The sequence below is a fragment of the Chiloscyllium plagiosum genome, unplaced genomic scaffold, assembly GCF_037043375.1.
Source record: "Chiloscyllium plagiosum isolate Xiang-an unplaced genomic scaffold, Cpla_swu_hap1 HiC_scaffold_35, whole genome shotgun sequence".
Taxonomy (NCBI): Eukaryota; Metazoa; Chordata; class Chondrichthyes; order Orectolobiformes; family Hemiscylliidae; genus Chiloscyllium; species Chiloscyllium plagiosum.
The window spans coordinates 37,222,198-37,294,286 of record NW_028270173.1 but is presented as its reverse complement, the minus strand read 5'-3'; the positions used below and the strand labels follow the sequence as shown (position 1 = coordinate 37,294,286).

At 38.6% G+C, this 72,089-nt stretch overlaps 2 protein-coding genes and 1 pseudogene across 2 annotated transcripts; 1 reads left to right on the top strand and 2 right to left on the bottom strand.

Annotated features, from left to right (window-relative positions):
- Positions 1–23,136: 23,136 nt before the first annotated feature.
- Positions 23,137–32,199, bottom strand: LOC148140667 (putative G protein-coupled receptor 139). The gene is made up of 2 exons (XM_087978988.1): positions 32,136–32,199; positions 23,137–24,035 (listed from the first exon to the last, which is right to left on the bottom strand). The coding sequence occupies exons 1-2, from the start codon at positions 32,197–32,199 to the stop codon at positions 23,137–23,139; spliced, it is 963 nt and encodes a 320-aa protein (XP_087835114.1).
- Positions 32,200–41,484: 9,285 nt separating this feature from the next.
- LOC122541226 (muscarinic acetylcholine receptor M2-like) lies at positions 41,485–58,003 on the bottom strand (annotated as a pseudogene).
- Positions 58,004–68,660: 10,657 nt separating this feature from the next.
- LOC148140666 (putative G protein-coupled receptor 139) lies at positions 68,661–71,650 on the top strand. Its single transcript, XM_087978987.1, has 2 exons — positions 68,661–68,724; positions 70,740–71,650. Exons 1-2 carry the CDS (start codon positions 68,661–68,663, stop codon positions 71,648–71,650), a joined length of 975 nt encoding a protein of 324 aa, XP_087835113.1.
- Positions 71,651–72,089: the final 439 nt, after the last annotated feature.

Genomic DNA, 72,089 nt, shown 5'->3' with positions numbered 1-72,089 from the left:
GAGTGGAACACAGAAAATTACAGTGCCGGTGGTTTCTGAAGAGTAGGGTGGAAAAAAAGTGTTTCCATTGCCAGAAGGTTGGCCACGTATAGTCGCAGTGATGGCCGTTAAAGACAGGCACTGTGGGAAAACATGTGTTAAAAGAAGCAAAGCCAGTGACATCAGTGAAAGTATTAAAGGAGACCCATGAAGTGCAGGAGAGTGCACAGTTTGGCAGGAGCTGGGTATAGAGTCAGTGCCTGATCTCTGCAAAGAATTCGCCTTTGTGGGTAAATTTATTCAGAAAAAAAAGAGGAAGAAAGACAAGGAGTTATAATTTTGAGAGATACAGAATCTAACCAGACGCTGATAGTAAGGGATAAGCGAATATGCACTCTTTCTGATCTGTTACGCAAGAGCATGGTAATTTGTGGGAAAGATGTACAGAAATTTAGCATTCCCCTATGTAAGATCAGTTTTGAGTGCCACCTCAAGACTGGGAAGTTACAATGGGAATGATTTAAAGTGGTAGTTCCAGGAATTCAGTTTATTTCTGGGAATGACTTGGCAAGATCCAAGGTGGGAGTGTCACCCCTTGTTGTGGAGAAGTCCAGGGAAGACCAAGAAATTCTGCCAGAGCGGCGAGGAGAGAAGGAGTGCTGAAGCGAGGGCTGCCGGGACGTGTGAGTTTTCCCGTATTTAAAGGGACTTACCTCGGGAGTCAGGCCTCCATTTTGCCAGAGATGCAAGGAGAGAAGGAGTGGTGAAGCGAGGGATGCTGGGAAGGGTGAGGTTTTCCGCATTAAAAGGGATTTACCTCGGGAGTCGGGCCTCCATTTGCAGAGAGGTGCGAGGGAGGAGCGAAGGACTTCTGGGAAGTAATATATTTGTGTAGATGCGTTACCCCAACACTACTCGTGTAGTCTCTCCCACCCATCCTTCTCGAACCAAAAAAAAGGACCTATGTGCCAGATTGGTAAGGTAGCGAGTTTTTCTTTATTCCTTATTTTTTCAACAGTCTCTTTGGGAACTTAGAATAGGGGGAATGGAGATTAGGGCAGTTGAATGTTCCTCCTGCAGAATGTGGGAGGTAAGGGTCACCACGAGTGTCCCTGCTAACTACATCTGCGGGAAGTGCACCCAACTCAAGCTCCTTGAAAACCGCTTTAGGGAACTGGAGCTGGATGAAATTGGGATCATTCGGGAGGCAGAGGGGCTTACTGAGAGGAATTACAGGGAAGCAGTCACTCTTAAGGTACAAGAAAAAGGCAAATGGTTTACAGTCAGGGGACGGAAAGGGAAACGGCAGGCAGTGCAGGGATCCCCTGTGGCCACTCCCCTCAACAATGAGTATACTGTTTTGGATACTGTTGTGGGGGGTGGGGGGGTGGCGGGGGACTTACCAGGGGAAGGCAATGAGGTACAGGGCTCTGCCACAGAGTCTGTCCCTGCTGCTCAGAACTGAAAGGGGAAGCGTAGCAGAGCATTGTTGACTCCATAGTTAGGGGGACAGTTCGGAGGTTCTGTGGGGACGAGAGAGACTTACGATTGGTGTGTCGCCTCCCAGGTGCCAGGGTTCATGATGTCTCTGATTGTATTTTTTGAATCCTTAAGGGGGAGGGGGAGCAGCCCCAAGTTGTGGTCCACATAGGCACCAACGACATAGGTAGGAAGAGAGATGGGGATTTAAGGCAGAAATTTAGGGAGCTAAGATAGAAGCTTAGAGCTAAGACGAACAGAGTTGTTGTCTCTGGTTTGTTGCCCGTGCCTCGTGCTAGTGAGGCAAGGAATAGGGAGAGAGAGGAGATGAACACTTGGCTACAGGGATGGTGCAAGAGGGAGGGTTTTCGATTCTTTGATAATTGGGGCTCTTTCTGTGGTAGGTAGGACTCCTACAAGCAGGATGATCATCATCTGAACCAGAGGGGTACCAATAAACTGGGTGGGAAATTCGCTAAGGCTATTGGGGTGGGTTTAAAGTAATCCAGCAGGGGGATGGGAACCAAAAGTATTGTTCGAGTACAGAAGAGGTTGAGAGTAGGGAGGTCCAAAATCAAGTTTAAAGGACGCAAGATGGCACCAGCAAGCAAGAAGTTGGTTTGAAGTATATCTACATCAACGCCAGGAGCATCCGGAATAAGGTGGGTGAACTTGCAACATGGATTGGTACCTGGGACTTCGATGTTGTGGCCATTTCGGAGACATGGTTAGAGCAGGGAGAGGAATGGTTGTTGCAGGTTCTAGGATGTAGATGTTTTAGTAAGAACAGAAAAGATGGTAAAAGAGGTGGAGGTGTGGCATTGTTGGTCAAGGAGTCTACTGTTTCAGAAAGGATGCTTGGTGACAGGTCACCTGAGGTATATGGGTTGAAGTTAGAAACAGGAAAGGAGAGGTCACTCTGTTGGGAGATTTCTATATGCCTCCAAATAGTTCCAGAGATGTAGAGGAAAGGATAGCAAAGATGATTCTCGAGAGGAGTGAGAGAGACAGAATAGTTGTCATGGGGTCTTAAACTATCCAAATATTGATGGGAACACTAGAGTACGAGTTCGATTGATGGGCCAGTTTTTTGTCCTGTATATGCAGGAGGGCTTCCTGACACAGTATGTAGACAGGCCAACAAGGGGCGTAGCCACATTAGATTTGGTAATGAACCCGGCCAGGTGTTAGACTTGGAAGTAGGTGAGCACTTTGGTGATAGCGATCACAATTCTGTTCTGTTTACTTTAGTGATAGAAAGGGATAGGTGTATACCACTGGGCAAGAGTTACAGCTGGTGGAAAGGCAATTACGATGCGATTAGGCAATATTTAGGAAGCAGAGGATGGGGAAAGAAACTGCAAAGGATAGGCACATTAGAAATGTGCAGCTAATTCAAGGAAAAGCTACTGTGTGTCCTAGATAAGTATGTACCTGTCAGGCAGGGAGGAAGCTCTAGAGCGCATGAGCCGTGGTTTATGAAGGAAGTGGAATTTCTTGTCAAGAGGAAGAAGAAGGCTTATTCAAAGTTTGTGCGAAGATTTGTAGCTCGGGTGCTCGTTGTTGTGATTCTGTTCGCCGAGCTGGAAGTTTTTGTTGCAAACGTTTCGTCCGCTGGCTAGGCGACATCATCAGTGCTTGGGAGCCTCCTGCGAAGCGCTTCTTTGATGTTTCCTCCGGTGTTTATAGTGGTCTGTCCCTGCCGCTTCCGGTTGTCAGTTTCAGCTGTCCGCTGTAGTGGTTGGTATATTGGGTCCAGGTCGATGTGTTTGTTGATGGAGTTTGTGGATGAATGCCATGCCTCTAGGAATTCCCTGGCTGTTCTCTGTCTGGCTTGCCCTATGATAGTAGTGTTGTCCCAGTCGAATTCATGTTGCTTGTTGTCTGCATGTGTGGCTACTAAGGATAGCTGGTCGTGTCGTTTCGTGGCTAGTTGATGTTCATATATGCGGATTGTTAGCTGTCTTCCTGTTTGTCCTATATAGTGTTTTGTGCAGTCCTTGCATGGTATTTTGTACGCTACATTAGCCACACACGCAGACAACAAGCAACATGAATTCGACTGGGACAACACTACCATCATAGGGCAAGCCAGACAGAGAACAGCCAGGGAATTCCTAGAGGCATGGCATTCATCCACAAACTCCATCAACAAACACATCGACCTGGACCCAATATACCAACCACTACAGCGGACAGCTGAAACTGACAACCGGAAGCGGCAGGGACAGACCACTACAAACACCGGAGGAAACATCAAAGAAGCGCTTCGCAGGAGGCTCCCAAGCACTGATGATGTCGCCTAGCCAGGGGACGAAACGTTTGCAACAAAAACTTCCAGCTCGGCGAACAGAACAACAACGAAGAAGGCTTATGTTACCATGAGATGTGAAAGCTCAGTTAGGGCGCTTGAGGGTTACAAAGTAGCCAGGAAAGGCCTACAGAGAGCGCTCAGAAGAGCCAGGAGGAGACATGAAAAGTTGTTGGCGGATAGGATCAGGGTAAACCCTCAGACTTCCTATAGGTATTTAAGGAATAAAAGAATGACAAGAGTAAGATTAGGGTCAATCAGGAAGAGTAGTGGGAAGTTGGGTGTGGAGTCAGATGAGATAGGGGAAGCACAAAATGAATAGTTTTCGACATTACTCACTCTAGAAAACGACAATGTTGTCGAGGAGATTACTGAGCTACAGGCTACTAGACTAGGTGTGATTGAGTTTCACAAGGAAGAGGTATTAGAAATCCTGCAGAGTTTGAAAACAGATAAGTCCCCTGGGCTGGATGGGGTTTATCCTAGGATCCTCTGGGAAGCCAGGGTGGAGATCGCCGAGCCTTTGGCATTGGTCTTCAAATCGTCATTGTCTACAGGAAAAGTGCCAGAAGACTGGGGGATAGCAAATGTGGTTCTCCTGTTCAAGAAGGGGAGTAGAGACAATCCTGGTAATTATAGACCAGTGAGCCTTACTTCAGTTGTTGGTAAAGTGTTGGAAAGTGTTATAGGAGATAGGATTTATAATCATCTAGAAAAGAATAATTTGATCAGAGATAGTCAACACGGTTTTGTGAAGGGTAGGTAGTGCCTCACAAGCCGTACTGAGTTCTTTGAGAAGGTGACCAAAGAGGTAGTTGAGTGTAAACCGGTTGAAGTGGTGTATGTGGATTTCAGCAAGGTGTTCGATAAGGTTCCCTCCAGTAGGCTATTGTACAAAATGCGGAGGATTGGGATTGTGGGAGATATAGCTGTTTGGGTCAGTAATTGCCTTGCTGAAAGAAAACAGAGGGTGATGGTTGATGGGAAATGTTCATCCTGGAGTCCAGTTACCAGTGGTGTCCCTCAAGGGTCGGTGTTGGGTCCACTGCTGTTCGTCATTTTTATAAACGACCTGTATGGGAGCGTAGAAGGGTGGGTTAGTAAATTTGCAGACGAAACTAAGGTCAGTGGAGTTGTGGATAGCAATGAAGGATGTTGTAGGTGACAGAGAGACATAGATAAGCTGCAGATCTGAGCTGAGAGGTGGCAAATGGAGTTTAATGCGGACAAGTGTGAGGTGACTCACTTTGGTCGGAGTAACCGGAGTGCAAAGTACTGGGCTAATGGTAATGTTCTTGGTAGTGTTGATGAGCAGAGAGATCTCGGTGTCCAGGTACACAGATCCTTGAAAGTTGCCACCCAAGTTAACAGGGCTGTTAAGAAGGCATACAATGTTTTAGTTTTCATTAATACAGGGATCGAGTTCCAGAACCATGAGGTTATGCTATAACTGTACAAAACTCTTGTGTGGCCGCACTTGGAGTATTGTGTACAGTTCTGGTCACCGCATTATAAAAAGGATGTGGAAGCTTTGGAAAGGGTGCAGAGGAGATTTACTAGGATGTTACCTGGTATGGAGGGACGGTCTTACGAGGAAAGGCTGAGGGACTTGAGGCAGTTTTTGTGAGAGAGAACAAGGTTGAGACGTGACTTAATAGAGACATATAAGATAATCGGGGGTTACATAGTTAGACAGAGAGAACCTGTTTCCAAGAATGGTGACGGCGAGCATGAGAGGGCATAGCTTTAAGTTGAGGGGTGATAGATATAGGACAGATGTCTGAGGTAGTTTCTTTCCTCAGAGAGTTGGAAGGGAATGGAATGCTTTGCCTGCAACGGTAGTAGATTCACCAACTTTAAGTACATTTAAGTCATCATTGGACAAGCATATGTACGTACATGGGATAGTGCAGGTTAGATGGGCTTCAGATTGTTAAGACAGGTCGGCACAACATCGAGGGCAGAAGGGCCTGTACTGCGCTGGAATGTTCTATGTTCTAAATTGAGGCTTTAAAAAATAAGTGTCGTGATATTTTCCCAGACTGTGTGGTAACCAGATCCCACTGTCATAAGTCACAGCATGAAGTGAAAAGTAAAGAGAAAGGTGGAGTTGAGTTTCAGTTGGCGGATGCCCGGTTTGACATAATTAGATTAGATTAGATTAGATTACTTTACAGTGTGGAAACAGGCCCTTCGGCCCAACAAGTCCACACCGACCCGCCGAAGCGTAACCCACCCATACCCCTACATTTACCCCTTACCCAACACTACGGGCAATTTAGCATGGCCAATTCACCTGACCTGCACATCTTTGGACTATGGGAGGAAACCGGAGCACCCGGAGGAAACCCACGCAGACACGGGGAGAACGTGCAAACTCCACACAGTCAGTCGCCTGAGGCGGGAATTGAACCCGGATCTCTGGCGCTGCGAGGCAGCAGTGCTAACCACTGTGCCACCGTGCCGCCCATAATGGTGGAGGAAAAGCCTGAACAAACAGAGTGTCAGACAGAAGTGTTGCGAATATACTTGCAACAGCAAGAAAAGATAATAAAAAATAAATATGCAAATGTATATTCTGAAAAGAAAGCACAGGATATTCTGGAGGGTTCTGAGAGATAGACTCCTAAGACGGAAAAGCAGACACGGCAGGTTAGTGCAGAGGAGAAATAGGACGAAGTGCACCAGATTGCGTTGCTGTTAGCATACAGACAGGAGGTGTTGCATGTGGCACATTTACTACGTATACGAGGTCACCTAGGGGTATGAAAGACTCAGGCTAAGTAACATAAACATTTTTTTATTGGCCTACAATGCACATGGATGTGGTGAACATTTGCTGTACATGTCATACTTGTCAAATGGTAGGTATGCCACAGGCGGTAATAAAACCAGCAGCACCATTGTTGCCAATTTCCACATTTGAAGAATATTTCATGCGGATTATAATTGATTGTGTTGACTTACTCCCGAGAACTAGAATTGGCAAACAATACTTTGTCAGCATAATGAGTGTGTCTGTCAGATTTCTAGAGGCAATTCCATTCTGGAGTATCAAGGCAAAAAGTGGAGAAGAGGGGTTTGTAGATTTCATCACAGGGTATGGGCTGCCCAGACAGATTCAGTCGGACCAAAGGACAAACTTTACTGCTAGGCTGTTTAAGGAGTTTATGGATAACTTATTTTAAATCCAGTGTGTATCATCCTCAGTCCCAGGGAGCCTTAGAAATGTGGCAGCAGACCATGAAAACGATGTACAGAGCATATTGTCTTGACTACCCGAATGATTGGGATAAAGGTATCCAATTCATAGTTTTTGCCATGAGAGATACCCCAAACGAATCTACTCAGTTCACTTCCTTTGGCTTAATATTCGGTCATGAAGTGAGAGCCCTTTGAAATTAATTAAAGAAAAAATGAAGAACCGAAGTTGGAGACCTCACTTTTAGATTATGCATCGGAGCTGAGTGAGAGATTAAATAGCGTAGGTGAGTTAGCTAAACAACATATAAAGAGGGCACAGTGTAGAATGAAGCAGGTGGCAGATAAACTCTCTGAGACATTTTCCCGATGGGATAACGTATTCGTATTGTTACCAGTGGGAGGAGATCCATTCAAAGCCAGGTGGTTTCGTGGTCCCTATCAAATTGAGACAAAAACAAATGATACAGGTGAAATATCGCGTAATAATGCCAGACAGAAAAAAGGTATCAATTATGTCATGTGAACATGGTGAAACTGTATTATACGAGAGAGGAAGAACGGGAGAAACACTTGTTAGTTACTGCCCCGCAGAATGAGGAATCAACTCCAAATGATGTGAATTTTGTGGTGTGTCAATATAGGTCATAAAATGAAGAAGTCCTTGAGGAATGGGAAAGATTATTAAGCTATCTGTGTCAGAAGCATAGGAAACTATTACTGCAGTTTATGACATATGTAAGAAACAGATGAGGAGGACTGATGGGAATGTACATGAAGTAGTCTCATGGAATACTTCTCCGATAAAACAACACCTTTATCAGCTTAATCATTTCAAAGCCAGACAGTTTCAGATGGAGGTGGGAGCTCTGCCCGACAAGGACGTCATCGAACCAAGCCAAAGCGGGTGGATTACGCGGACAGTCAGTTCATAAACTGGATGAGCATCAACGATTCTGCGTGGATTATCAGAACGTCAACACCGTTACAAAATCTGACTCATAACCAATTTCTGGAATGGAAGACTGTATCGAGAAAGTTGGACTACCTAGTTCCATCACCAAGTTGGATTTAATGCGTATTTACTGGCGGGTAACTTTATCAGTGACAGGGAATTAAAATCCTGCATTTGTAACTCCAAATGGGCTACATTAGTTTAAAGTGATGCCCTTTGGAATGAAGAACGGACCCACCACATTCCAAAGTCTCATGAAAAGATTTCTAACTGGGTTGACAAACTGTCAACTATGTAGTGCATAGTATGTACTGCAATCTATGTGGTGTTCTTTAGTAAGTCTTGACAAAATAACACGGCACAGTTTGCAATACCATGTTGCTCTTTGAATGACTACAAGAAAGCTAGTTTAGAAACTAAAATAAAACTGAATTCGTAAAAGCAGAGGTGACGTTCTTGGGACATATCATCGGTCATTGAATGGTAACACCACAGAATGCAAAGACGAACACCATTGAGGAATTTTCAAGGGCAACATCGGAGAAAGAGGTGTTTCAGTTAAATGAAAACGACGATCTTCAAGATCCTCTCCAAGCTATTCAACATTTTGAACTGTAACGGCAGTGACACTCATTCATTACTGTTTCAAAAAAATCTGACAACTCTTCTATTCCAGCATAGTAGTGGTACCCACACGACATGCAATGAAACGTTTTAGGTCGGAAGCGCACCACTTTTATTAAGTGCCGCACAGTGGCTCAGTGTTTAGCGCTGCTGCCTCACAGCACCAAAGTCCCAGGTACGATTCCAAACTCAGGCGACTGTCTGTGTGGAGTTTTCACATTCTGCCCGTGCTGCTTTGGGTGCTCTGGTCTCCTCCCACGGTCTAAACATGTGCAGGTAAGGTGATTGACCATGGTAAATTGCCCACAGTGTTAGTCAGAGGGAAATGGGTCTGGGTGAGTAACTCTTCGCAGAGTCGGTGTGGACTTGTTGGGCCGCAGGGCCTGTTTCAACACTGTAGGAGATCTAATCATAATCCTGATTTGAGCCTTGCAAATGGTAGAAATAATTTGGAAATCAGCCTGTGACTTCTTCGCTGCTGATTATGTGCTCTTGACATCACAGTAGGTAATTAGATTCTAATGCATTGTTATCACCAAGGTATTGATATTGGGATAGTTATCAATGTTAAAGTCCTGAAATGGCGAGGAGCCATGCTTAGATTCTTTTTAAATTGGAGACTGCCCTTGCTCTGGCGCTTGGTTTTGTGAATGTCGGGTAACATTTACATACGTCCAGATCTTTCACAAATTGGAAGTGCTGAAATAAATTTAAAGATCAGTTGGGAACGTTGATGGAAATTGATTCAGCATCATCAAGTAAAGCCTCATGAAACAAAGTGATTAGTTGACGAAATGCAAAAGCTTATAAACTTAGAGTCAACTCTTGTGTTTAATACATACCATTCCACAATGAAGATAATACAAGTCGCACCTTTCCTTTTAGAGTTGTTTGCATCGAGTGATATTTCCACATTAAAAATAATTGTTTGACTAAACTTGTGCATGTATCTCTTCATGCCATGCAGGTCTCTGAAATAAATTTTAAGGTTGCATATATGATAGTTCATACCCTGTCGGATATCCGTGGGAACATAAAAATTGTTACATTAGCTAAGCCATTCCCTTTGTCCAAAAGTGTGTAAACATACTATAACAGACAAATAATGTCATTGTCACGGGATAGCATCCAAGAGGGAAACTGAGGAGAAGTACCTAAATGAGTTAACAATGGCTTCCAGAATTTACGAATTAAAATTGGAATCTGTTGTCTTCCAGCAATGTTGCTCAGAATTCAATTTAGATTTGATCCATGTATCGACACTGTCGCCCTGAGTAATTCACTTTGCTTTCCTTATGTGTATTATTTAATAGCGGTTAAAACTTTGTTTGTCCTTTGAGGCTGAATAAAGGCGTTCTTGGAATTTTGACTCCTCTCTTGTATTGTGAACAATCAAGTCAGTGATTCACACACATATATTTTGACAATGTATCCTAAAGTTCTTTCAGCATCTGAAATGTTTTCTGCCTGTCACACATGCATCAAATAAGTTGAACCCCTCAGACTAATATATACAAACAAAATAATGCATTACTCTAACTCTTGTAAGTAATTTCGAAGGTGGATTACTGGAATCCAAATTCTGTTTTCGCTTCATGGATTTTGCTAGATCTGCGTAGTTTCTCCAGCAATTTATCTTTTTGACTTGCGTCTCATTTCCATATTATGTGTTTTCTTTTCTTTTTTTTGTAATCGACTTCACAAGGTAAGTTCACATTGCATCATCAAAATTCGGGCATATGTGTCTATGTATATGTTGAATATATCTGAATATTATTTGCCGAGTTATGCTCTGAGCAAAACACAGGTAGGTTCTATGCATCTTTTAGAGCCAGTAGCTACAGAACCTTTGTTTGTACTTGGGAGCTGTTAGCTTTTGTGGGTAAATCACCAATGCCGATATGATATTATTGGATGTTTTGCTTACTCTCTGCTGGATTCTGCTGAGAGAAAAAAAATAAGATTTATTAATAATACTAAATATATATGCTACTAGAACGTTTAAGAATTGCACATGATCTGTTATTTTTTTGTTTCCTGACCATCATGATGATTAGATTACATACAGTGTGGAAGCAGGCCCTTCTGCCCAAAAAATCTACACCAAGCCACTGAAGTGCAACCCACCCAGACCCATTCCCCTAACACTACAGACACTTCACCGAACCTGCGCAGCTTTGGATTGTGGGTGGAAACCGAAGCAAACCCACGCAGAACATGCGACCTCCACACAGATAGCTGCCCGAGGCCAGAATCGAACGTGAGACACTAACGTGCTAACAACTAAGCCACCGTGCCACCCCATCTGCGCTGCTAGAGCAGCAAAACTAAGTTTCTGTAGTCATGGCAAGTACATGTATTCCAGGGCATCAAAGATTGAGATCCAAATCCGTGAAATATGTTTCTGGTGTACTGCTAGTCTCTTCTGGAAACGATGCCCTAAAACAGAATCATCCTTTTTTGTGAGGGCCAGGGGGATGTTGTGATTCAATTTTATGGGCAAAAGTAATTTTGTGATTAGAGTTCGGTAAAATAAGTAAAATATGAATTTGTGGTAAGGTATCATTTTTAAGAGATGATAAAATGCATTAGGGGTGACAAGGAACAAATGCTTCTAACACCATGTTCGCATGTGCATCTGCTGGGATTGTACTAGATTGGTTAAACGTTCATGATGATATTTGATAGCTGCATGAAAAAATACATTACCTTGGATGAGCTGAAGGGCTAAAATTGTTGTAGACAGTCGACAAGCTACATGGCGTCAAAATAGTCATGTGACTATTCCTTCGATGGGCCGAAGACTTTACCGGAAGCTTATTTCTGTCGTGTAGTTGTTTTTGTACTGTCTGTTTTGAAACCGTATAAGCGAGAAAGTACATCATTCCAAGAGTGCGGCTAAACCTTATGCTCGAATCACAAATGGTGTTAGGAAGAACTGAAGTTTCCAGATCAGTCATCGGTTGAACCTTCCAGGAGGGCATAAGGCGTATTGTTTTGTTTTCCTTCATTTTCCATCTTTTATTATTACTCAATACATGTTCATTTCTTTCCTCTTCTACTACAATTACTAATCAACAAATGTCAATATTTTAATAATTTGTTTTTATTGAGCATTCTAGTCACTATATTTTAATGAATCCAAAGGAACCACTTGGATAAACCGTGTGATTCAAGGCAGTGTGAGGGGTTAAATGCTGCAAAGTTGCAAGAGTGGTTCGGTTTAGCACAGGAGAGTGAGATCAGGGCTCTAGATGTGGTTTGGCTGTGCAGTTGAAATTCTATAGTTCAGAATGAAACAATTCTGAGATGCTGTGTTAGTTGGCTTGAGTCTTTAAATTTAGAAGAGTGTAAGTCAGTGTAATTGTTGAGAGGTGGGTTTGTGATGCGAGGTCAACTTGATATGACAGTAAGATTATAAAATTAGAAGGGACTTTGAAAATGCTCAGGGATCATTTAGAGGAAGGTGGTTTACTTATTTAAAACTGGGGACAGATCATTCAGCGAGAGGTAACTTTTTGGACTTCTCTTTTGTCATCCTCATGCCTTATATACCGGGGGTTCCTAGACATATTCCTGATTACTGGTCCCGTGTGTCCAAAATAGATCAGTTTATCCTTTCACTATATGACTCGGCTCTGTTGAAATTTGGGGAGGCTAGGCCTTCTTCGTCACTCGCCTAATGCAGGAGAATGCAACATAATTATGTCACTTCCGGAAACATTCTCTCTGACTACGATAGAGAGAAAAAAAAATCTCACAACGCATTTATAATACAGTCAAGACTGCGTTTAAAACTTAGGAAACAGCATTAAACATTGTGTGATTTACTTCAGCAACAAATGGGGATTTCTTTACGTTTTCATTTTTAGGTTTTTCGAAACATCCAAAATGTTGACCTTCAAGTTCCAAATGACTAACATTCAGTAAATACAGTCCTTAATCGACATTTCTGGAAATATACGCAATGGAAAAAAAAATTCATTTGTTGCTGATAACTTCGGAATGGCCATTAAAATAAAATAAAATTGATCAGCCAATGACATGTACACCTTTAGCGTTCGGTTCCACTACGTTGTTTGACGAACTGTTTAGTGGTGCAAACACAATATATTTATCAAGTGGTGCACGATGCTAGGGCCCATTCCTGTTCTTAATTCATTTACTTGTGCTTGCATATGCTCGTTTTAAAGATTGAATTTGAAGCACGTGCATGGGTACATGTGAGTGATAGATAGATAGATAGATAGATAGATAGATAGATAGATAGATAGATAGATAGATAGATAGATAGATAGATAGATAGATAGATAGATAGATAGATAGATAGATAGATAGATAGATAGATAGATAGATAGATAGATAGATAGATAGATAGATAGATAGATAGATAGATAGATAGATAGATAGATAGATAGATAGATAGATAGATAGATAGATAGATAGATAGATAGATAGATAGGTAGGTAGGTAGGTAGGTAGGTAGGTAGGTAATGGGCCAGGTCAGACCACTCACAACATTCCTAAGCAGGCAGCTGGAACAGATGTTTAGAGGTTGAAGTTAGAAAGACAGAAAGAGAGATAACCTGTTCACACAGACCACTGCTGAACCACTTTTGGACTGAACTAAACAGCTCAGTTGGAGAGTTGACCACTCCCCTTTCATTTTACAGGTCACTTCTATAACATGACCACTTTGGCGTGAAGTCTCATCTGTTCGTAGTACAATAAAAAGGCCTCTCAATACCCTTTAATGTCTATCAAAAACAGGATTATTCGGCACCGAGAATGGTTTATGCTGCCTCTGAAAAAAAAGGACACAGCATCCTTGAGCAAAAGAACAACTTTTAGGAAAAAAAAAGAAACAAGCTTTCTGGCAATGGATAGACAGATAGATAGATAGCTAGAGGTTGATCCAAAGAATGATCCTTTGAAAATGAAGAGGTGTCACTCCCTCATAACTGATGTTTTTGCACTTTTGCTCTCCCAGAAAGATAGTACTTTAAAAAGAAAGATAGCCCTTTCTTTTTAAAGTACTTCGTCATTATTCCCCATCCTAGAGTGCAGCTTTATTTTCATCTGTCGTTATTCCCCATTCCAGCCTGTAACCTTATCTACACCCATCATTGTCACGGCTTGATTTCCTCGTTATAATTTCTACCACCGCAAAACTAGCTACAATAACTGTATTGCCATTAACTGAGGCGTTAATAGAAGTTATAAAACCTGAGGCTCTGACATAGACAACTGTGAACTCTACACATCATACGTTACCAATCAGACAGACTCTCCATGCACACTATCTCTTCTGGCAATCAATTTCATCTCGATATTAACATGTTAACTGAAATACCATGATGCTCTGCAGTTCAATTTTCAGCAGACACGGCCAGCCATAGCAACTTCAACTCACGTATCTGAGCAACAGTAGAAGAAAAATAAATATTAATGAGGTCTTCTAAAGCTGCACGCTGTCTCAAGCACTTCGATATCCAAAAAGGTACATGCACAGGCTCTCTTACGTTCACTACACATGTGTTCCCACAAGTACTGAATGTGAATTAGCTAAAGGTAGTTTCCCTTCAACTAAAATCTAATCGTTTCAATTATCTTTAATTTGGTCGAAACAATCACAAATAACTGCAATTACGAACAAAATCAGGACCACATTCTTGTAACGATAAAAATGTGAAATAAGGTAGTGCAGGATCAAGCTGAGGTAAAGAACTAATGCCAATCAAAGGGAAACAATACAAGCAAAGGAGTTAAAAGAAAACGTTGATGTTGGAATCTGATGTTAAAAAGAAGGATATTCACTTGAATTATGAGAATATATTCTAAATAGTCAATTTCCGTTTAAATAGTGTGTGAAATCTTGTCAGTGAAAGTAATGCAAAAATTGTAGCTGCCTACTCGTATGGGAATGATTGCTCTGAGATTTGTCAATGACTTATTTGATTTCATTGCAGAAATCAATCATCGTCACGCAGCTGAATGCAATAAACTAATGGTCCTCGCTGGAAGGAAAATATAGAAATCTAATTATATTTCCCTCTGAGTTCTACAAATGTTAATAACGCCCTTCATTACCGCCTTTTTCAGGTTTTGCACAATTCCTCACATCATTCCTGTGACGTTTATGTCTAGACAGATTTTAAATCCACTTACTAGAATCACCTGACTTGAGATAGTTTTGAACCGAAATGTCGCTTAATTAATTCAACAAGTGATGTAACTGGGACTTTCAACGCGCTTTTGAACTGCACTTTGAACTTGGAATATTTCACCCGATAAATAAATTCATTTCTGCAGCAACATAAACTCACTGATATTGATCCGGTTTGACAAAATAAATATTAAATGTTTTCAGTGTACTCAGGATTATTTTCTGCAACTTCTTAACATAAGAAATCGATAACATTTAAAAGCTATCGAATTAAAAGAAAATGTCAGCGATGGTGAATTTTGAAATCACAGATTTTATTGTATTATCCCTTTCTTTATCATTAAAATTACCTGTCTTTCTCCCCATGTCAGGCCCTTACAGCCTCCACTGGTCACGAAATTGTGTTTGTCTTTCAGGGCGTTGGGCAACAGAACATATGAATTAATGGATTTAATGTCTTGTGCAAGCTGTCAAAAAGCAACACGATCTGCATTCGTATTATAGGTTGGTTTGAATTTGCAAAACCAAGGGGAACACATTGTGAATTACCCGCCCAGCTTCAACTGTAAAGTCGATCACAGCATTCTTTAAAAAAAGCAGAATACAAGTTGTTGTTAATATCACACTTGCTCTTTTTTGATATAATATTCTGCTTTCAATTTCTGACGACTGATAGCGATAAAATTAGGCAAGAGGTATTAGGCACGGACTTTCAAAAATTGATTGTCCACCGATGTTCACAGGCATTGGGACATCTGTCAAATGGGAAGCCTTCAAAATAAGACCAAAGACATGACACAGTATGTCCCTGTTGGGGTTAAGGGCAAGTCTGGTAGATAAATGGGTTGTATGATATTAGACAAATTGAGGTTTTGGTCAAGAATGAGAAGGAAGCATATGTCAGGTATAGACAGCCGACGTGGTGAAGCCCTAGAAAAGTAAAAATGCAGTGGAAGTGTAGCAAAAAGGGAAATTGGGAGGAGGAAATGTAACATGATAAAACTTTGGCAAATATGGTTTCAGGAGATTCCAAATGGATTCATCCTATATTTAAAGGGGAAAAAAAGTAACTAGAGGGAGAATAGGGATACCTTAAATATCAGCGAGGTCTCACATGTGTGGAACCGCATGAGATGGGAGAGATGCATCATTGTTTAATGCGGTGAAGCACAAGGAAGTTCAAGAAATTGGAAAAATAAATCGCAACATGTTGGAAAATGTCTATTTTACCGAGGAGGAGTTGTAGAACGTCCTAAAAATGTATAAAGGTGAATACATTCTAGTTACCTAGTCAGATATGCACACGAATATGTAGGAAGCCAGGGAAGTGATTGCTGGAAACGTTGCTGAAATATATGTATCATCAATAGCCACAGGTGATGTGGCAGAAGACTGACGGTTGACTAAAGTGGTGCCACTTTTTCAGAAAAATGTGAAGGAAAAGCCAGGAAGTTATATATCAGTGGGCATAAATCCTGGGGGATAGGATTTATATCTATGTGGAAAGGCATGGCTGATTAGTCTTAATCAACATGGCTTTGTGTGTTGGAAAATGTGTCTCAAAAGCTTCATTGAGTTTTTAATAATGAGATGATTAAACAGGGTAGTGCGGTGGACACAATCTACATGGACTTCAGTGAGTCGTTAACCAAGTTTCCTCATTGTAGACAAGTTAGCAATGTTAGATCAAATAGAATATAGCGAACACTAGCTATTTAAATACATAACTGGCTTGAAGATAGAAGACAGGGTGATGTAGTGGAGGTTAACTTCGCAGACTATAGACTTGTGACTAGTGTTGTGCAACAAAGAATGGTGCTATGTCCACTGCTTTTAATCATTGATACAAGTGATTTTAAGGTGAGTGTAGGACGTATGATTGTATGTTTGCAGATGACACCAACGTTGGAGGTGTAGTGAACAGTGAAGGAGATTACTTCAGAGTAGAACGTGGTCTTGATCAGTTGGGCCATTGGTTCAATGAGTGGCAGATAGAGTCCAATTTATAGAAATCTTTGTTGATGAATTTCTGAAGGATAAATTGGGGCAAGACACATTCACTTAATGGTAATGTCCTCTGAAGTGTTCGTGAACAAAGAGACCTTCGTAGTGCAGGTTCATAATTCTTTGAATGTGCAGTCGCAGGTAGACAGGATCGTAAAGAATTGCTTGTCTTGTTTGGTCCGTGGATTGAATGTAGGAGTTGGGATGTCGTGTTGCGTCTGCACAGGACATTGTTTAGGCCATCTTTGAATACTTCATCCAATTCCCGTCTCCTTGCTGAGGCAAGAATGTACTGAAACATTAAAGAGTTCAGAAAGAATTTACAAGGATTTTGCCAGAGCTGGAGGGTTTGAGCGATAGGGAGAGGTTGAATAAGGTGGGGCTGTGTGCCTGGAGAGGCGGAGGCTGACCTTGCAGAGGTTTAAACAATTGTTAGGGGCATGAATAGGGCTAATAGCCAAGCCCTTTTCCCCAAGTTAGGGGAGTCCAAAGCGAGAAGGCAATATATTTAACTTCAGAGGGAAAAGATTTAAAAGGGACACAAGAGGCACATTTTTCACGCAGAGCTTGGTATGTGAATGGAATGACCTGCCAGAGGACGTTATGGAGGGATTACAATTTCAAAATTTAAAAGGCATCTGGTAGGGCATGTGAATAGGGAGGTTTTAAAGGGATGCTGACCAAAAGATGCCAAATGGAACTAGATTAATTTATGATATCTAGTCAGCATGGACCAGTTGGAGCATGCTCTACATCTGTGTGACTCTATAATTCATCAAACTAGAAAGTGATAGTAAACTGGACAGCAGATAAGATGGAGACATAAATAAGGAAAGGAGCACCATACTTGGATCTAACATCTAAGAATATTGGCAAATAGTCAGAATGGATTATCATAAATATGACTGCTGTGAAGATGACCAATAAATTCACAACTGTCATGGTCACCAAGAAACGAGTCATACAGATAGAAAGGCAACAGTTCTCCCAGAACATTATCAAGGTCACCAGTAACTTAACAGCAAAACAGCGACAAACAAACAGACTGGAAACTAAGATCAGATCTTCTACACATTCGATTGGGCAATGAAAGTGCAGAACCTTAGCACTGAAACAAATGGTAGATATTTGCTCGTGGTAAAAAAAGTACAACTTATGACACAAAAACAAACCTTCAAACTTTCAGTTTCAACGGAATCTGCCACAGGGTGAACATTTATTTCGTGTCTCACATTACCAATTTAACTGTTCAAAGGATGCTGAGAGTCTCACATTTAAATTGGACTACAGGCTTTTCTCTACTCTGTCTATTGTTTGCCTTTAGATCTCAAACACAACATAAAATGCACTTGCATTTGTAAATCCTTTTTATATCCTGCCTAAAGAATGACGTTGTTTCTAGGACTGGGGTAATGGTGTTATAATCAAACCTCTGGTGTTAGATAGACTGAATAATCAGGTGAGAATTTTCACTTGGGCAAATGTGCGCAATGAGTACATTGGAGAATGTATGATAATAGAAGAGAATGGCCACTGACAAAATGACTATTGTGAAACGAAAGACTATGAAATTTACCTAACAAGGAAATTAATCAAACCAAGAAAATATCGTCCAAACACATTAATGAAAATGAAAGGATGTGTTATGGACTGGAAAGTTAGCGCACAAATAAATTTATAGACACAAGGATGATACATTAATTAATTGCAATTGTTCTCATGCAGAGAACTAAAGAGGCTTTCCATAGTGTTAGCATCATGTTGCAAGAGCAAATATAGTCCAATAAAGTTGTGCACAGAGAGATTTGTACACCTTAAATATTGGGTGGAAGGAAAAATAAGTCACTTTTATTGAGAACATGACAATTTTTAAGTGGAGCAACGGAACAAAATATATAAGACCCAATCATGAAACGGTGAAATACAGAATAGCAAAAGTACAAAATGTAAAACCCACGCCCACGTTCTATAGGAATCGATTTGTGGATGTTTTTCTAACTATTCAGTTTACCATGATTTAATCACAAATAAATCATTGTCTTTACTTATTTTCAATGTATTTTATGGAAAACAAAATGAAATTAAGGCTGCAGAGAAAATTAATGAGAATGATTACAAATATATGGGAATATCTCTCGAAAGACTTGATGGGCAGGGCCTCATTATTGTGGAGAATAATATGTGAATTTTACGCGGTTTGAACATTTGAGCATTATGAACGATTTTGATTCAGTAGATTGTTTTTTTTATTTTTGATGTGAACAAATTCATACGAATGATGTCGTTGCCAAGAAGTCCAATAAGATTTCAAAGAAATGTGTGAAAATATTTATTTTGTTACAGTGGAGAATTTTTGCAGTAAATTTCCATGCATATTAAATTACAGTGACCTGCTTGATAAGAAAACAGAGGAGAATGAAACCAAATGCAATGTTGGTTAACTTACATAATAAAAGATAAGAGAGAAATCCAATAAACCATTTAGAAAAAAAACAACTATCATGATCCATTTTACTCAAAGGCTTTTTTATTTTCTTTAACTTCGAATCTGAAAACCCGTTTTTTTTCTTTTGAGTTGTTTCTTTCGTGGTTAACTAGAGAGAGAGAGATGATTTGTCTTTAATGTATGAGATCTGCATTTTATTTTGTGAATGACTATATTGATGAGTGATCGTCAGTTGTCGGGATCAGAGGATACAGATGCAAAAAGGAATATTTCAGAATCTGAGCATGGGAAGCCTTGCTAGGTAGAGGTTTCTCTGATAACTCCGAGATAAATTATGACCTAAGGGATAATGCTCAGAAGTTTAAGATTGATTCAAATTAATCTGAGATATTGCAAGTGTCAGTGGTTGTCAGAACAAAATTTGAATCGTTCAGAATATGTATTTTGCTTCATGGAACGAGATAGAGCACATTTCATTTGCAATCCTATTATGGATGCTTAAACTCTGAAAATATTTGAAAACTTGCGGGTAGTTTTGTAGCACTGTTGAACTGGTTTGGCATGGGAATGGGAACCGAGGATTTGGAGGAAGCGAGAGGGCTCGAGGTTAGCGCGAGTTGGTGAGTGCTCAACACAAAAAAAGGGAATTAGAATTGGAAATTAAAAGCAAAAAGGAGCTGAGCAATGTAGCACTAAGTGAGTGGATATTAGGGAGCGACAAAAAAGTAAATGTTCAAATTCAAATTTGCTTCTAATGAGGCTGTTACGATTGAAAGAGAAGATGTACAAAGTAACATAAAAGTACGTTACCTGAATGTTGACCGCAATCAAAGCAAGATGAATGAGTTCCAACCATGAATTATTGCAAAAGGATATGATTCACTGGCATGAGAGAGACATGATTGCAGGGGGGTCCCCACTGTGAGTTAAATATCCATGGTTATCAGACAATTCGGAAGGACTAACAGGAAGAAAAGCGATGTGTAATAGCTCTGATATTTAAGAGTGACAGGGCCTGAGTTAGAAATAGGAAGAGGTAAAGGTCACTGATGGGCGTTGTCAAGGGCCACCAAATAATGACATGGCGGTGAAATGGGAAATAAGGATAGAAATAACTGATGCATATAAAAATAGTACGGCATTTATCATGGGACATTTTCATTAGCACATTGATTACTAAATCCACTTTGGTCAATGAAGCCTTGAGGAGGAGTTCGTAGAATGTATCTGAGATAGTTTCTTCGAACAGTTTGTAATGGAAACCATGAGAGAGCAAACTATCTTAGATCCGGTCCTGTGTAATGAGACAGGACTAATTGTTGATCTCCTAATTAGGGATCCTGTCGGTAGAGTAATCACAGTATGGTTGAATTTAAAATATACATGGAGGATGAGAAAGTAAAACCCAATGATTGTGTTTTTTGTTTAAACAAAGGAGACAACAAAGGGATGATAGCGACGTTGGCTAAAATAGACTGGAAGAAAAAAAACTATAAGGTGGAGCAATTGAGTAACAGTGGAGGACTTTAAAGCAACTTTTTACATTGTTTAATAAAAGTATATATAAAGTGAAAAGACAGGAAAATTGGAAAAGGGATTATCAGCCATGCATAACTCAAGTAATAACGGATGGTATCAAATTGAAAGTAAATGCATACTAAGTGGCAAAGTTTATTAGGAAAGTATCTGCTTGGGAAAACTTTACAGATCAACGAAAAGCCATGAGGCGTCGAACAAGTATTTTGTGTCGTCTTTCGAATGGAAGACACAAATAACATGCAATTGATTGATAACAACGAGGTGATAAGCCTGAAACGATGATTATCACTAAGGAGATAGTATTGGCTAATCTAACAAAGATAGACAAGTCTTCTGGCACTAGTGAAATGCATCACAGGGTACGAAAAGAAATGACAGGGCAAAGACAAATGCCCTTGTAGTTATTTATCAAAATTCGTTGGAATCTGGGGCGATTCTCGTAGATTGTAAAAGAACAGATGTATCACCAATGTTTTAAAAAGGTGGTAGACCAAAGATGGGCAACTATAGGCATGTTAGCTTAACTTCTGTAGTGGGGAAAATGTTTTTATTGTATAATCCAGGAAGAAATAGTGAGACCTGGATAGACATTTTTCCATCGGGCAAGTACTATATGGGTTTATGAAATCAAGTCATGTTTAAATAATTTAATGGAATTTTTTGAGGACATTGCGGTTGGCGTGAATCTGTGTGCTGGATCTGCTGTCTCTGGATTTCCAGAAGGCTTTCAACAATGTGCCACATAAATGCCTGTTGCATATGATAAATGTGCACGCGATATCAGATACTGTATTAGCACGGGTAGAAGATTGTTTAGCGAGCAGCAAGTGAGGATAAAGGGGTATATTTCTGATTGGTGATCTATCTCTGACCGTATTCATTGTAAATGTTATTGTTCACAATTTACTTAGACGATTAAGAGTGGGGGACCAAGTATAGTGTGTCAAAGTTTACAGATGAAATTAAACAGGTGTTAGAGCAATGTGTAGACAGGCCACTTGAAGTCTGCAGAAGTACATAAATAGGTTCAGTTCGTGGGCAAGGGCCTGGCAGATGGAGTGCAGATTAGTAAATGTGAGATCATCCATTTTGGGTACGTAGGTATAACAGTTATTTACGAAAACGATTGGAATATCGCTATTTAATGCTAGAAGGAGGTTATGCTGCAACTGTACAGGTTTCTGGTGAAGCAGTACATGGAGTACTGAGTACCACTTTGTTCTCTACTGGAGAAAAGATGCACTGGCGCTGGGGTTGTTGGGGAGGCTATCGTGCAGAGGAGGTCACAAGGTTGATTCCACGATTGAGGGAGTTAGTTTGTCTGGAAGATTTTGTACACAGAGACTATATTCATTGGAGAAGATAAGAATTGGAGGTGTGGCGGCTCTGTTGGAAACATATATATTTATGAAGGTAACAGATTAGATAGAAGCAGATTCTAGAAGCTGAATGCCCACATTCTCCACAAGGGTTTGTGGATGGCACGATGGCTCAGTGGTTAACACTGTTGCCTCACAGCAAGGGTCCCAGGTTCGATTCCAGCCATCAGAAACTGTCTGTGTGGAGTTTGCGCATTCTCCCCGTGTCTGCATTGGTTTCCTCCAGGTTCTCTGGTTTCCTCCCAAAGTCCAAAGATGTGCAGGTCTGCTGAATTGGCCATGCTAAATTGTCCATAGTGTTAGGTGCATTAGTCAAAGGGAAATGGGTCTGGATTGGTTACGCTTTGGAGGGTCTGTTTGGACCTGTTGGACCGAAGTACCTGTTTCCACACCGTAGCGAATCTAATCTAATCAGTGAGTATACTTCCACCTCTGAGGGGATCAAATGCTACGTTTGTGGAAATGTAAAAAAGCTGATGACAAATTCCGTCAAAAAATTAAATGAAGATTGGTTATTTAGAAGAATGGAATTTAGAAGATTAGTTATAATAGACCTCACTGCAAATATGAGGCAATATGGCAAATATATTAGATGTATTTAAAGAAACTAGCAAGTACACAAATGAAAAGGGAACGAAAGTGTATGCTGAAAAGCTGAAAAAAACCGAAGAATTCCGTGAACAACGTAAACATTGGCACAAAGTCTTGGACAACCTGATCTGTTGCGGTTCTGCATGTCATTGCAATATTGTTCACCTTAGCTCTGCCTGCCTGGAATTGTGAAGTGCCTTACAATACAAATGTATTGGTTCGCCAGATGATTGAGCTAATTTGTTCCAGAAGAACTTAGTTTGAAGTAGAAAAAAGAATATTCTAAATAAAAAAAGAAGATTCATATCATTTCTCTAGTCTGACCCAGCACTGGTGTTAATATGCATGTCCAGAAATTCCTGGGATCTATCAGTTGAGGGAAATCTGTAGCTAAGTATGACAAATATTCAGTTGAAACATGCAAGCTTATCAATGCTGCTCTCAAATGTGTTATTTTATTTTTTAAACTAATGCATTGAAAATTTGATGAATCGGATATTTCACTATTCTTTTAAGTTGTTCCCTGAACTTGGACTGAGTAACCCCATAAATAAATGCATTTGTGCAACAACTTAAGTCCACGAGCATAACTGCAACTTGTTCAAAGGTATATAAAGAATTATTGTAGGATTCAGGAGTAATTCCTGAAATTGCATCATAAAAGAAGTTTGCAACATATAATAGCCAGAGAAGAATAAAGCTCCCTGATATGGTGAAGAGCAAAACCACAGACCTTCTTCTGCTATCCATCTCTGGATCACTGCATTTCTCTCCATTATTCTTAGCCCTTAGTGCATAACGGATGCGACTGGTTATTAATATATACCGAACCGTCAGAGTGTTGAGGATCAAAATTAAAGCATAGGGGATCAAAGGTGTTGATACAGTTTCGAACCATTCGTAAGTCACCCATGCTGGGTGTGTATAATACATTGACTTTTCATTGCAGTACCATGGAGCATTGTCAATTATTTCACCAGGTTCAAAGCGGAAGTACATAGGAATACATTTTAAACAAAGCACAATGCATGTTGTGGTTAGGACCACAGCTGCATTTTTCTCTGTACAATATTTTGTCCTCAGCTTCTGGCAACAAATAGCCACAAATCTATCAAAGGAAAATGTGACAGTGAACCACACAGAACAGTTTACAGAGACATAAAGTAGGACATATATAAGAGTGCACATTGTGGTCATTTCCAGGAAGGATCTTGGGAAATAATAAAAACTGATCCGATATAGTATGACTGCAGTCAGAATGACAAGGAGATCAGCCGTTGCCATGGCCACGAGGTATCGAGTAGTCCATGTGGAGAGGCCACATTTTCCTCGGGACAATATGATAATGGCCACTAAGTTAACTGCAAGAGAAAAAAAAAAATGACGACTCTAAATTAGAATGGAAGCATTATCTGTGTTGACCAGCTACATCAGAATGTTGTAGACATTAGATTGCTAGATAGGTATGTAGATAATCGATTGATCGATAGATAGACAGATAGAGAGACACATCAATAAATATGAGTGTTCATTAAAATGTTTCTTTTTAATTTTAACGGCTGTGGTACCAACATGAGAAAGAGTTAAAAATCACATAACACCAGTTTATAGTCCAACAGGTTTGTTTTGAAGTACGAGCTTTTGGAGCACTGCTCCTTTATTAGCAGGTTGTGACGTATAAGATCATAGGACACCGAATATCAATCAATGGTTTACAGTGTGATATAACTGTAATTATATATTGAAAGAGACCTGGATTATTTGTTGTTAAGTCTCTCATCTTTTAGAATGGACATTCTGGTCTCAGTTCTTTCATATGTAATTCCCAGAACTTCCTTAAATGTGCATTCTCAAGTGAACATTTACAATAGGTGCCGTGTTCACCCAAATAATGCATTTGGGTGAGGTCCCCGTGACGTCCTCTGTTCCCCAATGTTCAGACTTATTCGATTCAAATAAAGGGATTTGCAGAATCATGCATGGATACATTCAGTTTTTGACCAACATAAAATGTAATTTTGCAATTACAAATTCACCCAGCAAACTTATGTGTGTGTGTGAGTTTGTGTGTATGTGCGAGGGGTGGGTGTGTATGAGTGTATGTGAGTGTGTGTATATGTACGTGTGTGAGTGTGCGTGTAAAAGGGTAAAAGTCTGTAAAGGGTGCGGGAAAGAGAGTGGGTGTGTATGTGTGAGCGTATGAGAGAGAGCTTGTGTGTGAGAGGGTTTGTGTGAGTGTATATGTTTGCAGTTTTGTGAGTATGTGTGAATCTGTGTGTGTGTGATTCTGTGTGTGTGTGTGTGTATGAGTGTTTGTGTGTGTGCGCGTGTGTGTATGCGTGTGTGTGTGTAGTGCAGTGGGGTCCCCTGTAGGGTGGCATGAACCCAGAGTCCCAGTTGAAGCCATACCCATGGGTACCCAACTCGGTTATCAGCTTCTGCTCGGCCACTTTTCACAATTGTCTGTCCCGAAGTCTGCCTTGGAGGATAGTCATCTAAAGGACTGAGGTCGAATGTCCAAGACTGGTGAAGTGTTCTCTGACTGGGAAGGAACACTCATGTTTGTTGAATTTTGTACAGTATCCATTCATCCATTACTGTAGGCTCTGCTTGATTTCATCAATGTACTATGCATCAGGACATCATTGCCTGCAGCGTATGAGATAGACAACATTGGCTGAGTAACATGAGTACCTGCCACATATTTGGTAGGAGGCATCCCCATGTGTAATTGTTGTATCCATGTTGATACGTACTGGTGTGTTGGCTTTGTTTATTTTCGGAGCATTAACCCATAGAGTGCCCTTAGTTTTCCAGTACTTCCCAGGAGTCGGAAAACTACGCCATGTTCTTCACACCCTGCAACACATTTTCAATGAAGATGGCCATCTCGCGAAGACCTTTCCCACGCCTCTGCATTTTTCACCATTTACAGATTTTCCTTAATTAAATTCTCAGTCTCAACTTGTATAGAATCAAGGTTCTCTTCATATTTCTTTTTCCATTCGAATTATTAGGATAGATGCAATTATCTGTTTGTCCCATCTCAGCGACGTTTCTTCGAATTCTAAATATATTCCATCTTTTTTTTATTCTTTTGTAACATTCGTTCAACCTTTTCGACTTGAAGCTAATCTTAACAGCATTTTACTGTTTTTTTAAATGTGCGTTACTCTGCCAATCTTGCGTAATTAGTATTCGCTGATCATTCCCACAAAGAAAAATCTTTCATATTGTCACTGATTAATTATTGTTCAGTTCAGTTAAATGTCTGCCATGCGATCTCTATTACCTTACAGTTAAATTAGGTTTGGCAGTTCATGTTAGCCATTCGATCTCCATGGACTTCTAATCTCTTTTTTTTGCATTTAAGTTATTACTCTTACAAAAAAACATGCTTTGCCTTTAATGAAGAAAAAAAAATATTATATCATGATAGGTGGCACTTAGAATCCCCTTGACAAAGAGGTTACGGATTAATTTATCTCACTGTATAATACCAGCAACAAAACAATACATTGTTACTGTGGAAATAACTTCTCACGGTAGTTGTTCCTTATATGTTTTAGGTGGCACTTAGAATCCCCTTGACAAAGAGGTTACGGATTAATTCTATCTCACTGTATGCTACCAGCAACAAAACAATACATTGTTATTGTGGAAATAACTTCTCATGGTAGTTGTTCCATATATGTTTTGCCAACGATTTTTTTTAGATAAACTGTGTCAACCTAGTTCAATAAATCTGGTGGTCTCTTAACATCACACATGATCATTTTTGGACATTTTTGAATCTGCATCAGTGATCCCATCCATTAAAATTTGGCTTACCATGCATTTGCTGTTTAGCTGCATATAAAATAAGCTGATGAGTGACATTTTGATTTTACATCGCATTTCCAACTAAAATCTACGATCTCTATTCTAGCTATCTCAGAAAAATGGTGCATTTCAACAAGTGACAATTCCAGTATTATTTCTATCGTTTTTGTTTATTCAAGATTTTTTGATAACCTGTAGTCTTAAGGATCCAGCATTGATTACCATGCAACCACAATCTGAAATTGTTATGAGCGCTTACATATTCTTGCTGTTTGCACATTCTGATCAACATCTTATTCATGATCACGATGTGCCAGGAAATTTAGAATTTTAGCTTTTTAAAGAAATAAAAATGTTGAATATCTGGCCTTATCTGAAGCCTCGCTTGTACACATGCTTTTTGTTTCCCTTCCCGTTTCACCTGTTTAGCTTCATTGAATTGCAACTCTGTCGAAAACCTTGCTTGCTTGTTTAATCATAATTCTTGTCATTTGCTTGCTTGAACTCGCTCTCTTAATGGAAGTTTTCTCTGTTACCTACTCTACAGCTCAAAATAACACTCATCATATGAAGAATATCTGAAGTATTGAAGCCTCAGTTTCCCAGGTCATGATGATGCGTTCAGCATGATGACAAAGCTACTCACACTAAAAGAACATCTGACACACACATTAATCTCTTTATACTTATTTGCAAACTAGGAATCTGTCGGTTCTTCACGCAAAATTTCAGAAGCAATGATTTATGAGATTTTGCTTTTTTGATAATAAACTTGGTTCCTAGTTGTCCCCATTCAGTATGAGAACCTATCTACTGTATTTTGTGTATGATTGCAACTCGCATGAGATATGACATTGAAAAAAGCTCACACTGGAGTCAGTCTTCCATTTCTTTTTTTTCTTCCTGAACATTTTCTGGCAGACCTGCATAGATGATCAGTAATTTTCTTTGTTTCATTTTCACAGCACCTGCAGCAATTTCATAGGAATGAAAGCCTCCATGTCCTTATGCAAGATTTACACTGGAACAAACTACCATGGTATTGCAAACCAGATTTCCAGAGACATGATGTTGGGAAGACTTAGCAGCCGTCTAGAAGTTTGCTGTCGTTGGCAGATATCCGTCTATATCCTGACGAACCTACTAGCAGAACACTTCAATTCCCTCCCAGGAAGTGATAAATTTTCTGCATCATTTTGCTATGATCAGTGTGCTTCTATCTCTATCATTCATCCAAGTTTCAAGAACTTCGGAAGTGCTGAATTAATATTCCCTTCTTGACTCCAATATTTGTCTTCCAGGGAGTCGCCTGTCTTAGGTCACTGGCCAGTCAGAGATTTTATCCTAGAAGTTATTAATGCTTTCTAAAACGAAGTATTAACGTAGATCTACTGGTGATTCAAATCTCCTGCAGTCTGAGGCCTTGTCACATTTTGTCACAGCTTTTTATTCCAGGTTTGCTTGACACTGTCGCAATTAAGTATGTTCTTTTTTTTCATTGTCTGATTGTTAAGCAATTGCACAGTGTCTATGAAGGTGTGGACATATTTTAAATATTGTACCTTAAATATTTCACCCATTTCCGATGTTTCGTGTTCCTCATATTTCAATCACTGTTATGCTTAACTATGTCACTTAAATTGGAGATATGCAGGATTTTATTCCTGCAAAGACGTATTCAGCTTTGGAATTTCTACCAGGAGACAATTGTTCAATGAATAAATCGTTACCAATTTATTATTAATGAGGGAGTCAAGCTTTTTTTCCACCTCCGACTATCGGAAAATAGATGTCAGCCATGGAATAGCGCTGATTTGAATATAATGGGGAAAAAATTGTTTTTTTTTTAAGTTTCTGCGTCTGCTTTTACAATTGAGAATGGAAGTTTCAATCTCGGGGAGGTATTACGAAGCAGACACTTGGATCTTCGGCCTGACAAGCTTCATTTTAAAAATGAACATATTTTGTAGCATTTATAAAGGGTTTTCTCTTGAGATTATATAATATTTCTGCTCATTTTACAAAATTCCCTCAATTCAGGAAAGATCATTCACATTTAAAATGTGCGTATATGAACTTAGAACTGGAGAGAGATAGAAAGCAACATGCTAGGTCAATTATTTTAAAATATCCCATCGGATTAGGGTTGATGATTAAAAATTCATGCCTTGGTATTTGAAAAAAAAAAGAAGCAAGGTAATTATCAAGAGTGGTTTTTGTGAAGCTGAAATAATATTCAATGAACCTATTGCAATGTTTGAAGGAATTGCAAACACGGTCAATAAATTGCAACCGCGTTGATATATTTTACTTTCATTTCAAAAGATTATGTGATGCACAGAACTTCAAATATTATTGTGGAAAATAAATAAATAATCTGCTTGAATGAAAAAATATCGCTGTGTATTGAGTAGCACATTCACGTAGATAAATGATTAGCTAGTTGACAGAAAATGAGTAGTATACATGATGATTTATTTGGCTGCTTGACACGTTGTAATGATTGGAGTCTCGTAGGAGTCCAAGCATGAGATTCGAAATTTTACCCGAATGAATTTGATGATGATAAAGAAGGCATGATAACTACCAAAGCTTGAGAATCCAGAATAGGTTTGCAAAAATGTTTTGATGATGTAATTAGACATTTGAAGATGAGATATATCAATTAATTGAATCAGTGCATTTCTGGCATGCGGACTGAAATTTCGATTAAAAAATCGCCCTTGTTCACTTTTTAACTATGATATTGGTACAAAATTGGAGGATTATTGCAGAAATCTAAGCTGCAGAGAGTTTAGGTGTTCCAGGGCAATTGGTGAATTAGTTAATACATGTCTGCAAAACATAATGAAGAAGAATAATGGAATGTTATTTTCTCTTTTGGGTGAAATTGAATTGAATGGAGGAATAATTCGCTTCAGTTGCAAAGATATTGTCGAGATCACATTTCAAGTATTGACTACTGTTTCTGTCTGGTCGTTTGAGGAAGGCTAAAAATGAATTGAAGGCACTTCAGCAGAGATTTTACGGGATTAAAACTTGAAACGAATCGTTCATTTTCAGGGCATTAAATTTATTCAGGCATGTTTCAGTGACACTGTAAAGGTAAGAAGGTAGCTTTGGTGAATTGTAAAAATTACTGGATCATCTTGAGAGAGTGTTTGAAGAAGTTTTGTTTACTCTATGTGTAAATCTTTAAGTTTAACTAAGCCTCATAATTTAAGGACAGATATGAACTTGGAACCACACCCAGTGACGAGTTCTCGAACAACCTTGCTTTCCTCCTGACATCATAAATTCTAGAATTTAACTAATTCATTCACTTTGCACGACACTGTTGTGTTTAGTTTTGTTTTATTTCAATGTTGAAAGAAATTGCCCATTGCATAGCTAACTTCCGCCATAACATCTGTACTGTTCATACAGGTACTGAAAGACATTTCTACAAAATTAAATCGGTGATTATGCAAGCTCTTCCAACATTGCTAGACAAATCAAATTGGCAAATTGTTCAGTTATGTCCACTTAACAAAGGGCAAACGAACTCCAAACACAGCCTGTTACTATCCCATCAGTTACCACTTGACAAGAGCAAACAGATGGTGAGTGTTAGCAACAGAGCAATCAAAAGGTAAAATCACATCAATTAACGGCTTGACAATTTGTGATTTGAGGGAGATCCGTCTCGTGATTATATTGTAGACTTGATCCTTACAGCAAGAAAATATTTGATTTCAGGAGAGGTCATTATGTGTTTGGCCTAATCATCTGAAGTTCCATGAACATGAACGTTCGCATTATTTTTAATTATGACATCAGAGTGTTCACTGGAATTGCATAAAATTCTTAGTATTTCAAACTATTCACAACATAATGAAATGTTTGCCCGTAGAGTCATAAAATCACAGAGACACGCAACACAGAAATAGCCGTTCTGTTTAACTAATGCATGCCGATCACAATCCCAATCCAAACTCACCCCACCTGCCATATCCAGCTATACCTTTCAAATTCACGTTTTACCCAAATGTCTTTTGTATGTTGTAATTTTAACTTCATTCACCACTTCCTCAGGAAGTTTATTCGACACGTGAGCCTCACTCTGTGTAAAAACAAAGCATGCCCCTATTTTTTTCTAAATCTTTCGCCTCTCACCTGAACTATGTGCCCCCTTCTCTTGAAATCCGGCATCTTAAGGAAAACACAACGACCATTAACTCTATCTTAACCACACATTATTTGTTAAACTTCTTTAAGGTCACCTCGCAACCTAATACATCTCAATTAAAATAAAGTTCACAACCTATCCTTTCTTTCTTCATAACTCAGAGCGTCCACACTGGCAATGCCCTGGTAAATCTCTTCGGAAAGTCTCGCCAGCTTAAAACTATCCTTCTTATAATTGGAAGACTAGAACTAGACCTAAACGAAGTCTCACCAATGTCCTGGACAAACTCAACGTGTATTTCTATATCCACCAGTTAAAGGACTAAACAATGAAGGCAAGCACGCCAAACACCTTTTTAACTACGCATGTGATGTAAACTTCATAGAATTGTGTACCTGCACTCTTTGGTGCATCTGTTCCACAACACTACCCAATGCCATACCATTAAGTGTATTTACTCCGATCAATATCATCAGGGGATACTACCTACAAATTGCACTGCAGAAAATTGTTTGAAACGTGAGGAACACCTTTAACACTCACCAATATTTTAATTTAGAACGACAATGGTAGAAAATGCATGTGAGCACCACCACCTGAAATTATCACCCAAAGCTTACAGTGATTATGTATCGCCGTTTTCGTTAGTGCCAATGCGTGAACATCCTGCATCTTACTACAGCACATCGATTGCAGGAGTTTTAAAAGGTAGCACACCACCCCGTTTTCAAATGCATCGAGGGATGGCGGAGAAATACTGAACAATCGTCGATGCCCACATTCCATAAGTGAATGAGAACGTAAAGTATAGCTTAACTTGAAGTGTGCAGGGCCATTTTTACTGCAATAGTCTACCACGTTTTCATTCTGCATTCCAAATTAGAAGAGGAATCCAGAATGATGTGGCTTGGGAGGCATTGCAGATATCATCAGAACTGGGGTTATTTTGTGTTATTATTCTGGTCAGGCTATTCGTGTATACAGTGAACATGATTGGAGCTCGTACTTATCAAACAAAAAAAAGTTTAACTTTAATTCTGTCAATAAGCATTTCATTTTAAAAGTAAAACACCATTCATCGCCAAATATTTAGGCGTCAACGGTTTTGGGAATGAATCAATCATTTAAAAAGAGGTGATTACAGCAACTATCCTCAGAAAAGAAAGTAAGTTACTAACTATTCAGCTGCTTATATTATTTAGAACAGCACCCTGGACTTAACATTTAAGTCATTTGTTAACATTCGTTTCTGCTGACGAAGTTCAAGTGGAGGCAGAATTGCATTGCGAAAAAGAAGCATGTGCATCAGTAAAAGCTTCAATCAGCCGTTAAAGCATTTCTCTGATGTCATTGAACATTGACTGACAAAACAAAGTAAGGACAAAACGATATTATACATTTGTTTCATTTACTTACCAAGCAAAGACAACTCGCTTATAACTTTATAAGGTTTTTGATCATGAACACTTACCAGGAGCACCAATGACGGCAAGAATTGTGTAATATATTTTTCTGAAGCTGTAAAATGATTCCATATTTCAGCATTTGGTTTGTCTTCTCTGTTTTTTTCTCCAATCAATCTCAGTGTGTTGAACACTTATTTGACAGATGATGGAGAAACTTATATCCAGTCTGGAACTCCATGGAGACACCGAGTTTACAACATCATTCCACGTGACTTTGTTTTTGTAGTAAATCAAACATTAGAAGAACTGAATGAATTGCATTTTCTGATAGAAAACGTTAAAGGCTGAAAATGACTGACAAAACCACAAAGGACTGAACAATTTCGATCTTATTAATTAAGTAAGTAATTAATTGAGACTTCTGAAAATTGTGTTGATAAAATAAAATAACGCCAGAGCCATTTGTCTCTTGCTCCTGAAAAGAAAAAAAAATCTTTAATATATTGAGTTCATTGAGCAATTACATCTTCAATTAAAAAATATGTATCATTGCTGTCATATGGTATTCTGGGATGTGGCTCACAACTTTGTTTGGGCCAGTTAAATTATTCTTGTAATGTACATATATCTATGGATGGTGAAACTAATGTAGATTCGGCACTTGACCAAAAGACAATTAGTGACATCTGAAAGTCAAATACTACCATAAAGGACTCTCTCCTGTTTGGACGTATTTATCTACTTTTGAAAAAGAAGGACGGAAGTAATTATGTCACCATTCATGTTTCCAAATTCAAAACAAAAGGTAAACGAAACAGAGCCTTTTAAATTTTCAAAAGCAAAAGAAAACACAGACATCTTAATTTAGTTTCATGAATTACATCCTTTAGTTTTACAATTAACAATGCAGGACACTGACGAAATATGATTTAAGAAATGTATCAAGATATCTCCTCGAAGCTGTCCATTCCTATTAAGTTTAGGTTTCGATCCGATTCTTTGATTGCAGAACACAGTTCGCTTTTCAGGTTTTGTTCAACAAATCCTTTTCTTGGTCGTCAATTGTTACATTTCAAAGACCATTTTGAATTTCTTTTCTTAAAAACAGTTCAAGTCGGAATAATCAACATTCTATTTCGATTTTATTAAACCCTGGTAACAAAAACGATCCTTGATAGATTTGCTGTCAATAAATTCCATCAAATTAAGAATGTTGTTACAGTGGATATTCTGCATAATTCGGGTAATATGGATTGCCTCATTGGCGACACAGGGGGAAAAATGTATTACATGTTTCTGCAAGATTATTGTTTAAATGTAATGTGAAAAATGAGAGAATTTTAAAAATGAATTTCTAATAGACACCGACTTTTCAAAAGTTTGCATATTGTATTTCCATTCATTGGAAAGGGGAAAAGAAAAAAATGTTTTAAAAAGATATAAACAAATGGCATGTTTCTGACAAAGAATGAGGATAATATTCATTCGATCGTAAGTAATGACATTCAATCCACAACGATCAGAGGGCAAGGAAGTTGAAAATGTTGATCATGCACCAAGTTCACCTCAATTGTTATCTGATGCTGCCCATATGCATAAGTACCAAGGTTTGATCATATCCAGGCTTGGGCTGATAATGAATAAATCACATTAATGGCAAACAATTACAACAAAATAAAATAACCTGCAGTAATAAAAGAAATCTCAGAATTTACCCTTGAGTTTCAATGATAGTTCCATGCCTGAATCGTAAGACTACGAGAGGTAGGAGCAGAATTAGTTCTCTGCTATATGCCGAAATCATGGCTAGACTGATGATTTTCAATGTCATATCACTACCATATTTTCATTACCCTGAATTATTTTACAGATTAAAAATCTATTAAAATCTCATTTGACTACCACTACGTTAACTGCCCTCTACATTGAAAAAAAATCAGATATTTCTCCACCTGGTCAAAGATGAAATTCTTCCGGAGATATGTCTTGAATAGAGGAAACTCAATCTCGAAGAATATTCGCGCTGGACAGAGACTGATCCAGATAAAGAATCAATATCACCACATCTATCATGTCAAGCTCATTATAATAATAAATGTTTCAAAATGTTTGCCTCTTATTATCATAAACTCCAACAACTACATACACGAACTGATCTAACTCTCCTCCTAAGAAAACAGATATATCATTGTGGTCAACCAATTAAACTTACACTGAAGTGCATACAGCAGGAGGTGAGAACACAAAGCCAGGTCCTGCACTAAAGATCGTTAATGAGTCCTGAGTCCAATATCCTTGCACCACTACTTACTATTGGTTCAGAACAACCAAAGAAGTCGAGGAGAACAACCCTGACTGTTTTGAAGTCATGTTTTAAAAGTTTAACTTTACCACGGAAATTCTGAACTGGGGTGAAAAAGAAAACCACAATAACCTCGGCGGTATGTATAGTAAGTCTGCTACTAAATACAAAATTGGTGATGTAGTGGACAAGTAAGGAAGTTAACTCAGAGTAAACTGGGACCTTGACCCGATGAGCTGATGGGCCGGGGAGTGGCAGATAGATTTTAATTTAGATAAATATGAGGAGCTGCATTTTGGAAAGGCAAATCAGACCATGCGTTAAACATTTAATGGTAAATTCCAGTTGAGTGTTGGTGAACATAGAGACTTTGGAGTGCAGATTCATATTTCCTTTAGATTTGTAGTTAAACAGTGAAGGAGGTGTTTGTTATGCTTCCCTTCAGTGTCTAGTGCATTGACTGTAGGAGTTGGGAGGTTATGTTTTGACTTTACAGGACGTTGGTTGGGCCACTTTTGGCATACTGCATTTAAATCTCGCCTTTATGCTGTAGCAATAATGCTGCAAAACTTGATAGGGTTCAGAAAAGATTTACAAAGATATTGCCAGGGCTGGAATGTTGCCAGCGCTAAGAGGGTTGCCAGCGTTGCTAGGACATTGTAAGGCTCGAGTTATAAGACTCTGACTTGAGAAAGATTCAAAAAGTAAGTCTCACGACTTTCTGTCTGTCACTTGGAACTCAGTCTCAAATTCCAAGGCACTGTTTACGAAGCTGGATTTGAAGTTGAAGTCCAATATAATGTGAGAAGTACCCAAGGTTAGTAGTATGTTGTAATTGGTGCAATATGCTGTACTGCCTTTTCACAGCACGTTTCCTAAGAATTCATCTGCTTTGTGGTCAAAACCAAATCGACCATACCCTGTAAATCAGCCTGCTCCCATGCTAAGTAAATCTTCTTTCAAAACAGAATGCTATCATGTAATTTTTCATGCTTCGAAAATTGCTTATTGCCATGTCCACCAAACTATCATCATATAATTCTGAGATATCATTTTTAAATTTATATACAACGGTCTACGTCTAAACACCATCACATTTCACGTTTAAACTTTTTGATGAAACCAGTGAATTATCGTTGATTTCAATTTGTTTTTACTTCTTATTATTTGGAGTAAATACGTCAAAGTCTTCACGAACTAATAGTTCCTAAACTTTCAATTTTTGTATTATAGTACATTTTTAAATTCTGAATTATTTTCCTCCAGATTTGGAATAGCGCTTTTTTATATTTCCCAGTCGTAATCCTGCAAGAAGGTGCTACATATTCTCAAGTCACTAACAAAAATCAACATTTTGAAACAACAGGATAATTTGAGATGGACAACACTAAACCGTTAAATGGGATTGCCTCAATCTTCTCTAATCCTGTCTCACATTCTGAAGATAACACATATCCTTTCTCTTTAGCAAATTTCTTAAGGATCGAGTTACCCTGATAATATTAGGCACAGATTTCTAAAAAGGTCCACATATTTTTGCAATATCACTTTTTTGTTAGTTCAGTATTCTGGACTGAAAATTGGATAAGATTATTTTCTTTTCATTATCTGCACCGTCACTTGCCTTTGTTCTGCAACATGTCATAAAGCAATTTCTGATGGCTTTCTGGATTAAACTGTGGTTTACCTGCTATCCTATCTCATCAACTGTATTTTTATAAACTTTATTGACTGTCTCATATCCTCTTCTCACGAGTCACAATGTAATAGAACAACGTCTAAATAAATTGCACAGTTATATTCCTCAAATATGACTTGATTCATATGTTCTGGAGCATAATTGGTATATTATTGGCCAACCTTACATTACTAGACATTGGTAACTTCCATTTCGTGTACAAAAGTGGAATATTCCTTTAGCACTTGAAGTCAATGGCGATTGTTAGTACCTCTTCATTCGACCAAATTGGAAAACAATGAAGCGTTATCAACGTTCTGCTCGTGATGGAACACGTACCTATCTGTCATTGTAATTGTATTGTTAGTTTTATACTCCACACAGGATTGAAGCGACCTTTTTCATTTCGGAACTCACATTACCTCTATTCTCCATCAGTTTTGACTATTGTTATTCAAGTAGTTTTGCAGCACGTGCTGAAACTTTGTTGGCCACTGTGCTTTCTTTGTTAGATCAACCAATACAGATGGTATTTTATCAATCCTGACTCACGTACGTCAACATCATATCGAACTAATGAGTATAGCCAACCATATCTCCACGGGACAATTACCAATTTCACAGTCGTCTTAACAGATCCTCATGTTGCCACATATCCCCAGATCTAACTCTAAAAAATGAGAATACCGTATCTGATTGTCTCAGTATTTTCTTTTGTATGAGCCAGTCGAAATATCTCTAATTCCACATCTCTTTTTTTGTGTGCCATCTTCTCATCATTCGATTCTACTTTTTCCTCCTAAATCCAATATGATATGCTAATACCCTTTCCTAATACGTTTACCTAACCTACTGACTCTTCTTCCAAGAACAGGTTCATTTATAATACAATTAGGGGAATGTAATGGCCTAGTGGTATTATCACTAGAATGTTAATCCAGAGACCCAAGTCTGCAGACCCAGGTTCAAAACATTTCCACAGCAAATGTTGGAATTTGCACTCAGCAAAATCTGGAATTAAGAGTCTAACGATAATTGTGAATCACTTATCGACTGTTAGAAAAGCCCATCCCATTCATTAATGCCCTTTAGGGAAGGAAATTGCCGTCATTGCCAGGTCTGGACTACACGTGGTTGAAACCTAATTGCCCTCTGGGAAATTAGGGCTGAGCAATAAATGCTGGCCTGCCCAACGCTGCCCTCATCCCATTAGTGAATAAAATAAATACATAACCTCCCAACTACATTATATGGCTTCCAGACATTCACGTTCACATTTCCATTCACAAAGACATTAACATGTCATGCTTGAGCGCTTTTTCGGTTGAATCGTTCCTTTTCCCTTGAAGAACTTCCAGAGACTCATGTGCTATCTTATATGGTCCTGCGTATTTGTATACAGACTAACGTTGAACATTGGTCTTCACGATGAACGATGGCTCGCATTTTAACAGAAACAGAAGCACATCAGCAAAATAAATTTGTGGAGGAACTTAGAAAAATGACTATCACTCGAGACGTAGCAGCGGGTGATTTTGTTTCTAATAACTGTGTGATGACCACTGCTTCGGTTCTGATGGACCTCATGCTTGGTCAAAGAAACAGTATTGTGAAAAGCCAAAGCATCAATTTGAATTTTACAAAACTTCTTTCATTCATGTTTACTCTATTAGATTCTTTGATTGTGAATTTCCTCCTACCGAGAGCAAGTATCTAATGACAGTCCATTTTTTAAAACTTGACATCCGAAAATTATCTCGGAAAAAGTGAAGGCTGCAGATGCTTGAAATCAGAGTCAAAAGTGTGGTGCTGGAAAAGCATATTAGGTCAGGCAGCATCCGAGGAGCAAGAAAATCGTAAGTTCAGGCAGAAGCCCTTCACAAGGAAAATAACGTAGGTACTAATCAGGAAGCAACAAGTGTGCACTTGCAAAACGTCAAGTTAACCAACAATAGACAGGATTATTTCTTGAAGAGAAATCATATTTGTCAAATGTACTGAATTTCTTTGTGGCTTTGGGACATGCTGCAAATAAAGATAAGCTGATTCAGGTGTTATACTGAAATTTGAGAAAGTGTTTAAAGGTGCCGCAACAAAAGTTCCTTTGGACAATAAAATCCATCCATCACTCTTTGACATACGCAGACCTTATGGCAGCTTAGAGGAAGTGGAGATTTGACATTAACAGTGCTTTCGTATTGTCAGGATAAGTTGAGTGATGCCCCACAGGGATTATTGATGGGTCCTTAATTGTCTACCATTTAAGGAGACGATGTACATCAGGGGATAGGAGCTTTGTTAGCTGAATGTGCTACCGAAACTGAGATATGCTGCAAAGTACATGGTGAAGATGTCATATGTCTGGTGTAACAACCTACAGATAGATTCGTTCAGTGTTTAAAGATATGGAAATGTTGTACAGGGTGAGAAATTTGAAAACGGTTCCATTTTCTAAGGAAGAATAAGGAAAGAAGCACAAAAAATAAATAGAGGTTGCAGAATAGTAGATCCATTAAGAACAAGAGGATAACTAGGAAGACCTAAGACCGACTCAAGAGTAAACGAGGGACCTCGTGTTCGAAGTGACAGGATGTGTGTGAGATCATAAATGAATACTTTACATCGGGATTCACCTAGTATAATGATATGGAAGGTAGTGAGATTTGTGTGTAGCACACTAATATAGTCGTGCATTTTGAGATCAATGAAGAAGGTGTAGGATCTCTTGAATGCATTAAGGTGTATTACTCTCCAGGGCGGAGAGTATGTATTCGTTGATTGTATATTCACTAGCCACTCGAGGGATCCAACAGGACTGCTGAGTAAGTAATGTTGTTCCTCTGCTCAAGAAGAGAAATAGGAATAATCCAAGAAATAGTAGAGCAGAGAGCATCACATTCGTGTTTGGGAAGCCATGGGACAGTATTCTTAGTGATAAGATCTATGCATATTTGAAAAACATGGCCCGATTAGGGAGAGTCATCATGACTTTGTGCAGAGTACGTCATGTCCAATTAACTTCATTTAATTTTTCGAGGAGGTGACGAAGGTAATCGATGACGGTTGAACTGGGCATGCTTTTTACATGGATTTTAGTAAGGCTTTCGACAAGGTTCTTCATGGTAGGCATATCCAGAACATTATTACGCAGGGATTCAAGCTGATTTTGCCGCTTCTATTCAGAATTGGCTTGCCCATGGAAGACAGAGTGTACTGATGGAATAATGTTTTTCAGGCTGGATGACTGCGAGTCGTCTTCTGTTCTTCATGGATCCCTGCTAGGACCTCTGCTGTTTGTAATACATATAAATGCCTTATATGAAAATGTTAGAAAGGTACCTTAGCAAGTTTGCAGAAGATGCAAGAGCAGTGGTGTTGTGGATTCTATACAATGTTTTCAAATGATACAACAGGAGATAGATCCGTTGCAGATACAGGTGGAGAAATATCAGATAGAGTTTAGTCTGGGTCAGTGTAAGGTGCTGCACTTTGGGAGATGAAATGTTGACGAAAATTAGCACTTTGCACAGCATTGATGTTCAGAAGAACCTAGCGGCTCAAGTCCACAGCTCCCTGAAAGTGGCCACACAAGTATATACAATAGTTAAGCAGCTTTGTCTTCATTGGTAAGAAAATTGAATACAAGAGTGAGGTTGCCATGCTGCATCTTTATAAGACTTTGGTGAAGCCACACTTCGAATAGTTGATTCAATTCTGGTCGCCACATTGCAAGATGTATATGGAGGTTATGGAAAGCTTGCAGTAGAGGTTTACCAGAATGCTGCTGAGAATAGAGGTTACAACCAATAAAGAGAATTTAGAAAATCTTTGGTTGGTTTCTTTGAAGCAGCAGAGGCGAAGGGGAGATTTGATAGATAACTATGAAGTCTCTGAAGTTATGAAATGCATAAATAGGGTTGACTGTCAAAATGTCTTTTTTCTTTTTTTTCCCCCCAGATTTGAAATATCTAATACCAGGGACATGTATTTAAGGTGAAAGGTGTAAACTTCAAATGAGACATGAAGAGCGTTTCTTTTACATAGAAAACGCTGAAAGCCTGGAAATAACTGCTAGGAATGATGGTGGAGGCAGATCTGATAAGAGCAATTAAGGCAAACATATGAATGTGTAAGGGTGGAGCACTATTGACCAAGGGCAGGCAGAAACTATCAGTTTCATTTGGCGTCATTTAGCACAACATTGTGGGCCGAAGGGCCCTGTCCTTTGCTGTACCAATCAATGTTCTGTTTGTATGAAATTCTAACATGCAAAGGGATCTCAATTTCAAGTCGTGATTTACTACAGGGTCGTCGGATGGTGCAGAAATTAATTCAAAAACCTCCGACAAAAATATGAAAATATTGAACAAATGGAACATCAGCTCTGATTTTAAAAAGTCTTTCTTTTGAATTAATTCCATTAAGTCGTTCTCTGAATGTTTAGAACGTCTTTTCTTCTCCCTTTTTTTCGTGCATTTCTATTCTTACATAGAAATGTTTCGTGAATTTAAACTATCTTTAGAGCACGCACTTTTCCTTTTTTATGATCACATAGTTATTCTAAAATGAAACGATACCTGTCGCTGTTCTGCACTGACTTGGTCAACTAAGCAAGACTACGAACAAGCCTCATAGATGGGAAGAGATCACAACACATCAGAAACATGGATTTAGAAAACTTTGACAGAGCTCAGGCAACTACAGATTTTCCAGTACATTGGCGTATGTGTTAGCAACAGAGATATACAAAGTACCGATGACTCTCATTAGGTACAATTTGCATCAAGGCATTGAGGTCTTTTTTTTAATTGAACTCATAAATTAAGACTGTTATAACCCTCGAAACAATTGACAGTGAATTTCAGTGCTGATAAATATGAGAAACATTTTTGAGGACCTTCATTGCAATTAAATGGTCCTTTGCAATGCCATAAATAATAAAAAAAAACAAATCTACGGTGAAAGTGAATGTTATTTTTCATCTACGTATTTATTTCTTTGTTTTTTTATTGACATGCCCGCAACAACAAAATACATTGAAAAGTCTAAGCACGATTCCAGAAGGTGCTTTCATAAGAACTAAGATCTTCATCGTATGATTTGCTGCACTGTTACTTTACGCTGAGTGCACAAATTATTACGTTCCATAAACAGGAATTTTGTAGACGTGAACATGCTGTACTATCATATTTTATGCTACATTTTATACAAATTGATCTTCCTGTTCAATGATGCATACAATCATTGCGATACAACTTTCCTTCATTTAGATCAGACATTATGCATCTATTGTAGGTAATTCAGGCGTGGTTGTGATCTACTGAAGGTGAACGACTACTTTATTTAATGTACATGTATCATTTTATTTTTAAATTATCTGGTGAATCAATCCATTATCAACATGTTCATATAAACGTGTTGTTGGAGCTTTTTCTTATCTTGTGGTACAAGTGCTCTTTTTGTACTGACACAGCAGAAGATACTTGAAGGTTTCCTTGAATGTAGCGTTACAAAATTTGTATCAAGGTGGATTGATAGTACTGTCGATGTAAGCAAGCCAGTATCCAATAGTCCACAGTTCGTTGGGGATGCAGATGGAACAGAACGTGCTAATGAGCACGATAATAAAGTATGGGCTCCACGCGATGATAAATACCAAAAGGATAGGCGAGACTGTTCTTGTCACCTTCTCCCCTCGGGTTGCAACTGTATTTGGCTTCTTAACTTTCGTCTTTCGAATTTTCACGGTCCTATACGAGTCTTTTATCGGCGTTTCATTCATTTTCTTCCCGAAAACTCGTGGCGCCATTTTGGCCCTACTGTTACCAATATTTCTCTTTTCAAATTTTCCAAGTATATTTATGAAAGCGTGTTTGGAGTTGTTAGTTCTGAAACCATTTTGAGTAGAATAATCATTTTCCCCCCATTTTTCAATTCTTGTTCAATGAAAGAACCCCAAGTCAAAATGACTCATTCTGCTGCCCCTTCCCCTCTTGTGTATAATTGTCAGTTGTTATGTTTACATTCATTTCATCATCTTGTCTTTTGATATGTGGAAACTGATACTTAGCTTTTGCGCTAGTGTAATCATTCAACTTTATTATTTTATCCTGTACTAGTTGGGATATTCCATGGAAAACACTGTCTTTCATTTGTCCAGATTCTACTTTATTTTTCATGATTGGACTGTTACTGGTACGAGATATTTTCACATATAAAATTACCATTATAGTAACAGGAAGATAGAAAGCGATGACAGAAGTGCAAAAGGTAAGAGCTGGAATAGAGAATAACTGCACATAACATTCACCCTCTTGGACTGTCCGTTCCCCTACGACAAACTGCCAAAAGAAAATGGCAGGACCCCACAAGAGAAATGAGAGCAGCCAAGCAGCTGCATTCATCATCCTTGCCATTTTGGTCGTTCTTTTCATTGGATAACTGAGAGTCTTTGTCACACAGAAGTATCGGTCAAAGCTAATCACAAGGAGATTCATACCAGAGGCATTACTGGCAACATAATCTAGAGCGAGCCATAAATCACATTGCACTGAACCCAAAGGCCAATAGCCAATCACTGTGTAAATAGTGTATAGGTTCATGGAGAATACATCAATAAACTAATCAGCACAGGCTAAACGCAAAATAAAGTAATTGTTAATAGTTTGTAACTATCTGTTAATTTTAGTAGAAACAATGACCAGAATATTACCAACAATAATAACGTGGTTGATGTTGGTGTCTCAAAAGAAAAGAAGTGTTGCATTACAAGCTTTAGAATGAGAATAATCTCCATTGAAGCTATTACTGCAAAAAACGCATTCCTTTTGTTACTCAACATTTAGAAGCGAACAGAATGGTTAACGCTACAATATTTAACGTCATGGAGGAACAACTGTGCTGAAAATTGAACAGTTTCCTTACTTCAGTGAGTAAAAAATTCATCCAGTGTGGCGACAGACAAAGCGCCAAACAAAATCAATGTAGTTATGATCAGATTGGCTCTCTTTGCGATGCTTAGAGAGAGAGGGAGAGGTATGTTGGCTTGAACACAAAGGATTATTCAACAGATCGTCTCTGAAACCATGTTTTGGAGAGGACGATAATGACAAAAGGTATGCGTATAATTCAAAAAATTGGCATCACCAACAGTTTAGCGGAGCCTCACTACTTCCCCTCTGAAATTGTATCACGAATTAGACGTGACATTACCAAATGTAGAGCGTACAAATGTAGAGGGAGATTGCAATGAGAGATGGCTTTATATGTGGGGGAGGCATACCGTATTAAAATAAAGCAGGATCTAATCAAAGTTGGCTGAACAGCACCTTTTGGGTTTGCCTTGAGCAGAGCAGTTGTGGGGGTGGTAGTGGTGTGGGTTAAAAGCATGGCAGGGGAGATTGCAGGTCCAACAGGTACCTTTTAGAGCAAAATGTGGGCATAATTAATACAGAGACCATTCACGATAGGATGTGGTAGACGAGAAAGGCTTTTAGGAAGTTTAAAAGGAGCAATTCAGTTGTGTCCCTGACGAATATCGAAAGTGCAGAGGGAACTTAGTAAAGCTATCAGACAAGCAAAAAGTGGGCATGAGAAAAGGACTTACGAAAACGTTCAGCGGGAATTTTAAGATATTTTATTAATATATTAAAGGTAAGAAATTTAGCAGGGAATGAGTAGGATATATTATGGAGCAAGGGACGATCTGTATTTGAAGACTCGGGGTATTTGAACGATGTTAAAAGGAAACTTATTTTCAGTCCTTGCTCTACAATATGAAAACATAAGTATGAATTTGGGAAAGCGACTGTGGGGAACCTGCACAGTTCGACATAGGAAATGGAGAGGGATTAGATGTTCCAACGGACTTAAAGGCAAACAAATATCCGCACCCAGATTAATTGAGTGCCCGGACGCTGTATGAGGGAAGGCTAGTAATTTCAGGGTCTCTGTCATTTTTTTCGGTTCCATTCTGGCCAAGGAGGTAGTACCAGAGGACGAGGTGACTTCTCATGTGTTTCCATTTTTAAAGAAAGACAGTAGAAATGCATCATGAACTACTGATAGTTACTCAGTCGTAGGGAAGCTATTGGAGAAATTCCTTAAAGTGGGAATTGCGAGCTATTTGGAAAGGGAACAAAGAACAAAGAACCATTCGGCGATTCGGCCATTCGGTCCTCCAAGCTGACACTGATCCGGATCCTCTATCTAAACCTGTCACCCAGTTTCTAAGGGTCTATATCACTTTGCTCCCTGCCCATTCAAACATCTGCCTAGATGCATCTTAAATGAAAACATGAGTTCATTAGAAATAGTCAGCATGGCTTTGATAGCATTTTATGATGTGTTGACTGAGGGAAGTGCAGTTGACATATTTTACATGGATTTTAACAAAGCATTTAACAAGGTGTACAAGGGAGACTGTTTGAGAAAGTTAAAGCACGTGAAGGCCAGGGAAACATGACGAGATGGATGAGCTACTGGCTTTTTGAAAGTACACAAAAGACCGTGGTGGGATGCTGGCTAATAATGTCTGACTATTGAATAACGCCAGCGGTATCCCATAATAATTAGTTCTGGCACGTTATGGTCTGTTATATGCGTAAATGACATAGTTGAAAACGTGTAGGGAGTATTCAGGAAATTTGTAGATGACACAAGGATTTGTAGGTGGTTAATAGTGAACTTGATTGCATATTACATGAAGATTTAAACGGTTTGATTATGGGAATGAGTAGTTACAGGAGGTATTTACACCTCACAAGTCTGTGGTGATGCAGTTTGGAAGAAGAAATAAGATGAGCCACTTAATAAATGGCAAGTTACTGGGTAGCTAAGAGGAACTGAGGGTGATTGATAAATTATACTAGTCAGCAGAGCACATGAATAGGACAGCCAGGGAAGCATATAGAATACTTGCTTTAATTTAACGAGGCATACAGTCTAGGAGTAAGCATTTAAAGTTGGAATTGTACAGAATGTTGTTACCTTGTGTAGTTTTGATCATCTCATTACAAGAAGGATGGAATAGTGTGCAAGGGGGAACAGAGGAGATTCACCAGTATCAAAAAGACAGAAATTGCTGGTAATGCTAAGAAAGTCTGGCAGCATCTCAGGATGGAAATCAGAGTTAACATTTCAGGCCCAGTAACCTTTCCTCAGTTCTGAACTGTTCCGTCAATTTCTAATTTTTGTTTCTGATTTCCAGAATCCACAGTAATTTCGATTTTTATTTCGGTTCACCAGGATGTCACATGACATGCAATTATTGAGCGATAAGGAGGGTCGAGATAGGCTTGAGTTGTTTACTTTCCACCAGAGAATGTTGGGGTACTTATATTATGGAGATGTATAATATTGTGAAGGATATAGTTAGGATGTGTAGGGAGCAGCTTTTTTCCCTTTTTAAGGTGTCTATTAAGGGTGGACATGATCTTCGTGAAATGGGGAGTAATTTCGAGGAGTAGCTTGAGAAAAAAACGTCATTCCGAGATCAGTGGAAATCTGTAACACAAAACCTGGGAAAGTAATGGAGGCTGAAACGTTAGAAGCTTTAAATATATGAAATGGCTTTGAGAAGCAGAATTAGGGAAAATCCCAAAACATTTTATTTTTATATAAGAAGCAAGCGAGTAACTATGGAAAGGATTGGTCCACTAAAAGATAATGAAGGAAGGCTGTGTGCCGAACCTGAGAGAATGGGTGAGATTCTGAATGATTACTTTGCATCAGTGTTCATGAGGAGAGGAATATGATGAATCTTGAGATTAGAGATAGAAATTTGATTAGTCTGGATCACGTTGGCATAAGTAGGGAAGATGAGTTGGCAATGCTCGAGGTTATTAACGTGGACAAATCCCCAGGACCGGATGGGATTTTTCCCAGGTTGCTGAGGGAGGCGAGAGAGGAAATAGCTGGGGCCCTGACAGATATCTTCACACGAAAATTGGTGGAGTAGCAGAGAGCATAAGGGACTGTCAGAGAATAGAGGAGGAAATAGATAGGCTGGAGAGTTGGGTGTAAAAGTGGCAGATGGCTTTCAGTCCAGACAAATGTGAGGTGATGCATTAGGCAAGTCTATTTCTCGAGGGAATTATGCAATGAATAGAAGAGCCTTGGGAAAAGTTGATGGGCAGAGAGATCTGGGAGTGTAGGTCCATTGTACCCTGAAGGTTGCTGCACAGGTGGATAAAGTGATCAAGAAGGCATTTGGTATGCTTGCATTCTTTGGACGGGCTATTGAGTATAAATGCTGGAAAGTCTTGTTGAAGTTGCACGGCCACGTTTAGAAACTGTGCACAGTTCTGGGCGCCACATTACCAAAAGGATTTGAACGCTTTGGAGGGGATGCAGAAAAGGTTTGCAATGATGTTGCCTCGTATGGAAGGTGCTAGCTATGGAGAGAGGTTGATTAGGTTAGGTTTATTTTCACTAGAACAATGGAGATTGAGGGGGGACCTGATTGAGGTTTCCAAAACCTGAAGGGTTTATAGAGACAAGCTTTTTTCCAAGGTGAAGAATTCAATTACGAGAGGTGCTTTCAAAGTGAGAGGTGGAAAGTGTGAGGGTGATTCACGTGGTAAGTACTTCACACAGAGGGTGGTGGGCGTTTGGAACACGTTGCCAACAGAGGTGGCAGAGGCAGACACGTAGATTCAGTTAAGATACATCTGGACAGATGCATGAGTAGGTGGGGAGCAGAGGGATATAAATGCTGAGGAATTGATCGACAGGTTTAAACAGTACATTTAGATCGGGTCAGGCTTGGAGGGCCAAAGGGCCTGTTCCTGGGCTGTAAATTTTCTTTGCTCTTTCTTCTTTATAACAAGTGCAAGATTGGGATTACTGTGCTTTCAGTGATATGTACGTTGGTGCAGACTTGATGGGCTGAAGCGACTTTTCTGTGTCTGTGCAGCAGCACCTCCTCAGCATTGCCAACCTGCTGGTGTGATGCACCCTCATTGATTTCCCCTCTGAGAGAGAAGAATTCCCTGAGCGCAGACACTCCTGCAATATAGCTTCATTTATTTGCTAACCACCACAGATGGAGATCTTCTTATGGCATTATCCTCCGAAACCAAACAATCTATTGTTACTAATCCTCCAAACGTTGAGTGTTTTCCCAATAATTATTAAAATCAGGGAAAAAAAACCCACTCTGCTAGGCTGCAATTCTTCATCAATGAGTAGCAGTATTGGACAATAGAAATGCACGGAAATTTTATGCAATGCAACGTAGCACGAATTAAAGTGAAACCTAACAAAAATATCAGACTTTTCTCCGCATGATGCAACATAATTATCAGCCAGTTCGAAACAATATTTAGATTATGTACTGACCCTTAATGTTGTGATGTAATATTTCGTTCTTGTACCTATTATTTAATGTACTTATCGACAAACAACCGACATTTTAACATTCAAGTAGAAGAGAGTTCCAAGTTTGCACGTGACTTTTCAGAAATGTTACTTACAAACAAGTCTGCCTAGAAACAATGGTCTGATTAATAAGAGGTTTTCAATTTTGTCTTTTAATGATTACTGTCCAGACACGGTTATGAATTTAGGCAGAGGCAATCTGAGGTGAAGCTGCCCCCCATCTGGTTTGCAAACTGTCAAGTTACCAAGTGGCATAAAAGTTGTTCCAAATTAAAATGTTGCTGGTGTGAATTCTTCAAAACCTAACGAGATGGAACCGAGAGAACCATAAAGAGGAGGTATGCGTTGATGTTAAGGTTTAGAAATAATGTATTTGTGGGAGAACAAAAGAAATTCCTTGGCATTAATTGTTCAATGAAGCAGACAGTGACGGTGAAGAAGCCAATCAAAATTTGTATTCTGCAGCGGAAATTTATGTTTAGATGAATGCAAAGATACTAGTTTTGTTGAACTGGTTATCTGTAAAATATTGAAATTATGCATGTGAATCAGCGCTGGCGTGGAGTTTTATTGACATTTTAAGGTAGTCCTATCGTACAGTGGGGTCCATGAGAGAAAATTGAAGCTGTTAATGGGGAATAATATAGAAAATAGTTGTCCTAGAAATATGTTGGTCTTGTTGTCAGGCACAGCTGTGAATTTGACATATTGGATCCTTGAGTTATGCAAATTATTTGAGTCGGGTGTGAAATGGCAGTCGAAACACACGTGCTGTTGCAGATATCTTGCAGTCAGTTAAATTTGTAACTTCGGCAATTATTTTAAGAGATATCTTCTCTTTCAACTTTAAAATATATTCACAGAAGGAATTTAAATGGGTGCTATTAGGATTTATTTAATTAATGGAGAACATACTTTTTCTGAGATTTATTGCATTAATGTTAGACGCTATGTATTGAATGTAAGCGAGCTTTTGCAGTATTGTGGATGGTTAGCTTAGTTAGTTCGGTGGCTTGATTGCAATGGAAAATGATGCCAATAGATTTATTTCCTTGCTGTGCGAGGTTACTACAAAAGGCTTTCCCTTCCTCACTTTGTCTCTTCCCTGTGATGATCCTTTGGTTCAATTGCAACCAGCGCAAGAAATATGGATATTCAGCCAATGGTGATTTCTACTTTTGATACACAATGCAAATAGATGATCCAACTCAACTAACCCACATGGGCACATTGTCCCATTTGAGTGACCACATATCTTTCCACATTTCAATCTCTGATACTGAGCGTCCATTCCCTCCAGTCTCATGTGCCCGAGTCATCTTCATCTGAAACACATCAACATTATTTGATACAGCCTCTATCCATATCAAGAGAATTCACATTCGCACTACTGTTTTGATGCAATACCTTTGTTTTAATACCATAATGGATTTCCTGATGACTCTTATTCTGATGTCCTCTTGGTGTGCATTTTCTACAGGTTGTGGTAGGGGAGGTCTCTTTGCATCTACTGCATGCCAAAATAACCATGATAACCCTAATTTGCAATTTAATAGTCTCCTTTCTTTGTTGCAAGAGAAATGCATTTCTCTCTTGTCAAGACTTTCCTTATGCAGATATCCAACTATCGGAGATGCCATTCTGTTAAGTTCTCTTTGAATGTTTTCCAGTCTCGATGAAGTAGTAAGCCTTCTAAGTTCGAAGTCACTTTCGTTGTTTCTTTATGTTAAAAGGACATACTGCTTGGCATTAACTTAATTCATATCTTATCAGTTATGTGCCTATTATGCCTCTTTATTTATATAATTCATTAAGTTGTTGTTACCTTCTAAATGTGAACTATCTTGGACAGTTCCGATTGTAGATCAGTAGATTGAACATAATGTGCTGCGATAAATGTTTTTCTTCCTTAACTTTCAATTTAAGGACTCGAGCAAAGAGAACTTGATTAGATTCTTCAGCTGCTCTCTTGTTTTTCTTTTCTGATTCACAGTAAAAGTACAAGTGTTACTGCAGAATCTGAGGAGCTGCAGCATTAATCCTATTTCTCCAATAAAATAAGGTATCCATATAGCTTTGCACCCAAAGTAACACATTCTGAACCAGCTGGAATTTACGAACTATGTTGAACATAAAAGCATAAAATTCACAGAGATACCAAACAGCAAAATGATTGACTTCTTTTGGTTTTCCATATCTGAGTTTCTGAACATCTCACCATTTTTACTATCCTGGAGTCTCTTGCTTTTTCTGTTGCACAGTAATATATGCTTTATGGTCAATGAATTTAGCAGCAGAATCAGAGTGATTGGGACACCTGGGGCAAGAAAGTAGTGAAGGAGCATAAGTCTTAACCAGACTCGTGAAACATGAACATTTGTAGTTAATCATTAACAATGTAGTTAAATCAGCCACATCTAAGAATTTAAAACAACCCTTGGATAAGCACATTGATGATGATGAATAGTGTAAGGGGGTGAGCTTAGATTAGTTCACAGGGCGGTGCAACATCAAGGACAGAAGGGCCTGTACTGCGCTGCATTGTTCTATGTTCTATGTTCTATCTCGTGCTGCAAAACAAGTGAACAAAATTCTGCGCTGATCCATCAGCATTATTTGCCACGTTAAGTTTGTTTAGGCAGCTGAGTGCCGTCACCGTTCCGACAGCGATGCTTACAATCTTTTTTGTGCAATGTTTGCTGTTCAGATCTTGGCAACAAGTAGCCACGAATCGATCACAAGTGAACATGACTGTGAACCAGATAGGGTCAAGATTAGGACGGCGCTGGAAAAGCATGGCAGATCAAGCAGCATCCGAGGAGCAGGAAAATCGATGTTACAGGCAAAAGCCCTTCATTAGGAATGTGAACCAGACAGAACAATCTGAGCCAGCATGAAGAAGGACAACATGGATATTACGAGTGGAAATGAAGTACAGCAAAGCAATCTGTTTCCAATAATAAATTGGAAGATGCCTCACTATTAAGTCGATAAGAACAAAAAGAATTTCTGCCACTGACATGGCCAGTGCATAATGTGCTAACACGTTTGGAGGAATTGCTTTCTCCGTGTTAAAGTCATAATTGACACTATGTTAAGAGTGAGAACCAGATAGACAGAGTGAAGTTACAATTGACAACTTTCATTGAGTATTTTGGAAATGTAAGCATGATACACACACATACACACACACACACACACACAAACGCACACACGCATACAACACATACACACGAAAACACATGCATGCCGGTATGTGTGGAGGTGTCGAACAAATTCATATATTCCATGCATATGAATATATAATTTGTGATACATGTCAAGAAATTCTGTTTCCTTTGATTGGTCATGACTCATGACTTCTGTATTGCTACTACATTCGGATCATTAGTGATATTTCCGAAGCTGACTTTGACAAAGAAAAAATGGACATGGAATAAAAATCTGTTATTTCGACAAAAAAGTGCTTTCTTACAAGGTTAGTATCTTCATAACTTTACTGAAAGACTGAGACGCCTTTACAAATTATACATACGATGACTAAATGATCAGGGCTTCCAGCATTCATGCAAATAATGTCATCACCCTCAAAGGCAATGTTGTTAAGAAATACTTATTTTCTAGGGAAAACGTGCTAGCATTAATGAAACTTAAAATCTGTAGCTGTCAATGTGGAAGATGACCATGATGTGATGATAAGGCATTATTAAGAGATCGCCAATGTAAGAAGAAAAGACTGTGCCAGAAGTCCATATCCAAGGATACTGTAATGGAGATATGAAAGTAATCAACATCAATCACTGCACAATGTTATCACTAGCTAATTAAGGTCGTATTTAATCATTTCATGTTGTTAACTGTGACTGGAGTCCGCAAACACGATGGCATGTGATTTTACAAGTTCCAAAGCAGATAAAAGTCTTACAAGCAAGGCCAGAACAGATGTCAACACACAACAACGACAATGAAGAGCTTGCAGTGTAGTGTCCGAAGTACATTTGCACTTCCAGAATTATCTTTTTCAGCTGTTCTCCATAAAGCTTTAAATTTGCTTTAACTAAACTATTGCAAATATTTATGAAAATGAGGCGGTAGTTATATGCAACGATTCGATTTGGATTTCTGACTTCCACTCTGACTCAGCAAAGCATGTAATTTTCAGAAGAAGCCAAAGGGGAGAACAGATGTTTAAATAGAAGATTTTAAACTCCGACTTCGGAGTGATTAGTGCAATAATGAAATCAAGTGCAATTGAATCCACACTGTTTTCGAAGAACTTCACCATAAATACGTCAACAACTGAGTAAAATATTGAGAAAAGTAATGTAGGGGTGCATCGCTTATAGCATATTGAATAATTACCAGGAATGCAGATAGCAGCAAACAGAGGATAGTATATCTCTTTAAGGTCAACAAAAAAATTTCGTGTCTGCGACTGGCCCATGCATGTGAAGCCACTGATACATGTTAGTGCCAGAGATGCTGCTGCTGACTCTGAGGGATAAAACATATTGAATGGATTCCATTAATAATAGAAGAGAGAAAATCTCAAGTGACACAATTTGGTTCCGTGGAGAGTTACAGTTGCTGGAAGAAACAAATACATTTAACCCCGTTCTATCAAAACCCCTGTTGTTATAGCATATATGTCAACATGCAGGAAATGTCGAACGTATATGTTCTTGAGTGCCCACCAAGCTTCACTATACCAGAACAGTTTATTCATGGATGAACTTTTGTCTCGTTGAATAAGTGTTTGCAACTGTGTGATAAAAATCACATGGTAAGAAGCAGGTACGCTACTCTTGCCTCTCTCACATTTGCTGCAGAGAAGAAATGAATAATTTGAGTAGTTACAGGATTTGCTGGCCTGAAATTCCTCGATATTCTTTTATCACACAGCTTCTTTCTGGCATCTCCTCATCTCCGGTAAGGCCACTCCAAAAGTTATTGATTTTGCTGTCTCCCACGTATCTATCTATATCTGTCATCTTCGTATCTCCCTTGATGGTATTCATGCAGTGCCTTTTTGGTCTTAACCAGTTTATAACCACACGTGATTTCACGCAATAGGAAGGTTTTTCACACATTGCATCATTTTCATCAACTTATCTTTGATTGTAAAGCGTTGTAATTCCCAAATTGCAGTGCTTGTGAGTGTGTGACATTGTACTGATAAGAAATGTTAAGGACATGTCTGAGACATTCAGTAGTGGAAATTGTTCACCTTTTACCTTGTTTAATCTAGGTAGTTTAGATCTCTACCCGAAAATGAATGCATTCATTGCACACTTTCAAGTGCTCAGCCAGGCTGATGTTACACAAGATACGCTGGCAGGTTTTCCAATGTGTGGAGATTTCACTGTGAAGTGCAGGGTTGTGGATCATATGCATTGAACTAATTAACATCTTCCAGCATCATATTGGCAATGGATACTGTTGTAGGGTGTGAGGGGTGGGGACAGCGGGTACGTCACCATCCAGAACTATTTCACTTGCTTTATGATAATGCTAGTTCAGCTACACAGAGAATATTTCAATATAAAAGTGATTATTCGTATTCTATTTAATGCAAGATCAACAATCTCCAGAAATGTTAATGTTTTTTGATAAAACGTTGACTTTAGCAACATGTAGTTATAGGTTAAACATTTACTTTCAGGTCCAGTATATTAAAATGACATGACTTCAGTGGGTATAGCTGGAATAAAGAGAAGACGATTTTTCATTCTGTGGAATTCAATTTGTAGATTTACAATCTGAGAGCGAAATCATGCTTAAAGCATTCTTCATGATGCCTAATGGTGCAAGTCCCCGATAATGGGTTACAATTACTGTATCTGTTCTTGTTCTTCAACACTGTCTCAATACTTCAATCACACATATGATTGAACTTAGACAAATTCCTCCCTCAGAGAGAGGCGTTTCTGCAAATCAGCCTGTGCCTGATTACTTCAGGCCATATAACTGTATTACTTGGAGATTTGGGATTGACAAGATACTTCCCTGTGAGTTGGGCAACTGGATCTGACATGATAGCTGATAGCCACTGCTGCCTCTGGCTTCATTTAACCCATATTCATTGACAATGGGCTTATTAACGTTTTGATCACACATACATTGGCAGTGACTTCTCTGCGACAAAAGGGACCACGGTATTTTGACAAAATTATAGCAACTGTCATTGTTGTAGGGTGCAGCAATTTGTTAGAAATTATCAGTGACCAGAGTTTACTGCACATTTTAGCGCCCCATGATTCACTTTTAACGATGGTCTCTTGGGGCTTTTTTATTAACTGACACTAAAATGAACAAATGCGTGTGAGAGCTACATACAACAGATGTTCACAGCCAGATTAGACTTCACATAGATATACTGAATAAGGTGAGGTTCTTCGTAGGAATAAACATTAGTGAAGCTAATTGGTCTATTTTAAACAGGCCGTTCTTAACTTCCAAAAATTCTAATTAGGGTTAGGTTTCTCAGGCCAAGCTTGCCACAATCCCAAGTCTGATGTTTAGTAAAACATAGAAGGAAAGACTGGCTTACAGTATTCTGAAATGTTCACGTAATTTTAGAATTAGAAGGGCAAACAACAAATTAATTTGAAAAGGTTAGTTGTATTCTTGTGCAAATGTTAATTTGCAACAGAGGTCCAATACATATTTAGGGGAGATAAAGTAATAAATATTGTAAACGCGACCTCCAAAAAGCCAGGTTTAAAACGAGAGGTCACAGCCAATAAAAGATTAACAAACATGATTGCTAATGTAGGTAACTCGAACAAAATAATTCATCTGAAAGTCAAGGGAAGAGTGCCAAAAACCGATTTAAAAGCACAGAATAAAAATCTGGTTCTGTTGCTTAGTTATTGTGTGATCTGCACAAGTTCAGTTTAATGGTTTGGCAAATTTATCAAAAAGTTTGAATTTCCTTCTGATCAATGGAATTCTAACAGATGGTTTATTAAGAAGTCGTATTTATTAATGGAAATGTTTACAGTGGAGAGTGTAAAGCTTTCGTACAAAATAAAACCTTAGTTAAAATCCACTTATACTGTGTAACTAATCGTGGTCGAAAACTACAGTTGCAAGTCAAAAGGATTGTTGTTTGATCCCTCAGTCTCAAGTGAGTGAAGGATTATTCTCAATTTGTTAGTTGTGTCATAGGAAAATAACATTAGAGCTGATTTTAAAGACTTTATAGCACTTCACAGAAATTAATCTTTCAAAATCTGGCATACTAACGTTAGTGCAGAATTTGGAAGAGTTCTTAGTTAAAAACAACTATTTAGTTTATTGGTAAATAATATGGTGTAGTTTGCAAATATCTGAAAGGCATGAAACTGATTAAAGCATTGTACAAGCCCAAAGATAGGTCATGGAGGTATCTGGGAATCATTACAAGGTTATGAAAAGACCTAGGGCTGTCAACAGAGTTGTCCGTCACTGAGTATTTGCCAGATTAGATGTGTAGATCAGGGCTATATGGCTAACAATGATATCAATGTTGCATATAATTATTGCAAGGAAAAAGCTATAAAGGAGCTATATTTCGCTGGAGAACTCAGAGCGTCATTGACTTCCGATCTGAGCTTTATTAAGAGGGAAACTGCTTCCCTCATGAATGCTCCATTTGGGTATTCTCTGGCATGTCCCACAAATGTGATAATAGACTCTGAATAATGATTGCTTGTGGTAAGGAAAGCTGAACCTAAGATTCTTCTTTGATATTTCTCCCAACAACATTGTATCAGAAAATTTGGCACTCATCTTTCCAAAAATGAATGCAACTTGATCTCTTAACTTCACTCAAACCAAACTGCAGTCTTAACACTTGTCTCAAGTAATCCATAAGCAGAGGTGTTGACTTTGAGCCATTTATTTGGAAGCTCCCTTTCAATTATGTTTTTAACTGGCTATTACAATTATGACCACGTTAGTTAGGACTGCAAAACTTTAATAAGAACAGTTGTTTGCATTACTACTTCCAGCTGCATATCACACACATTTCATGTCCACCATGTTGACACTTAATTCTGAAGTACTTTTTACACCTGATCCTTGAAATCGTGACAATCTCTATTGTGCTTGTGGATGAGTCCGAGTTAGTACCTTAGATAGCTGATCACTGAAGTGGGCTACGAAACTTGAAAGCTGCAGCTGGTTCACAACATCTTATGGATGACTCCTGTTCTATTCAATCTGCTGAAAATCTATTATGTTTAATGATAAACCCTAAACTTAGAATATTGTACAGTGCAGCACAGGAGCATACCTTTTGACCCACCATGACTATGCCGAGCATGATGCCATTCTAAACTAATATTATCTGCCTACACATGGTCTGTATTCTGCTATTCACTTCATGTTCATGTGCCTGTCTAAATGTCTCTTAAACTTTGCGAACATATCCGCTTCCAATTCCTCCCCCGGTGACACGTTCAAGGCATCTACCTGCCTTTCTTCAGCTCCCTTTTTCCTTTTCCCCTCACCTTAAACCTACGCCCTTCATATTTGCCATTTGCACCCTTGGCGAAAGACTCCGACTATCTAGCCCATGTATGCCTCTCATAATTTTACTCACTTCTATTAGGTTGCCGCTCAGTCTCTGACGCTGTATTGAAATCATTTCACGTGTGTCCTAATGCTAATATACTGGTAATACTGTATTGCACGCTCTCCAAAGCCTTCAGATTTTTCCTATTTTGTGACGATCAGAACTACACATAAGTTCTGACCAGTTCTTCTATCTTTGCATGGCGATGCACCATAGTTCTTTATTGTTACAGTGTTAACAGGGAACTTCAGTGGCAAAAGTACTGTGCTGTGCTCACTCTTGCCAATGCTGCCTTGAGCAGTTGTGCATGTACCGGTATTTAAGCATTAAATCATGCATCAAGATCGTGTGGTTTCCTTGCATGTATGTCCAGTTTGGCGGTTCTGTCTTTTGTTACTTGACGAATCCAACTGGTGTCAAAGTCGTTAATATATTCTAAATAATTCAGTTTGAAATCTGCACGTTGATTTAATTAGATGCTCTTCCTGTATTTTTGATGAGAGAGTGGTGTTTTCTTTTTCAAGAGGCAAATAATGTACTAATTCAGCATGTGGACTTTAACTTCATGGTCTGAATCCTCTCACGTTCTTTTATTAACTGCATATATCTATGAAATTAGACAGTATTCCAATTACTCTTGAAATGTGCCCTGTAGAATTTGCACTGACTTTGGGGGGGTCGTTTGGTCAAATTCCTTGTTGCAAAATTCCAAGCATTGACCAACCTTTATCATTAGAATATTTAAATACTGACGTGTTATGTTTCTGGTCAAAAAGAGTTTGTGCTTCTCTAAGGAAAGCCATAATAACGTTGGAAGCTGTACACAGAGGATTCACCACTTTGATCTGAAGAATGAAGCACTTTTGGTGTTTGAGAGGTTGAATAGGTTGGGATTGTAATGGTTGTCATTGCGAACGATAAGACTGGCGGCAGTGGTTCGGACTGTAGCCTCCCAGCGTAAAGGACCGATGTTTAATTCCAGCTCGGGTGACTCTCTGTGTCGAGTTTGCATATGCTTCCCATGTCTGCATGGGTTTCATCCAGGTGTTTTGGTTTCTTCCAACAATCCAAAGACGTGCAAGCAAGTTGGTTGGCCATGTTAAATTGCCCATAGCGCTTGATTTACTTTTCACAGGGAATTGGGTTTGGGTGGGTCACTCTTCAGGATGACGTTATGCACTTGGTGGCCAAATAGAATGTTTTTACACAGTAGGGAATCTAGTTAAGACTTAATTGTAAGAATACAATTTTAAGGGGGTTTGAGATTCTGGTAGGCTTTTTTTGCATGTTTGCGAGAGACTTGGATAAAGATCATAATTTAAAAATAAAGATTTAATAATTTAAGTTTGCAATGAGGGTTTTTTTCTCAGAGGCTAGTGAATATGTTGAATTAATTTCTGTTAAGTTCTGCTGAGGCTAAATCGCTAGCTATAGTCAAGGCTGAGATAGACAGACTTCGAATCAGTAATCAAAAAAAACATGAAATGTGGAAAAGACAGAATAACTGAACTGAGAATTATTAGGTCTGTCATAATCTCATTGACCGACGAAGCAATGAGAAGCGGTGAAAGAATTGCGGGGAGTGAGGCAGCAGCTGTTGGTCTAGAGCAGTGGAAATTAGATGTTGGTACATGGAGCAGCTATAGCCCCAGAGCAATGTTGGTTGGAGGTCTGGTGCATAGAAGCGACTATGATCCTGAACCCAGCGTTAGAGTGATCCTGAAATTTCGGTGAGGGATGTCTGTCCTGCATCTTCAGCTTCGAAATGTGTGTGTGAGATGACTAGAGAGTGGGCCAAAGCGGAGGAGACCTAGCCCTTTTCAGAAAGACTTTTGAACTTTTACATTTATTCCCTTAATTCTCCACTTACTACAACAAAGGACTGTAATTTTAACTTCCAAATGTATTTTTTCTACTTATACCAAGAAAAACATTAACGCGTTATTTTATATTTTTTTCTCTTTGTTGCCACTTTTAGCTAAGACTTGTACCAAGTTTCCTTCATACCTGACATGGCGCCCTTTGAGGGAACATTGCCTCATTTTTACTGTACTTCTGTCATTTTATCTTGAGTGCACTTGACAATTTTTCTTAAATGAAAACTACTTTATTATCCAGTAGAGTAATTACACTGCCACTTGCATTGCACTTGTGGGATGAGATGATATTTGTCACTTCGCAATCAGGGTGGGTAATCTGTCCACATATTTTGTTAGCCAGATAGGATTGCTGTAGTGTTGGACAAATTACAAAGAAGATTTGATATCCTGTTGAAATCATGCCAAGGAGAAAATGAGAAATATGAGGAGAATTTGTAAGAGTTGGCAATATCCTTACTGAAGATTTTTCATATGCTTCACTATTTACCTTCCTTATATCGTAAAGATAGAAGTAGGTAGATTTAATGAGAAATCCACAAATGTCTATGAAATGAGGGGTGATGGTGAGGAATTAACAGATATACACGGACATAAGAAGTAAACAAAGATAATAATACGTTAGAATGGAAATACATGAAATAGAGAAAAGTGGTGTCACAGCAGCAGAAGAAAGCAAAAAGAAAAAGAGGGAAGAAACTGAATTCATGTTTAATGCCATCAACTGCAGGGTGTGGGAAGAATAAAGGAAAAAAAAAATTAAAAATGGATAAAGAAAAGGGAAGAAAACCCTTTGATTGAAAGGAGCAGAAGTTGATGAAAAAAAGAGCAGGAATGGTCAAAAATAAATCTATAAAGTTAGAAGGGTTTTCTCAGAGCAACATATAAATTAAATTAAGATATTGAGGACTGTGCTAAAGAAAACAGAAAACTGAGCGATGTTATTAAAATGCCCGACAGAATACGGAGAACTTTGAAGGAGTATGTTCAATCAGAAAAAGAACATACGCAAAAGAAATTATTTTTTTAAAAATGCATTAAATTCTATCTTTGAGATTGTTCGAGAACAAATAGAAATAGTGGTTGGATAAACTGAGGAGAAAAATCAAATCTAAATTGCCATAGAGTCATTCGGAACAGATTTTCTTATTATACAGAAATATAGCAAATATGAAAGGAATCTTTAAAGATCGTACGAGTAGATTAAAATGAAGTATTTACAATGAGCTAATCTCTAAATAGATGAGAAAGGAAATGTTATGATCAGGTAAGGAATGCGTTTATGAGTGGAAGTGGAAATGAATGGCATCAGCACATGTGATAGAGAAACTTGTCTTATTCTGTTACCTAGCCATTTCTTCTTAATATTAATATCTCACTATTTTAGCAATCATACAAGTAACTCAAACAAATTAACATTCTACTTAAAACGTACGCTCGACAAAAATTTCCATGGGACAGCATCGTGGAAGGAATCAATCAGATATGCAAACAAGATGCATTTTATTTTCTTTTGACTTTGTAAACGTGAATTTATATTTCCAAAATACATTAGCGATTCACTTTCTCAGAAATTCAGGAACTTGGTTGATTTTATTGAAATAATATTTGACATCCAGGATTTATTGAAACGCCTGAAAAACGAAACACCTGCTATTCAGTCTTTGGATTTCAGTTATATCCTTGGAAAACATTCACAAAATAAGTTTTGTCTGCAAGTAACTATAGCATGGATTAATCTGTAATCATTTCTAGCTTAATACGAGTTCCTCAAGCAAGAATTCTTACTAATCATACAATCAGTATTATATAAACCAATATAACAACACTGCATACTAAAATGTGTAAGAAAATGAGCAAAATATTTGTAAAATGTCTATCCAGAAAGTAAATACAAATACGTAACTCATATTTTTTGACTGCTCACAGTTAACATTGATTACCATAGAATATTTGCGTATGCACATTTAAACAGAAACTACAAATGATAATCACCTTCAAACATTCTCCCATATTCCTCATTATTTTCATAAATTCCGAAGTCAATTTCAGATCCATTACACTGATTCAAGCTTGATGAGTCAACGTGCACGTCAAAATATAATTTATATCTCTTTGTAATGTTTGCGTTCTTGTTTCAACAAAGGACACAGTCCATTCCTTTAGAGTAGTATTAGTTATTATAAGTTATCTATCTATCCACGTCACTTCTACGACAATGTAGTTCCTCACTTTCCTCTGTTTGTATGTCATTTGCCAAATACGTGTCGACTCCGAAATCTTTCACTGACCTTTTAAATTTCAAGACAGTTCCCTCGCAATATCTGAATGCAAGTTTTGTATGAGCTGAAAATTAACCCTGTGCACCGAAGTATAAATCATTAATGTTTGATGGGCAACTCAAGCACCCCAACTCTGACCCATGTAGAAACGTACTACACGTATTCATTTCACTTGAAAAATTATCCATTAACCATTAATGCCAGTACGCTATCCGTTAGCTAATGTTGTCTCCAATTCACTGTTTTCTATTTTATTTGATGAGCTTTATATTTCTCACTCGTCTGTGTTGTGGCACTGAGTGAAATGCATTTTGTAGTTCTATGAATACAGTACAAGCAGTGTTACTCTTATGAATCTACTTAGTTCCTCTTCATAAAATTTTTGGAAAATTAAATAAACATACTATTCCTTTGAGAAAACATGAAGATTGATCTGAAACTGGTATTAATACTATGTTCTTGAGCATGCCAATAATATTGCACATGCTTCAGCAGATGCCGCAATTTGTAACGTTTTGTTGTGTAAATCCAAAACCAGTTATGAATAAAGTAGTCAACAAGATACACTTCAAAATCAATTGAAACATTTAGCAAAGGGCATTTGAAAGGAAACCATGAGATCAGCAAGAGCCATTCGAACTTTTGTGAAAGGAGACTCTGCAAATGACATTTTCTCCACTTTTCCCCTCGCCCGTGTTTTTATTTTTCATTCCCTGCTTATCTTTGTGTGTAATTTATAGTTAAAGAGAGATCTTGAATTTATAGAGATTGCAATGTTGAGTTGAATTGTTACCCTGTAGTGATGAAATAATTAACTTTAATACCTAATGATTCATGTTAGGTACACATTTATGCAATCTATCAAACATTTGAAAATCATGTGGTTTTGGAATTTTGACTTTTTTTTCTTTATGAACTTTAACATTTGTGAGCACTTCCATATACAGCAGTTTGTGATTTCCTTGATACATGTCTGGGGAATTGTTAACCATGGAGAAAGGTGGAAATTTTAAGGTGTGTGGAGGAGGTTTCTGTCTTGCCAATCACCGAGGAAAGCCATGTCAGATGATTATGGCAGTGGAGTATTAATCCAAAGTCGAAGTGTAATGGTAGGTTGTCAAATTTGATTCAAATAAATCTGGAATTAAGAGCTATTGTCTTCGTGACCACCTTACCAATGACGAATATCATCAATATGATCATGTCTTTCCGTAATTTCATTAAGAAAGTTTGACATCTTTGCATGATACATTCTGGGTTTAAAAACACAGCAGTGTAATTGACGCTTACAAACCTTCTTCAATGGCCAAGATAATGAATACCGTTAATATCAACTTGACATTATAAAAATTATCAGCTTAAACAACGACTGATGTACAAGGACATGGAAATATGAATATGTTTTGATAATGCACTCATTGTTTGGAAAGGGGTCAACTGAACCCATTTGTTCAGTGACTACGACTAATACAATTTAACTTGGATCCAAATTATGTCACAGGAAGTTTCACAGCTTCTTTTTAGAATCGACTCCTTTTCCTTATTTTCATTCTCTTCCTGTCAGAAGGAGAAAAAAAAAAGACAAGGATCATGAGTCCATAGGAATGGACAAGTGGAGACTGAGTTGGTTGATTGTTGATTTAGAAAGGATTTACCCTTCTCCCCTTCCTACAACTGCTGATCCTGCTAATTATCCATAGTTCAATTATTAGTGCTAAAATGGCATCGCTTCATGATATCTCATTACTCAGTCGAAGCATTTAACCATGAGTATTCAGTAAGCTTATTTTATTTTGTCTATAATGTTGTTGTTTTTTTTTTATTTATGCTGATTTGATTATTATACAAAGTTCCATCCCAAGAATAACACGTTGCAAATTTTAACCTTTTTAATATCTGTCACTTTGTCCTTCAGATTAAAAGAATATTAAAATAGCAATCTGTGATTACAATACAAATATATACTCGGGGAGGGAGGGGATGATGATACATGAAAATATGCAAAGTTTAACAAGCCTATACACAGAGATAAACTGAAATATTGTGGAATAATACTCACAAACCAGTTATCATTTTGCAGATTTTTTTATTGCTGTTGCAAACTCGATAATTTGAATGGCACCATTGTGTTCTTTAACTGTGTGACCCTAAGAAAACTTTCTGCTTTGTGACTCTGATTCCCAACAACAATTTGTTTCCTAGATGGCTGTATAACGATCATGTCTAAAACTAGATTTATTTATTTATCCTTCAATGGAGCCCATTGCAATGCAAATTTCAGTACCTGAAAACCTGTATTGCTGCTATTATTGACTCGAAAATGTGGCCTATTTCAATGGTCTGCAGCAAACAATATTGTTTTGTTTACTCCAACCAAAATGCAATGACCATGCTATTCAGTGTTACACAATCAGAGATGGATCCTTTTTGTTCAACGGCACTTGCACCTTTGAGCGATTTGCAGTCGTCTGTCCCAGAAATGCGAGGTAGATATTGCACAAGAGAACTGTAATGGTGTTTCTGTGAATTGTAACTACACTGAGATGTTTAAAACATATCACGCGTCTTCTTTATAAATACCGTTAATTATTCAGAGACACAGGCGAAATGCTAAACAACAAAACCAGCTTTTAAAACATGCTCATTTGCAGGGTTGCTGTGAGTTGCTCATTTCGTCTGGAATGATTCTGACACCTGGGTAATGATCAAAATTAATTCATGTTCTCTCCTTAATGTCCACAAGTTCTGGCACATCCTTAATTGTTCTGCAAGTAAAGGAAAATTAAGAATCAAACACATTTCTATGCTCTAAAGTCACATGTAACACTGACTCGGCAAGAGCAAGATCGTAAGGTAGAGGTGAAATTTAAATTATTCAGCCCACGGAGTCTGCTGTGACATTAGATCATACACTTTTCAACCCCATTCTTCTCCCTCCTCCGGATAACCATTGATCTTCGATGATTGATTTTCTTCAGTCTGGTAATACCTGATGTGAATCAAAACAGTAATGTACAAAGACATTTATTTCTTCCCAGCTGTCCAATTTCTCAAATGATCACTTTCTCTCTTCTGCTTTCTCAGCATCAATTGCATCATTATGAGGAAGATTCACTGGACCCCAACTATTACCTCTGCTTTCTCTCCAAACATGCTGCCAGAGTTACCCATGTATTTCTGTTGTTTGATCCGACACATGTTCCAGCTGCTTGCTTCACGTATACAGAGCACATGGATAATGTGATATACATGGTTAAAACATGTTATACATGACAAATTGGAAGCTCCGTCCGCTCCAATTCTTCTCTTTGTCCATGAGACTCGCATTTTCAACACTTCCGTCGAGTACCTCACGCTGGACCTGGTTGAAGTTTGTGGGCATTACATCTATGTTATGAACCCGTTCATATTTCCTCATGAGGATGGCAAAAGCTGTGGTCACAACGCTCCTCTACTTGCCAATCATTAACAAGTCTTGCAAGTCATCTCAAATGGGCCAGATACGTGAGGGGTGTTACAGGATTCTGGAGTCGACCTAGCAACCAGAGTAGTGGCTCATATCTCCAGGAAATGGTAAGGGTCATCGTCCATCCATTTGATATTGAAAAATATTGTGACGTGCCTTGCATTCAAACCATAAAAGTGTAGTCAATGGCATGCAGCAAGTTGTGAAAGGTACATTGTTTCCGAATCCAACTTCCGACACTGCAGCACTAATCTCGCCACAAAAATAAAGTGAATTCAATGACCTTGCATGGATTGCCATCGGTCGCTTGTCCTGGTGCATTTGAGCGTGCGAAAATGAGATATCACACTTTGTCTTTCTATTGTTCCCCTTTAGGAACAAATCACATTGCACAGTAAAAAGGTTGTGACATTCACAACCTCTTAGAGTGAATGGCCTTCCGCTCCATCTGCTCCCACATTAAGCTCGATTCACTTTAATCACAATATTCCCAGAAATACGAATGCATTGTCAACATTGCAGCTAGTTCATATTCAGGAAATGGAGACTGAGGTAAAATTACTAGCTTTCCATTGGATCTGATACTGCAGATAGGAAGCTGTACCTGCGCTGAGTGCTCATCAGTCTCCGTGGTGATCCTCAAGAGTCTTTGGATTGACATCATTTCTGGTCACCTTGTATCTCCTTGCATCCCGTTAGGAATGCAATCACAGTGGCTCTGTTTCCATTGACAGCTAAGGACGTCATCAGTGCTGACATTGATCTTTGTTGGGAATGCAAGGAAAAATACTGGACTTTAGAAACAGTTGGTATGAAATGCCCTTCAGATGAGTACTGGGGACAATACACCATGGAATGCGATATGCAGTATCCGAATAATAAAAGCCAAGTTTCCATCATTCAAGCAGCTTCAGCCTCACCATATGAAGCAACATTAGTGAAAGAGCTGTCCTGCAGAATGAACAAAACGTTGCGTGCAAAAGGGAGTGCCTATTAAACGATGTCCATCCACACCCAGAAAATGAAGTTGAAATTTACACAACATCAGGTTATAGTCCAACAGGTTTATTTGGAAGTACTAGCTTTCAGAGCACTGCTCCTTTGTAATTTGACCCCAGTCCAGCACCAACACCTCCACATCAAGAAATGAAGTCATGAGAGTTCATCTTAACGTTGCCAAAGTCCTAGTGTGCTGCTCTCTTCTCAGAGAAGGAAGGTGAGGGTCACCATGCTTTAGGTGAGAGGCAAGCATGGAGCTTCATGTTTGTTTGCAGAATTAATTGCCCTGCTGTTGGCGCTAACTTGCATTGCATATCAAACTTTCAGCCAAATTAGCTCAGAGAGTACAATTGATCCAGTTCAGCCTCATCAATGATCCATGCACAGGACTATAAGTCTCTCCATGAGCATCCTTCTGACTGACCAGATGTCCCACTACTTTCTCAGCAGATCGTCAACTGATGATGGAAACGTTATTGGCTGCCCTTGGTATCCGGACATGAGTAATTTATGCCCAGTCTCTGCGTTGTTGTAACAAGACTTACGTGTTTTTATACTTCAGAACCCTTACCAGAAATGATCAATATTAAATTTACATTTCTACTTTTTTGCTGAGCCTGCATGTCAACATTTATGTTAAAAAATACAAGAAGACCCTGGCCCCTCTCTGCTCATCGTTAAATAGCATGAAATTACCTTTTAACATTTAAATATCTGAGGTCTGTTTCCTAATCCTGATCTATTTTCTGCTTTTCTCTTAGGCCTGTACAGGACAAACTACACTCGAGAGCGAAATGAAAAGGACTAAACAGTGGCAAACCCTTTTCTTAGTAACCTGACAGGGCTAATTTATGCTGAGGGAAGAAATTCTGACACAATGCTCCAAATTGTCTATAGTCTGATTGTGACAGGATCGTAAATTTGATGACAATTATTGGAAATATTCTGGTCATGGTCTCGATTAAAGTGAACAGCCATTTACAAACCATTAACAACTACTTTAAGAAAAACAAAAAGACAGGGTACTGGGCTACTGGTCGGATACTTGGTAGTGTGGATGAGCAGAGGGATCTTGGTGTCCATGTATACAGATCTCTGAAAGTTGCCACCCAGGTAAATAGTGCGGTGAAGAAGGCATATGGCGCACTGGCTTTTATTGGTCGAGGAATTGAATTCCGGAGCCCTGAGGTCATGTTGCAGTTGTATAAGACTCTGGTGCGGCCACATCTGGAGTATTGTGTGCAGTTTTGGTCGCCATCCTATAGGAAGAATGTGGAGGCACTGGAACGGGTGCAGAGGAGGTTTACCAGGATGTTGCCTGATATGGTAGGAAGATCGTATGAGGAAAGGCTGATGCACTTGGGGCTGTTTTCATTGGAGAAAAGAAGGATTAGGGGGTGACTTGATAGAAGTGTACAAGATGATTAGGGGTTTACATAGGGTTGACCATGACAATCTTTCTCCACGTATGGAGTCAGCTATTACGAGGGGGGCATAGCTTTAAATTAAGGGGTGGTAGGTATAGGACAGATGTTAGGGGTAGATTCTTTACTCAGCGAGTCGTGAGTTCATGGAATGCCCTGCCAGTAGCAGTGGTGGACTCTCCCTCTTTATGGGCATTTAAAAGGGGAATGCGATAGGCATATGGCAGATAGTGGGCTAGTGTAGGTTAGGTGGGCTTGGATCGGCGCAACATCGAGGGCCAAAGGGCCTGTACTGCGCTGTATTTTTCTATGTTCTATGTTCTATGTACTTTATTTTCAGCCTATCCTGTGCTGATGTAATTGTGGATGCATTCACTATGAATCTATGCACAGTTTACATTTTAGTCGGTTACTGGCCAATGGGCCCTGTGGTACATGATTTATGGATTGCTCGAGATTACGTTGTTGGTACTGTCTCTGGGATGAACCTCTTTATCACATGTTTTGACCACTACGTCTGCGTGAACCAATCCCTTAGCTACCCCACAAAAAGAACATCCACGATGGCAGTGATAATGATTGTCGCTGCTTGGGTGTTTTCGGTTATGCTTTGGGCTCCTGTTGTTCTCTTTTGGCAGTTTGCTGTTGGAGAAAGGACAGTTTGCGAGATTGAATGTTTTACACACTTCTCCTAAAATCCAGCTGTCACCTTTGGCACTGCCATAGCTAATTCCTACCTTACTGTTCTCATAATGATAATTCTGTACGTCCACATATATCATGCTAGCAAAAGCCGAATGAAGGATGTTATAAATATCCCTAAACCACACAAGCACCCTTCTTTCCCATATTTTGCAGAGGGGAAAATAATAAAGCTGGGAAAAAAATACGTCAAATGCGACTGATGCATTGCCTCAGGTCAAAATGCATACTGGTGAAATAACAATTTATAACCACAGCCAAGGAAAGGAGAATAACCTTTCCAATGATTCAACCTCCCTCAGCATAGCACACGAAATCAGGTGGAGCATGGAATTATTGGAGAGAGGACAAATGACATGGCCACATAACATTGCTTCCAAACATGTGGTAAATCTGGAAACGTTGTCGACAGTGACAATGCAGTAGAACACGTGGCTGGTGTCAGGGGCAAGAATAGAAATGGCAGAAATTTCCAAGCAGATTTTTGCAACCTAAACTTGAACAATTTGTCTGTCCCAACGAAGAAGGCAGCTGTACCTCGTGAGAAATACTCACTATTCGTTTAGCATTTATCATAAACTGGCTCCATACAATGTCATGGTGCTAATCAGCACCTTCTGTCCAATCTGTGTCCGGGGCACAGACTAGACATTTGGAAATTGGCTCTGTTACATCAACAGTACGGTCAACCCAGTCTGCTCTGCACTCTGTAATGTCAATTTTAAGAAAACCTCTTGTGCTAGTGCAAGAATATTTTTGCAACAATATACAAAAAGTGCAAGATTTTAATACTTTATCCATAACAATGATGGTGTTCACAAATTACGTATAATTGCTCACATTAGTCATGTATTAATTTTGCCGGTTATTATGTCAAATTAAAATCAATCAATATTGGAAGCATTTTTTTTTCATTTCTTTCCACTTCCATGTAAATTCCTAAAACAATGAAAAAAAATCATCATTATTGATATGTTAATGATTGAAATGGGATAATGAATGTTCAGAATAAAGTAAACAAGTTGTGCTACACAGATTCAGTGAGGAATGTTCACCTTTAAGACATCACACATGTTTCGATGTTACACATATTTTAAGCAGTTTCTTACAAAAATACAATGCGTATGGTACTTTTAGGTTTTGTATTCACTATTGCCACATTTTCTACCCTCAACCCTCTACTGGAGTGTCCAAGATGGCAGCTGATTCATTACAAGAAAAAAATACACTCGAGGCAAGAAACCACATTTCATTTCAAGCAGTAAGTATTTCCTGATAATCTTATACTAATTCCTATCATTTTACCTAAACTAATATCAATGCAACAAATTTATTCCTTTTTGGAGCTCTTGGAATTTTTGATACCCTTTGGTTTGATGCTTCGTCAGACAAAGTACTTGAATTGAATGGCCAAAATTGAACAACGCATCGGCATTCATTTACTACAGTGGTTCTGTACCTACCTCTGAGCCAAGAGTCATTTGTTCGAGTTCTATGGTCCAGAAATATGCAAAAAAAAAAAATCTTGAACCACGTTGGTTTGGAAAATATCGCAGAAAGCAGAGGAAGTGCCTCCCATCTGCAATTTTACTAATAAATGAATATTAGTAAATGTTCACCAGAAAATAATAAAATCACACATGCTTTCAAAGCCGCACACAATTTCTATAAAAACACAATTTCCATATTTTAATTTATGTAATCGAAATGTGCGGTCCATTTTCAAATACTCCCTCTGTTCTAAATGTTATCCATTACAACGAGGTTGTGATAACCTGTTTGTTCATTTTTACCAAAGCTAATTTGAACAGCTGCACTCTCAGTATCCCTGTGGAGATCATTCATAGTATAAATTGAAGACTCTGCATTGTAGAGATAACTTGACAATAGCGAAAGAACAGACCACATTGCAGAGAAAATTATGGAATTTTTTCATAGCATCAGCAAAATATACTACACCATTCTTGCTGTCATCGGTGTACCTGGTAAAGAACTACGACTATTGAAATTAAGTAAAACTGTGCGCTATATGGTTACTGGTTTTAGTCTGTGTCTAGCAAAGCTACGTGGTAATCTGAACGTGATTTCCCAGAAACAAGCAAGCTTTATGTTTATGTTCTCCTCCATAAAAGTGCTGAATTCCCTGTGTGGTCGAATCCCATCATCTCAACAGTTAACAGACATGATTGCAAGTCAGGGCGTAATTGAATTATATAGTCTTACTGCTTGGACGAATATTGAATTCAGCTGAATCAATAAGCAGTGCAGGCAACTTTACAAGGGAATATAATATTGTGAGTATTTTCAACAACGAGATTGTTCTGAGACTTGATAATTCCGTTCTTGGGAGTGTCGGCACCTGTAGATTGTATCTATTTAGGGTAATATTCGGAATTAAGCAAGCTGTTTCTATAATGAACACGTTGTTTCTGGTGTCAGATTACTTTTTCTCGATGACCCAATATTATTATGTGGCGATCAATTCAATTTCTTGTAGCTCATTGAAAATCTTTGCTTATAAGTGATTAATTGACAAATAATGATTGCAATGACATAGGAGCAGAAACGTGCCAATCTGGCAAACTAGGATGACTAATGTTTAATTCTTCTATCATGCTTCGTCTCATTCAAGTAACATCATCTCTATTTGTTTCCTCTCGTACTTTTAGTTTCTCCTTATCTGTGTTTGTAATGATTAGTGCAACAATATCTTTCCCTGTTACAAAACACATGTGAAAATAAATAATTTACTTGGTTCAACTCTGCCTTGCAGTTGCAAATTCTGCATCCTCAACCTTCCATCGAGAGTGGTTGTATTTTTTTCTTAATCATTGAATCCCTACAGCGTGGAAGCAAGACATTGGCGTTCTCACAGGCCATCTGAACAGAACCTCACTCAGGCCCATCCCGTTTTCGGATTATAAATCCGCATTTTCCATTACTAAGTCATCTGTCCTTCACATTTCTGGAATGTGGCAGGAAACTGGAGCACCTGGTGAAAACGCAAACAGAAACGGCGAGAACGTGCAAGTTCCACACAGACTGTGGCCCCCAAGGGTGGCATTGAACTCATGTCCCTGCCCCTTTGACGCAACAGTGCTAACCACTATTGCATTTTAGGGAAAAGTGACTTAAATTGGTCTCCCCTCATGGTTTAAATTTCTATCGATATTGTCGAAAGAAAAGTAATGTTAAAGGCATCATTTTGTTACCACCCTAGGATTCTTATTCATCAGAGCATGCAGAATCGGCCAGGAAGTCCTTTCTCAATATTTAGGCATATCCACTTCTGGTATCGTCCTTCAATGCTCTTGTTAAAATATAGCGACAAAATACAGCATTCGGTACTTTAAGAGTGGTACAACTAAGTTGGAAATACTTTGATGATAACTTGCCTATTTTTCATTTTGTCCTTTTAAAAACAAGAAATGTTGTTTCGTTCTTCTTTCTGTTAGTTCGTACGGTATAGAACGTCAAATTTGTTTGAGGAAAGAAAGATCTCGTCCAAAACCTGAGTCTTGAAAATAAAAAGCGAAGGAAGTGTAGAGATTGATCATGATTTTATGGTGCATAAACAAAGAATGCAAATAAGTTGCACAATGATTGGAATGCAGCTGCAGGGGGAAAACGCTGCCCTATCTTTTAAAAAATGTATAATAACAGCAGAAAATTCATACCCGATTTCTCATGATATTGGCATACGTTCTGCGGAGACTGACACCCTCCACAGCACTGTTTGTTTTCTTTTCAGTGTGAAATGTACTTCGTGTGAAGATTTATTCCTGAAAGAAGAAAAGATTGTGTGTGATATGTTTAGCATCTAGCATACGCGAACAAAAAAAAAACAGGACAAACTGTCTTTTAAAAATTGTTTCTATCTTCTTATTTTCACAACAAATCTGTCTGTGGTGAAATCTTGCTTTAGCTACATGGATCCAGTCACAGATAAATATTTCATCAGCAACTACCATCTTATGTTTCGCCTTTCTATCTCTTGCAGTTAATTTAGTTGCAGTTTTAATCCTGTCCCGAGGAAAGTGTGGCCTTTCGAAATGCACGACGTACTACCTCGTTGCCATGGCAACTGTGGATCTATTTGTCATTATTACTGCTGTAATACTTGAGAAGATAAGGTATTATTATTTTTCAGGGTCATTTCTGGACTTCACTCCTGTGTGTAGTGTTAATTTCGTACTTTGTTATGTAGCCACAGACTGTTCTGTTTGGTTCACTGTCACTTTCTCCTTTGATCGATTTGTAGCCATCTGTTGCCAGAAGCTGAAAAGAAAATATTGCTCAGTGAGAACAGTCAATCTGGTTCTTGCAATAACCTGCATTTTGCTGTGCTTAAAAAACATCCCGTGGTACTTTACAATTGAACCAGAAGAGGTAATAGACAATATTCCTTTGTTTTGCCATGTAAAGCCAAGCTATTATACCGATCCAGGTTGGGTGGGGTACAATTGGCTTGATAAGGTGTTAACCCCTTTGCTCCCATATGTTTTTATTCTCTTATTCAATGCTCTTACAGTCAGACACATATTTGTGACAAGTCGAGTTCGTAAGGGGCTCAGGAGCCAAATGAAAGGTAAAAATCACAGTGACCCAGAGATAGAAAGTAGAAGAAAGTCAGCGATCTTACTTTTCACCATATCTGGCAGCTTCATAATCCTGTGGCTCTTATATGTTGTGGAATTCTTGTTGTATATCATTACTGGAATGCATCCGAAATACTACAATCATTCTTTATGTGTATTTGCACATATTGCAACTATGACTCTAAATTTAAACTGCTGTACAAACGCATTTATTTATGGGGTGACCCAGTCCATGTTCAGAGAGCAATTTAAAAGTGCTCTAAAACATCCTGTAACATCAATTATTCGAATAATTAATAAACACAGCGCCTGAGACACTTGCAAGGTCTCAATATATTTGTGTTGGGCACTGAGTCAACTGAGGACCAGCAAAAATGTCTCCAACTTTTCCTGGCTAAGTGTTGGCCAACTTCCGATTTCATTTTAAACCAGCTTCACCAATGTCGATGGGTAAGATAATTTCCGATCTGGGTTTGGGGGGTGAGATCAGTGTGATAGTGGAGAATGTTGTTTCGGGTGACAGGCGGATGAGTTGATATGTTATTGGAGGAATTACAATGATGGTTGCGTGGTCAGCATGTCAAGATGTCACCAGGGTGAAAGAAAGACAGAGATCATCTGGAATTATAACCCAGGTGGGAATTCGGTGGAGTAGGATAAAAAGTGGTTTAAGTAAGCTTTACGATGTAGTGAAAAGTGATAAGTAGCGAGTTGAGTGAAATATGGGATTGGGATCATAGAATCATAGATTC

Bases quoted from the DNA above. Each gene is read 5' to 3' on its own strand.
- LOC148140667 (XM_087978988.1), bottom strand. From the start codon at position 32,199: ATGGAATCATTTTACAGCTTCAGAAAAATATATTACACAATTCTTGCC. The intron at 24,036-32,135 runs GTAAGTGTTCAT...TTTCTCTTGCAG, and splicing joins TGCCGTCATTGGTGCTCCTG to TTAACTTAGTGGCCATTATC.
- LOC148140666 (XM_087978987.1), top strand. From the start codon at position 68,661: ATGGAATTTTTTCATAGCATCAGCAAAATATACTACACCATTCTTGCT. The intron at 68,725-70,739 runs GTAAAGAACTAC...TATCTCTTGCAG, and splicing joins TGCTGTCATCGGTGTACCTG to TTAATTTAGTTGCAGTTTTA.